The following is a 52905-nucleotide window of genomic DNA, read 5'->3' as shown; positions in this document are numbered from 1 at the left end:
ACCTTCACGTTGATTATATCTTTAATAAATGTCTCCAAAAACTCTTTTTCCTTCGCCGTACATGTTCGTCACTTGTGCTACCAAACATATATTCTCCCTGCCCTCTCCTATAGGCCTGTGAAGCCTGGGATCCCCACACCCAAACCAACATAGACAAATTCGAATCTATCCAAAATAAGTCCACTCGTTTCATTTTTAACTGTTGGTCTTCATCTGTCTCCATAACGGAACTCAAGCGTCAACTCAATATCCGACCGCTCTCCTCTCTTCGACTTATCTCTCGTTTAACTTTTCTTTACAAACTCCTCCATGGGTTTCTTAATATTGACACCTCCAATATTCTAATTAACCCCTCACATTTCTCTGTGTTAGACTCAGTCATTCCAAAAAATTACAGCCCATCTTTGCCTCTTCAGATTGTCACAAATTTAGCTTCTTCCCAAGAACTATTATCGACTGGAACAACCTACCATCAAATATTGTAGATTGCACCATGATTTCCGAATTTTCTCGTACCATCAATCGTCACTTTCGCCATACATAAATTCCGCATCCTCTTGTATAGGCCTCGGCCAATCAATATTGAATAAATAAATAAATTATGATACCAACACGATGGTATTGTCTCGGTTATATAGTGGCGTCATCACCCCGGTGGAGATCATATAGCGGACGACTAGTGAAGAAAGACGCTTACACATAACAATTATGACACAGAAATGTAGCTGAATTCTGTGAATGTACTAATTAAGGCAGTAAAGGGGGCAGATAAAGACACTACTCTCGATTTACATACAGGGCAGTAAGGAAAGTCCCTACGCCACATTTTACGGGTAAACCGTTGATTCTATAGACATACTTCCAAATAGAAAAGCATCCAAATAACGTCTCAGGTGCGTCATCACTAGGGGTAATATAGTTATTAAAATATAAAAATTAACTTTTTAATACTGTCACCGTGTCCTCATAAACGGAATTAGAAACCTGTTGCCTCGTCTTTCCTGAGGCCAACAAAAGAAAATCGACGTATGTAAGTGGGCATTGTTCTCAAAGATATTTGAATTTTAAAAAATTGAGGAAAAATTGGGAAAAGAACAGCAAAAACCAACAGGTAACACAACACACGCTTCTTTCCCTTTCTTATAGGACCGTTTACATTATTAATTTGCGGGTTTTTTATAAGCCCGTTAATAAAACCCGCTTCAAGAATTCTCCACCAATGAGTGCTCCCCATTTCTTTCCTTACGAAGGGGGAAAAAAGTCGTCAAGCGGGTGCTAGAATGATAGCGAAATATTACACATGTAAACGGAGCTTATGATGTTATTTCCCAATTTTTGAATTCAAACACCTCAGTGAACATTGCACCAAGGCCGGGATTACACTGTAAAAGTTTTGTAAAAGTTCTTTTATGAAACTTGAAACATGAGATTTCACTGTTTCATGTATTATTTAACTTTGGAAACAAATAAATATTTGGAAATATTAAAAAAAAAAAAAAAATACAACCAATAAGCTGATCGATTACATTCGAGCAAATGCAACCGATCAGTTTATTGGTAGCATTTTTCAAGTTTCATATAAGCACTTTTACAAAACTTTTATATCATAAGCCCTAGGAAAGTGGAATTATTTTCGTTGGTCTCAGGAAAGACAGGGTAACAACTTTCTAATGCTGTTTTTGAGGACAGGGTGTTCACATAAAAAGTCAACTTTCATATTTTCTCAGCCACCTCGCTGGGCATTTCGCCTGTTGTGGTGTTGTATTTGTACATTTTAACAATTATATGATCTCTAGCAACATGAATGACGTATCTGTCTGTGGTCTACACGTTATTCGGATCCTTTTTCTAACTATAAGTATGCGTCTAGAATCAATGTTTCGCCACCAAAATGTGACCCTTGGACACCTGCTCCCTATTGACTTCCCTCATTACCCTGTATAAGTCATAAATTAGAGCGAAACACTAAGAACAATGTTTTCCACAATAACACTCACACACTATTCTAGAACATTGACGATTCGGAGACATTTTCCCCTGTTGCTCGTCAAAATGCAGCACTTATCGCGACCTGTCCTCCGGTTATAATTATGCAGGAAGCTGTAACACCCCCCCCTTCCGGTTATAGTTTGTTGCTTACATAGCATGGCGGCATTGCCCCGGTCGCACAATTCCATTATGTACACAGGTTTTAACCTGGGATACGCTCATTGGCGAAGATCACAATGACGTCATTTAAGATCGAGGGAAATTCTAACTCCGAAACTTTCTCGTGACGTACTAGCCGAAGAGCCAAACATTACCGATTCGGAGCTATGGCTGTTACGTTTGGCAACTTATCGCCAAACACCAGGATTCATTAAAGATCACGAAATATTACAAAGATATAAAATTTTATAGCAACATAATATGATTATCATAATAATGATATACAATATAATATCACAACTCAAAAAAAACATGCTTCCGACTACTTTATTAATAAATGTAGGCCGAACTTCGTTGGGTTCGAACCCGGGACCCTGACAACAACCTTCACAATGGTAGACGAGCATGTTACCACCATGCCACTCTGGCTGTTATTTATACTGTCGCCACCTGGAGGGGGGGGGGAAAGCACCACTTATGGATTGTCCCCGAGTTAAAGAAGGCTACTGCTACTAAACCACACATGCACCTCGTCCATATTCCTCTGCGGAACCTTTAACGAGTTGGTACATGTTGGAATGTGCGTGTACGTTATTTCTGCAACCGCCACATTACTTCTACGTCTGTGGCGTGCTCTGAAGTGTCATAATTGGACTTGTGGCGACAGCATTCACCACTGGATGGCGCTGTCCAGTGGTAATAGGGAAAGGAGCGCGCCTGTGCGATGGTGAAGCTGGACTTGTTTTGCCGCTCAAACGGGACAATCACGCGGTCCATTCGTTCTTGTAGGTTCTGTAAATTTAATTGTATAATAAATGTTAATTATATCTTTGAATTGTAGAAGGAAGTGTTTGTCTTCAACCGCCGCATTCCTTCTACAGGCTGTTGCTCTCTGTGGCGAAACTTTTCAATGGGGAGATCGGCTCGCATTTGCGCATCGAAGTTGGGATGCACAAGAAACCAACTTCAACACCTCCGTGGGGTTCGAACCCAGATCGTCGCGATGCGAGTCCGTTACCATAACCACTCGACCACCACAGCGGCAGTTAATGGAGGCTACAATACCTCTACTCATTGTGTATAAGGAAAGAGAAGTCAAAATCTAAGTGGTATATTGGTTATAGTGCCACCTTCGTGCCTCGGCGATCCAGGTTCAAACCCCACACGCGGCACAATAGCGGTCGACTGAAGTTGGTTTTCTGTGTTTTCAAACTTCGTGAATGATAGCTGGTTTCCTATTCAAAGGAGGTTTCTGAAGAGAGACAAATTAAACACACACTAAAACACCGCGAAAATTCATTTACTGGTATCAGTTTGAATATAGGAGCCAGGTGGCAGCACCACTAGGACACGAAAAACACATAACTCTGACATCATAAATACGTTAGGGCTACGCATAAAAACACACACACAAAACACGTTTCAACATTCACCAATTTACTACAAATTCCACATCCGTACATTCACGAGGTGCATGTATTAGTAGTAGCGGTATATTAGTCATTACTTGCCCGAATTGCATGAAGACTGTGGCGCGGTTCTCAGCAGAAAAAAAGCAAACTGTCCTTTAATAAATAACTCGTGTCAGCACCAGCGCCGTCTTAACGCATTGGCCCAGGGGGCCTCACAAAAATGAAATTCGATTGAAATTTTCTACAATTTACCAGAAAAATCCCTTAACCCGAGAGCCCATGATGCTCTTACGACGGCCCTGGTCAGCACTAATATCCAGAAAGTTTCTCTGTCTCATTTATATGCCAGAGGAACTTCTAGTGATGCCAGCCGGCTCCTCCTAACCAGAACATGGCCCGCCGATCTGTCTCAACGAAGAGATGTAAGCAGTTGGTCAAAGACCTATATGCTGGGAAAAATTCCAGGGATGCCACTTGCAGTCCAAAGTCCTCTTGCAAACTGGGCAAGCGAGAGTCCTCCGAAGGAAAAAATAAATGAGAACAAAACGATCAAAGACTCTACAATAAATATTTAATCGCAACAGAGAATCCACATCAAAACACTAATACATCTAATTTTTGCCTAAAAAGAGTCTAAGTCAGTGATTCTCAACCTTTGGAATGCCGCGACCCGATTTCGTCTACTTTTGTAAGTAGAAGGCCCGGTCAAACATACGACTAACGGGAAATGAAGGGGAAAGAACGAAACAGTCAATCACTCGCGGCCCCGTAGGAATGATACCAGGCCGCGGCCCAGTGGTTGAGAAACATTGGTCTAAGGGAGTCCCTTCGACTTTTCATTTTTCAACGCCCTCGCGTACCACTCCAGTTCGTTTACCAGTTTATTAACTTTCGAGACAGCGTTCGAGTTGGACTCAGTCGGCGTACCGTCCTCGGTGAAGGCGTCTTCTACATTAGGTATGGCGTATATGTATCCCGGGGATACCATACCGAGCTCGCCGAGAAAAAAACGCAACTGCATTCCAGCAGTGGTGCCACCGAAACGACCTAAAATAGAGAGAGAGAGAGAGAGAGAAATTAATAGGTGATATAAGTGATTCAATTGCGATTTGACAGAATGGATTCGCAAGAACTGACCTCCTGAATAGCATATTATGCTGCAGGGCTTGTGTGCGTAAGAATCGGGTGGAAAATGGTCCATCATGTTGGTCAGCGCCGGCGCCACGCAGCCGTTGTATTCGGCAGCCACGGCAATGAAAGCGTCTGCATCTTGGATGATTCTGTCACCCTTCACCAGCCAGTCAGGAGGTGTTTCTCCTTCTTCGTAGTACTGGAGAGCTTTGCGAAGCAATGGGAATCCCATCGTTAAGGGATCTGTAGAAAAGACAACAATTCACACATTCAATTTGGTATTAATATATCTGTAAGAATCATGGCAGCAATAATAATGTGCGATACGTGCAGCGAAATTCGAACGGTGATGGATTCTTAGATGAAAAAATGTGTCGTCCCGTATATATGGAACTCGAAAGCTTACATTATGACGCATAATCATGAATTTTTTTCTTTCAAACCGAGCAAACTCAGGTCTATCGCCATCTATTGACAATTTACCACCTAGTGAGTTGTGCTGGAAGTGTAAGTGCGTACCTAACAGTCTGAGTGCATATATAGTGTTGTATCTGAGTTTTCACAGTGATGCCATCTATATTTCAGAAGGGAAGTATAATGATTGAATCACGCTTGTACCTGTTTGTAGGTTTGTCGCTCTCTGTGGCGAGATTTTTTTAAAGGGGAGATCGGCTCGCATTCACCCCTCGAAGTTGGGCTCGACCACCACAGTGGCAGAATCATGAATCATTGTTGTGAGTCGGGGACACTTCTCACCAACCCCTCATAAAATTTAGTGGGCGGAGTGCGGGCTCAAGCACCCTAAGCTCTCTGGGGTTCCGGCTCTTATTGCAAAACCTTTCCCAGCGCCTACCAATGTCTTTTTACCAAAAGAAATATAATATTGATGAAGGCCGCCAGCCAATAAAAAAAAGAATCGATATATGACTGTGTGTGTAAGAGAAAATTTCAACCTCACAATCTTCTCAAAGCAAGTCATACTAAATGAAGTTTTTCGGCAAAGTGACTACAAAAATACACCCTATTTTTGCGGATTATTATTTCAACTCCACACGTCAAAGGGGATTCCAAAATCTTATACGTTCGGGGCAATATTGGGAAATAACTCGTGGCACCCCCTGTTCGATCTCGGGACTGTTCATCCTCAAGTACCGTTGAACGCTATTTGAAAATCAAAGCTTGATATAACAAAAACGTCCAATATGAAAACCTCGGTGCAATCTTCGGGTTACTGTTTCGTCTCCGTCTGAAGCCCGCCCCTCCCCCCACCCCGTAGATGTTATGGCTGTGGTTGCCAAACCTTTGTCACCCGCGACACCCTTGCTCGATTCATGGCTCATCTCCAGAAAAGTTCAGTAGATATTATCACTTGTGAAAGAACCACTTCGAAGCGTAAATAGGCACAAAAATCTATATCGCTAGCTCGTTACAACACCCCCTAGGAGCTTCGACAAACACTCTGAGAAAAACACTGTGTTAAGCGCACATGTACACATTCTCCTGATTAGTTCAATTACCCTCTACCTTTGTATCGTGAAATTTCAAATATCCAGAATGTAACACTTCTGGACATTTGAACATTTCTATTAAAAAAAAATTAATATTTTCACCCATAATCTTCTAGTCGGAAGTTATTTCTGGAGTCCCACAAAGAGGGGGTTAGCGCATCAACCTCTCGGGGAGTATAAAAAAAGGGCTGCCGTTCGGAATCGGCAATAAATTGTAGGTCCCGGTCTAATTAGCTCTCGTGTGCAGAAAATGACCGTGGTGCGACAAAAATGATCAAATGATTGAATAATAGCCTGCGATTCGAAATTCGTTTTCTGTTCCCATACCGCCTCTACGTCATGTATGAAGAGACAAATTTCTTCACGCACTGAGACAATCAAACAGGGGTGGTCAAAACTGTTTGTCTGTGAAATAATTTCTTTGAATTACTCTTCACTATTATACCCACATTATAGCGACTTCTTTAAACCTCTTTACAATCGCGGGCGCAATACCACGTCAAACACTACTGGAATGAATTCAAACAAGAGTTCTTTGTTTTCTTTCCTGTCTCTTCACCATCGCGAAGCTTTATAGTAACCCTATCAACTTAAATTGCTCTTTCTATTACTATTATTGGTTTCATTCCCAAACATGTAATATATCTTTCTACTATACACATGTAAGAGCGAAAGACAACACGAAAGACCTCACAGGGTGAGGGTAAAAATAGGACTCTAAAAAAAAACCCTTATCTATTGTACTTTTTACTTTATATTTTTTTGTTTCCACTTTTTCTTTTTCTAACGTGCGGTTCGGTTAGCACAAGCTTGCCAGATTTGCCGCTGTGGTGGTCGAGTGGTTATAGTGACGGACTCGCGATGCGAGGATCCGGGTTCGAACCCCACAGTGGTGGTCGGCTGAAGTTGGTTTTCTGTGGTTCCCAACTTCAAGGCGCAAATGCGAGCCGATCTCCCCGTTAAAAAGTCTCGCCACAGAGAGCAACAGTCCTACAACGATAAATCATTCAATCATAACACTTCACTCATAGTTTGAAAAACTGGTGGCAGATGGCAGCACTACACATAACAAGCATTACAGAGAAACAAAAAAATCTTCACGTCAGGTTTCACTACACGTACACGCACATTTCCGCATGTACCGATTCGTTCGGGGTTCCGCGGTGGGTTGTGGGCGGGGTGCATGTGTGGTGTAGCAGTAGTAGGTAGGGTAAAAAAGGGCTCGGGGATCCATGATGTTCTTAAGCAGCCACCTCGTTGGGCAATTTGCCTGTTGTGGTGTTGTATTTGTATTGTATTGTATTGTATTTAACGCCGATTCGTCAAATAGAGATAATCCAAATTTACTGCCAAAACCTTGTACGTGACACGGTTAATTTCATCACAGGTCCGTTGGTATTTCCTTGCACATCCGCAAAACATCAAAAACCGCCATTGTAACATCACATGATTTGTGCGCTGCATTGCTATGGAGTGAGAAGTGTGCTTTTCAAATTTCTATTAACGTGGGGAGAAAAAAAACATTTGTCAGTAATAAAAACATAACAGAGGAATCAAGCGGAAGTTTATGCAGTGCTTTATGTCTTATAGGAACAACGCTGACACCACGTTTACAAAACAAAAAAAAAAAAAATCAGCAAAGAAAGCAGCGGATGTCCGAATACTAAAAAATTGCAATTTGTTCACGATACCACAAATTAACGTTTACTGTATATACCGCTTCCAGCAAATTTGGCGCACTAAAAAGCAATTGTTGAAATTCTGCTGCAAACGTAAAAAACACAGTAATTGGTATTTTTTTTTCCCCCGTCCTGAACGGTATAGCAATAATCTATTAGAAACAGAAATAATCCTTGGGGCACATGCACGTGAAATTATCCTTAGGACACAAACACGTAAATAATCCAAAATGAGCGTAATAAATCGAAATAATCCAACGGAATTGAACGGGCGGTGAACTCATACTACCGAATTTTAAAAATACATCACACACGACAATACGAAATTAAAATCACAAGAATTATTAAACTCCGAAGTGGTTGAAGTTACTAGGCCTTGGCCCAACAGAAGACATTTAACACCGTCAAGAATTAAAAAAATCGGTGCTGAAACGCGACTGCGAGCAGAACGGAGATCGTGCATAAATGGGCTGCTAAACTAAAAGAAAATAATTCAGTATATCAAGCTGAGATGCTCGCTATATTTACAGCAGCACTGGATGCAGCTACAAACAGGAAGCAGACTGTATATCTCCTGGGGGGTCAATGCGCCCCCCGTATCTCCCCCCATGGTATGTGGTCTCTCTCTTCCCCCCCCCCCCGAAATGTGAGAAAATGACCGAAAAAAGGGAAAAAGATGGCCAAATCTATTGTTCTATCACTTTGGCTCCTCCCCGACCGAAATTTCTGGCTACGGGCCTGGGGTGGTGGCCTAGCCCATAACGCTCCTCAGTCAAAGTCGGGACCTAATCGTATCATAAACAGTGTAATAATTCATACCAGTTCAATTCTCGCGAATTCAAAATACAATTTTATTAAGAGTCTTACCAAATATGTCGACTGTATGGTTCCGGGCCAGCAGGTGCTTCTCGACGAATTTCCCGACCCTGGTGCAATTCCTTCCTTCACGTGTTGTTCCTAGAAAAATGGCGATGTGCATGGCGAATTATGGCGTAGCTCGGTGATTAATAAAGTAAAATATGACACGCCTCTGATTTTCCCTTCAAGCTCTCATAAGCGGCGTTCCCACCATGAGACGGACAAGACACGTGAATAACGTAAAAAAATGCAGACATAAACAAAGAAAAGTGCATATACAAAGAAAAAGTAGTAGTAGGGAAGAGAGAACAAATGATAAGCTGGGCGTCACGTGACTATCGTCAAGGCCGTTACGTAAGCGGGCTAGATAACGTATTACATTCATTCAAAGAGTTCTAAATAAAAGGGAAAAAATGATATTACACAGCGATGATATCATCGGTTCACGTGAGATCATCATTCTCCCGCTCTTTCCTTAAAAATGAAATCCAAAAAAAGTGATATTAATCTTTTAGAAAAGATCCTGGATCGTTGCATTGTAAAACAGTGTTCTTCAACCATTTTTCTATAGCTTATTGACGCATTTCTTTCTTATACTTGCGGACAGGGCCACCCTTATCAGACGCTGGGCCAAGTACGAGAATAATGTCGGGGAGAGGGTCCCCTTATCCCCGGTGTTATATATTTTAAGTGGGGGGGACAAGAGAATTTGGCATCCAAAGACTCGTGCACGATCACAGAACACACGAGAATGCTGAAAATATAAACCACCAATGGAAATTCATGGCCCCCCTATATTGTATAAGGCAGCGTGTTATTATGTCATTCCGCACAGAAACAAGTCTGTGCAGGGGAAATAAAAGGCAGTGTGAATACTATCTGAGAAAAAAGTCTGGGAAAGGGCACATATTTCATGTAAGAATTTTTTTCCTTTTTACCGCGGGATCTCGGTCCCCCCTCCCCCAAGACAGATCTTTGGTGAGGCCTCTATAGTGAATTTGTATTGTGGAAAGAGAAAACAATGAGGTTTGTCCCGGGCCCCCGTGCTAGTGTAGGGGCCATTCAGGATAGATGCTTGATTTCATACTCAAGAGTTCACCGACAACTCAGAGAGATGAACACTGATTCAATGATTAGCATCATGATTATCTCAGTTAAAAGGTATGTATGTCAAGAGTTCTTGCACGGGTGCTTTTCGTCTGGTGATAGTTATAATCAAAGCTCTCGATTCGTGAATTACCTCCCAATAGGCTAACAGGGATCAAACCTCGCGAGTCCTAACTAAGAGTTCAACCGAGCACGGCGACTCATGGGCCCCACATCTGGATAGGTCCAGGTTCGAACCCCGTTGACGACACAGTGGTGGTCGGCTGAAGCTGGTTTTCCAGCTTCGAGGAGTGAATGCGAGAGAGAGAGAGCCGGTCTCCCATTTAAAGTCTCTTAGCAGAGAGCAGACAGACCTGTTAGGCCGATACATCAAATTATGTGAATTGGCGGCTATTTTGTACGCCAATTGTAGCGAGCGTTTTTCTGTGACTGTATTACGAAATAAGTCGTTAACCAGGAAAGGAGACGAGCAGTAGGCTGTCCCTTTAAAAATAAAGTTAGTACTATAGGAGTACGTGTTTAAGTTCAATTGTGTGATTGAATCTCATTAATGCACAGTAGTAGCATTTTTAGGTTACATTTTTAACTGAGCTATTGAACAGTTGGTCCGTCTATAGCCACAGGATAATTGAAAATGAATGCTAAATATAATCGTCAAAAAGGAACTGTAAAATCTAAAGTTACTCAACTAGAAAATTTTGCCAAGGACTTTGAGCCATCAGTGGATTCAAAACAATTACTTGATGTGAAATTGAACAATGTCGCCGACATCAAAAAAAATGTTGAAGCATTGAGGAAAATATTATACGCTCAACCAGAGACTATAGACATTAGCGTGTTCGACGAAGAGCTACTGCACATAGATGAGCGACTAGAAACTCTGGAGGTAAGATTTCTTTTCTACCAAGAGTCGATGAAAAGTCATCATAAAGTTAATGTTGATGAGCGTAAAGAAATCTGTCGTATAAAATTGCCAGACATTCCTCTACCAGAATTTTCTGGCAAGTATGAGGAATTTAGTCAGTTCAAAAATCAATTTAAGTGTTTAATTGAAAGCAACGAACAATTAACCGACGTACAAAAGCTGTATTATTTGCGAGCATCATTAAAAGGGGATGCAAAAAAGCTTGAAACAGCTGACGAAAGCTATGCTTCTTTGTTTGAGGCGTTAACAACTCGTTATGAAAACAAAAGAATAGTTGTTGACACTCATATTCAAGCTTTAATAAATTGCGCTAAAGTTCAACATGAGTCAGCTAAGGAATTGCGCAATCTAATTGACAATGTAAATAGAAATTTAAGAGAGTTGAAATCATTAAAATTTGAAAGAAATGATTTATCAGACACCATGTTACTGAATGTATTACTTCAGAAAATAGATAAAGAATCCAGAAAGGAATATGAGTTAACATTAACAACTACCGAGGTTCCTAAACTAGACAATTTTCTAGAATTCATTGAAAAAAAGAAGTATAATGCTTGAAAGTGTCGGCAAAATAAATAGTCGTCAGCAGCAGCCTGACCGCAGAATACAACCGAAAGCAAAAGCTTTCATGGTATATGATAGTGATAATATCAAAGAATATACAAGATCTTGTGTCTTTTGCAAAGGCTTTCATGCATTATATAAATGTGTAAAATTTCAAAGAATGAGTGTTTCGCAAAGATATGAATTTGTGCGAAAGCATAATTTATGCTATTGTTGCTTAAAAATTGGCCATATTACGTCTCAGTGCTTATCAAAGGTCATTTGCTCTATTTGCAATTTGAGACACAACACTCTCTTACATCGGGGAGAAACGGCGTCTCCAAAAAGCAATAAAGATGTCATCCAACGAAAAAGCGAAAGCGCTTCCCCCATACCCTCAGAGGGAGGAGCAGTAGGGGGCCAACAACCAGATGTTCTTCATAGTCTGAGCAATGTGATAAACACAAATTCATCAGCACTTCTCAGTACTGTGAATGTTTACGTCTGCGATTCCCAAGGAAAAGAGACTCGAGTTAGGGCCATACTCGATAATGGTAGTCAAGTGAACATGATGACAACAAGCTGCGCCGAAGCCCTCGGGTTGAAGAAAGAAAAAGTTTATGCCCCCGTTTGTGGCATTAATGGCTTGTCACGTACCGTGAAAACCAAAACTACCGGGGTAGTCGCAAACAAAAGCGGCGAGTTCAAGAAAGAATTGGATTTTTTGATTGTATCCAAAATAACAGATTTCACCCCATCGTCTCCTCTTGATTTATCGGGCTTGAAGTTTCCCGAAGGAGTTGAACTTGCTGACCCACATTTTTCCAAGCCTGGGAAAATACAACTTTTGATCGGAGCAAAAATATTTTTTGAGGCATTGAAGAGCGGACAGCTGTATCTCAGCAACGAAGTGTTGCTTCAGAATTCTGTATTTGGGTACATAGTCTCCGGGACAATTTCTCACTCGTCATCTCAGCAATGCTGTTTTCTCTCGAGAGAAGTTGAGGTGTTAGATCAATCCATTAGGAAGTTTTGGGAAATTGAATCAGTGGAGGAGAAGCTACCCCTGAAAAGCAAAGAAGAACTTTTTTGCGAGGATCATTTTGTAAAAACCCATCGTAGAAATGAAAGAGGGGAATATATAGTTGATCTTCCGATGAAGGAAAATGTTGAACCTGGGGAATCCATGCAATTAGCTGAGCAAAGGCTGAATTGGCTGTGGAAAAAATTGGATAAAAATCCCCAAATGTCTGTTCTTTACAAAAATTTTATGGCCGAGTATGAGGACTTAGGTCACATGCAGGAGATGATGGAGGGACATGAGGATATAAAATATGTTATGCCTCACCATGGAGTCTACAAACCTGATAGCAGTACCACTAAATTAAGAGTAGTTTTCGACGCATCAGCCCCTTCTACCAATGGGTTATCACTTAACAACTGTTTGTTAAATGGGGGTGTGGTCCAAGAAGACATCTTTTCGATACTGCTAAGATTTAGAAGACATAAAATCGCTTTCACTGCCGATGTGAAAAAGATGTACAGGCAGATCTGGGTCAATCCTGATCATTGCAACTTACAATGCATCTTATGGAAAGAAAGTCCGTTAGATGAACCCAAACTGTACAAGTTACTTACAGTAACATATGGAACAAAATGTGCACCATATTTAGCCACTAGGGTGTTAAGGCAGTTAGCTTATGACGAACAGAAGAAATATCCTCTTGCTGCTGCCGCAACTCATACTGATTTTTATGTTGATGATATTCTAACTGGTTCTAACGATATAACAAGTGCCATTGAATTGCAGCAACAGCTGATTTCTATGTTAAAATGTGGAGGCATGGATTTACACAAGTGGTGCTCCAACGAAAATGCATTGTTGAACAATGTTCCTGTTCATGAACGAGAATATTGCTTTCAGGATCCTGAAAATGACACGGTGAAAACTTTGGGTTTAAGATGGAACCCTAAAGAAGATTGTTTTGGTTTCACTGTTGCTCCTGGTAACAACATACCTACCAAGCGTGCTGTGTTGACAGATATCGCAAAATTATTTGATCCGTTAGGCTTGCTTGGTCCTGTTCTAGTACAAGCAAAGATTTACTTGCAGAAGCTCTGGCTGTTGAAAATCGACTGGGACGATGAACTGCCGTCTCAACAATCGAAAAACTGGAGAAAATTCCGAGAAGGACTTACAAGGTTGACAAACCTCCAGATTGATCGTTTCGTCTTAGCAGACTCTGCTGAAAAATTAGAAATTCATGCATTTTCAGACGCGTCAAAGGATGCATACGGGGCTGTTGTATATGTGCGTTCGATTACTGCCGTGGGTGACGTGAAGGTGGTGCTTCTTTGTAGCAAATCCAGAGTTGCACCTCTCAAAGTAATAACCATACCACGTCTTGAACTTTGTGCTGCAGAACTGCTCTCAAAGCTTGTTGAGAAGGTGCTATCTTCTCTGCGTGTGGAAGTGGACAAGGTGTGTCTGTATACCGACTCAACAATAGTGCTGGGTTGGATCAACGCTTCACCTCATCAATTGAAGGTATTTGTTGCGAATAGGACATCCAGAATCAAAGAAATCACCAAGAACTTCCATTGGTATCATGTGAAATCCGAAGATAATCCTGCAGACTTAATTTCAAGAGGAGTTAGCCCTGATCAAATCATCGATCAGACTTTATGGTGGAATGGACCAGGGTTTCTTCATGAGAGAACTATCGACTCCACAGATGGAGATTATCCTATTACATCCGATGCAGATTATCTCCGAGAGTTCAAGAAATATGCTGATGTGACTTTGACTCTAAATCTGAACGAAGTTTTCATGGATTCTTTATTTTGCATTACAAATGATTATGCTAAATTAATTCGCATTCTTAGTTTTGTTTTCAGGTTCATCCATAATTCGAGAAATCCACTTAATAAGCGAAAGGGTCCTTTGTCACATCAGGAACTTCAAGGTAGTATGCAATATCTAGTTCGTTGCGCACAAGAAATAGAATTTAATGGTGACATATCCAATCTTAGAAAAGGGAAATTGGCAACAGACAAGATAAAAAACTTACTTCCATACTTAGACGAAAAGGATATTTTGCGAGTAGGTGGTCGTTTAAGGCACAGTCAAGTAAGTGATAGCCAAAAACATCCGATCATATTACCATCAAAACATAAGCTCACTAGAATGATCATTGAGCATCATCATAAAAAATATTTACACATTGGTCCGCAAAATTTATTGTATTCTTTGAGGAGAGAATTTTGGCCATTACGTGGCAGAGATACGTGTCGTAAGGTTGTACATGACTGTATCACTTGTTTCAAGATAAAACCTGTAACAGTAGAACAACTCATGGGGGATTTACCTAAAGAAAGAGTCACTGTGAACTATCCCTTTAACTGCTCTGGTGTCGACTTTTGTGGACCGTTTCTGATAAAATATAAGGGCCAGAGAAAGGGGATCTACCACAAGGTGTATATTTGCATTTTTGTATGCATGGTCACGAAGGCCACTCATTTGGAAATAGTGTCTGATTTGACATCCGAAGCATTTATCGCTTGCTTGAAAAGATTTGTTGCCAGGAGAGGCAAACCTCAAAAAATGTTCAGCGATAATGCAAAAAACTTCGTAAGTGCTAATAAAACTCTGAAAAATTGGTATGCCGATATTGTGCAGAGTAATAACAATCTCGTCAACTATTTATCAGCAGAGGGTATTCAGTGGCAGTTTATACCTCCCAGAGCACCCAACTTTGGTGGTTTGTGGGAGGCCGGGGTAAAATCCTTTAAGCACCATTTGAAACGTGTAGTTGGGAATTCGAAACTAACATACGAAGAACTGTTAACTATTGTCAATCAAGTAGAGGGAATTTTAAATTCACGTCCGTTAACACCACTATCTAGTGATATAGATGATTTAGATATTCTTACGCCTGGTCATTTCCTCATTGGTCGCCCAGTCACTGCCATTGTAGAGCCATCACTGACTGATGTTAAGGAAACCAGATTGAATTTATTTCAACGTACATCTAAGTTGGTGCAAACAATCTGGAAGCATTGGCAAAACAATTATTTGAGCACTTTACAACAACGAAATAAATGGAAAGGTTCCAAGCCCAACATCAATGTTGGAGATATGGTTGTCATGAAAGAAGAAAACCTCCCAAGTTGTAAATGGATTTTGGGAAGAGTCGTGGAGGTTTTCCAGGGTAGGGATAATAAAGTGAGAATTGCAAATGTAAAAACAATGAATGGGATCTTCAAAAGATCAATATGTAAAATCGCGTTGTTGCCATTAGAAGGGTCTCGATAGAAAAAAAAAAAATAAAATCATTAGGTTTCCGCCTTGAAATTATAATTGTATAATATAGTACATTTGTGTATGTATATAGTGCATTTGTATTTTATATAATTAATTTTTGTTTCGCAAATATGATATCTGTACTGCATCGAATTTTTGTTATATGTGAATTTTGTTTATGTATTCAAGTTTTTATATTGTCGTATTTATTGAAATTAATATTTCAATGCCGGGCGGCATGTTAGGCCGATACATCAAATTATGTGAATTGGCGGCTATTTTGTACGCCAATTGTAGCGAGCGTTTTTCTGTGACTGTATTACGAAATAAGTCGTTAACCAGGAAAGGAGACGAGCAGTAGGCTGTCCCTTTAAAAATAAAGTTAGTACTATAGGAGTACGTGTTTAAGTTCAATTGTGTGATTGAATCTCATTAATGCACAGTAGTAGCATTTTTAGGCTACATTTTTAACTGAGCTATTGAACAAGACCTACAACACGATAATGACATAACATGAAAATTTAGGAATTTCCATCTTTACTTCAGAAAATGAAACACAGATGGCAGTATGAACACGAAACAAGTGCAACTCTGCGACATAGATACGTTAGCGCCAAACATTCCGGCATGTGCCGATTCGTTAGAAATTCCGAAGAGGAGTGTACGAGGTGCACATGTACGGTTAAGTACAGTAGTAGGGGCACTAACGCTTTTCGATCTCTGAGATGGGACGCGGGTTGTGTTTGGTCTTCAAATTTTTCGTATTAGAGGGGCTTACTCTGTAGTGTTGAAAACAAAAAAAGAATCACATCCAATGAAAATCGTCTCGGGCTTCTGGGCAGGAGCCTTGTCAGATCCCTGAGCTCATTCATCCACTTTCCCTTCAAAATTATTTTGACACAAATTTGCCTAGGCAGTCACCTCATGCCTGTCGGACCAGACAAGGCCCGAGCTGTCTTCCGGGATATTAGCCCTTTACCCGTGTAGGTTGCGCAAAGCTGGGAAGACTCGCCTCATACCTGCTCTCTTGCAAATTGGGCAAGAATCCTATCATCTACAGCCTTAGCAAATTCAAGGACTGAAATATTTTTAACTACCATTTTGGAATAAATACCCCAAATTGTGGAGGGCTACAATAGTAAAGGAGGAAAAAAAAAAAATGTCTTATATATAAGTGCCTTTTTAAAAATTATTTTTCGTTTTACTCCTCAGTCTTTTCTTTTCCAGTTTTCTCTTGCCCAATTATACGAATAGGGCCCCCAAATGGTGAATAATGGATCATAGTCTGGGAGAAAGTTGACCCCTGAAACTAATACCCAAAGATTACACATTTGTTAATGATCATCCATTTCTATATAAGTGGCCAATTTACCATCATTGAAATTAAAAACTTTTCCTAAGGGAATGAAGATGAGGGCCTTGTTCCCGGTATTGCGCATCAATGAACAACAGCAACTGATGTTTTCGAATTAGCATAGATATGATGCAGTGGTATCAGCCGAGGCTTACTTTCAGCATGAGAACGACTCTTGTACCACCACTCAAGCATAGTTATATATGTTTCACTGTATTTAGTGGGTAACTAATACTAGAGCAACTAAACAAAACCTATTAAAATTCATTTTGTAGGATTCAGTCATACCAATGTGGATTTGGAAATATATTCATAGAACATTAATAAAGTCAAATAAAATTTGAAATATACAATGAAAAAAAAAAAAAATTGGAGTTTTTAGAATCCATTTATTTCTTTTTCACATCATTTTTCACTTGAGAATCGTCAAAATTAAATAAAAAAGGTACAAGATCATATTTTCCCTTAAATTAAAAAAAAAAGCCACCCCTTTTTAGAATATACCAGATGACTGTCCGCCAGGAGGTTGCCGAACACGGATGCTTGTGGGCTTCGAACCTTTATCTTCGTGCTCCACAGGTTCCACTACAAGAAAAGGCAAGAAAAGCTCATGAATGAAGAAATTACATGATTGATTGAACAGCAGCCTTCTAATACATTGAGATATATATAGTGGAACATCAGTTAATGAGCGATTCGCTTAACGAGCAAAAATTTAACAAATTTTGACTGTTAACGAGCAATGATTCACATTATGAGCAAAACTTATGCTTTTAGTTTTACATTATTACATCCAAGCCAATGGTTTTTTTGTTTTCGTCCACACACATACTGTGGAATTGTGGGCAATATTTCTCCCATATAGTCTCTAGTCAGTGTGTCCAACTCTAAAAAAAGGAATATTACAAGTGCGAGCACAACTGTTTACGATATAAAACTATTAGAATTATAACTACGCTTACATGCACTTAAAAAGGTTTTTTTTTTCAATCTGCTTGGAAAAACTGGGCTGATGACAATATTGAATGCGATTTTGAGGAGCTAGCTCATGAACAGGATCCACCATGCTCATAGATATTGTGTCCTGGGGCAAGGCCATGGGACCAGAGGTGAACGAGAGCGAAATTCAAGAACTGGTGAAGTAGCTTTGCTAGGTGTTGACCACAGACGAACTGATGGAACTCCATTGCACAAAACAGCAAGAGCTTATAAACAGGATCTCATCTGAGGAATAAAGGAATGAATACTAATCTCTCACTTCAAATGAGATTAGAGATGAGTAAAATGTAGGAATCTGCTATTTTTTAAAAAAAATAAATCACCCAAATAAAGCTGTGGCAGTACGAGCAATAAATCTGGCCAACGACAATGCGATTTCAGTTCCAAAGCAAGTCTCATTGGATGGGTTCTTTTTCAAAGTCTCGCACAAAAAAAAAAAAAAAAATTAGTTTGAAGATAACAGCATAACCAAAAATCATCCTAAACAATAATCCTATTCTCACTCGTCATTTAGAATAAGCTAATTTGTAAACATTATTGTACTATTTCAATTAATAATTAGCATTTTATTATTGTGCTGTATTATAACATTATTGAATGATTTATTATATTATTTTTGTGCTGTTTTATTGAGCGAATGTCCTGTTTTATTGGTCATTTTTATATGATAATTAGGGAACAAATAATCAGAGTTTACATCATTTCCTATGGGGATGTTTGATTTGATGTACGAGCAATTCGGATGACAAGCACATTGGCAGAACAAATTAAGGTCATTAACTGAAGTTCTACAATAGAAATACAAGTTTTCATTGGCGTTATTATCCAAAAACAGAAAAACTGCTCTATTTTAATGCAAAGAAATTTCTAACATGTTTTAACCCTAGAATACTAACTAAAAGAAAAGGTGATAAAAACTGCATGTTAACAGCCTATACCTCTACGTCTCCGAGACAGTATTCTAGGGTTAAAGGTGCATTTTTTCTTCTTTCAATGGTTTACACGTACTTCAAATACCAACTCTGGCCATATCGCTATATTGCAATTTACTGCCATTAATGAGATACAGCGCCTTCATTTCCAACCTATCGGTGGTTGCCTCAAGTTCATTATGTTTACATGTTCTGGCCCTACGATGATTAGCAGTCTTTAGAACATCATGGTCTGAAACAAATAAAACAGTTGGAAGGGGATGGTTTTTTTTTTTGTTTACTGTTGGTCATGTGGAGAGAGTTTTCCCCTTTGTATTAGCCGAGCCTGAATGCATGATTGCAGTGCTGTCTATGGTAGAGTATTGGAAACTGTTTTTTTTAAGGACACCAATATGTTCAGCCATTGCGTAACATTGTTAGCAACAATCCCACAACAATCTGAATTTTCTAAACAAGTATTTCTTAAAAAATGGATTTCCTCGCCAACGAGGGAGAAATACACTAGTACAGCGTTTCTCAGCATTTCTGAAAAGGAGGACCAGTAAAATGTCTTAAGCAATTTGATAGACCATTTGTGTTCCCATATTCCTGTAATTTTTGTTTTTTCCATTTCTTTTGTACATTCATCCCATTTTTTTTAACGCTATTGAAATATTTACTAAAGTCGTTAATACACACACAGCATTTTCATAATTTCAAATTATATGATAATTGTGACAAAAATTATAAAATTTCTGTTACCTATCTGTCAGGTTTAACGTTTTGTCAATTGTTTTTTAACTTTAATGATTGGTGATTCTGCCTACTTCTGACAATGTTTTTGAGGTCAATGTTTTTGACAATTGTCCCGTATATTTTATGGATTATTTACAAACTTTTGACCAAATTTTTTCTCATTGAAGTATGGTCATCAGATCATTTGAACATTTTTTTCGTGAAATACATTTTTGTTAAATGCAATTGTTTTTTTCCGAATATAGTGACACCCCATATTTAAGATTGCAATTTCTCACATTCTCCCGGATGATGTACAGTTAACCTAAGTAAAAAATTTATAATTTTATTTGTACCCACATGCGGATATTACTAATATCAATTACAATGGGTGAATAATTTTATCAAGTCTGCCTGTGGACTAATTATGCCATCGTTACAGACCACAGGTTGAGAACATTGCGCTAGTACCTTTCTCATCAGCCTGGAGAAATTTTATAGACAGCAGTAAAGACGGTTTTCAACATTCTACAATACACAGAGTCCTGATTTGCATTCAAAAACCAACCAGGCTCAGGTAATACAAAGAACTCTCCAGATGACCAACTGCAAACAAATATCTTTCCTCCAACGGTTTTATTTGTTTGTTGTTTCAGACAGTGTTCTGAAGAAACTCTTCGAGAGAATCATTAATATTGCTTTTTTTAAACGTTCTCAACACATTTTGCTGATCAAGTTAATCTTACATGTCATTTATGTTGGTATTTCTTTTGATAGAGTTACGATCGTTGATTACATAAAATACATTATCAGTGTTTATGGAAGTTGTAAGATTGAGTATTGTTATGACGTATTTTGTTATGAAGTGAAGGTTCTTGGACTTATTTTATAGGTCATTAAGGATCACTCAAAGAATATATCAAATCGGCAATAGCAGAAAAAACAAGGAAAGTAATAGAAAAGTGTGCAATATCTGGAATAAGCAAGCTTCCTATGCCTTTCTGGTACACATACCTCAAATTCTTAAGGAAATGTGAATCTTCTACGCCGGGAAGGTGGGGGGGGGGGGGTCTTCAACCATTCAGCAGGGCTGAACCTTGAGTCCTGTAAACTTCATAGCCGCAGAAAGCATCAACTTAAGAGGGCTGATGGGAGCAATATTTTTTATCACCAAAATGTTATTTGCTTAAGCTTGAAAAATATCCAGAACCGGCCCTGCCTTTCAGAGACAATGTTGGCCAAAAATTTTTTCATAAATTCTGCAGACCACCAAGTCAAACTGGTATTTAGAATCATAAGATGGGAAACAGATTTGCTAGGACTTAATGTAGTGGGTGGAATTGTCTTAATGCAATAATAAGCAAACATTTTTTTTGAGTGAGTGAAAACATGTGTCCGATACTATTTAAGAGAAATGATTGAATATACTACATGGGTATAACGTCAAAATGAAGAAACTGAACGAAATAACAGAAAATAATTGAAATACAATGTGGAAAATCCCCTATTTGGGTACTCTCAGCCCCAGTAACAGAAATTGCAGCTCAAAATATCGCATATAGCTTCCTGAATTTGCACAATATTCAACTGGAATCTTTATATAACATATTTTAACGTGTGTAAGGAACCCCCGATTTTTTGGGCTAAAAATTTGAAAAAAACATTAAAAAGATATGTCTATAACACTATCAGTGTCTATAAGAAACTTCCTATTCCCTAGGACCTAATTTTTGACAAAAGCGGTTCTTTAACCAAATTATAAAAAATAAAATAGGTAATTTGTGCGCACACATGTGCGATCAAAAATCATTTACTAAAATGCTTATATATCTCATTAAATATTGAATTACCACATTTTAATTTCCTATACAGGGTGCCTCACATGTAGTGCCATTTTTTTTGTGAATTTCATAAAAATGGGTTGAAAACTCTGCATGCTATAAGCGAAAGGCGAGATGGAAATTGAAATTTTCATAGAAAACATTTATATAGGTGCCAATTCACAGACTTGAAAAATCTAGTTTATCCTACGGTGGCACGTTCCGCATTGAAGAAAACATGTCAAACAAATAGAAGGGGAAAACCGGGGACTTTTTTTAAATTGCAACGGGTGACCATATATAAATTCAGTTTTTCCAGGGCACATTTTTTACAGATTTTTTTTACTTGAAATCCTGATTCCCCATAATTTTCCTGAGAAAATGGGGTCAGCATGAAATTGCAAGGACTGGGAGAGTATTTTCTTTAGGGATTTTCCATTCAAATAAAGCTCAATTTGAGGATTTTTGGGGATTTTTCTATGAAGATACAGAAAATCTGAAGAATTTGATTTCCGACCTGAAGATTTTAATAAGGCTGAAAAATTGGAAGGCTTTCGGGTAAATCTGAAACAATAGCACCTATGCATTTATATCTTGATCAGTATACATGCTATTCTCATGAAAATGCATACAAGTCTTGCACAAAGTTAGTAACAAATGTTAAGAAACTGCAAATGATTTGCAGTTTTTTAACACACACATGCAGGGTTAATCAAAAAAATATTTTCTTCTTATTCAATTTTTTCTCAAATAATATTTCTTTCAAAATAAACTCCACAAAAGACACTTTTGGAAATATACTGTATTTGTAAAAAGTGAATCATCAACAATTATGTTTTCTGTAGCCTATTCACCAAGGATGGAACCCAGATCTGATAAAATCAGGAGGTTGCTAACTATGTAGCCACCTTAAATAAGTAAAACCTAACACTGAAAAAAAAAAAAAAAACGAAATTTTTTGAAAAGCGTATCCAATTCAAAGAGGCTTTATTCGAAGAAGCTTTCACTGCTTGCAAGATCATATTTTGTTTTACAGAAATGCAAGTTTTGTGAAATCATGGGATCTAAGTGACAAAGATGAAACTATTATTTTTTTTCAGCTTCGAAAGATAATTAAAAAATCAATTACCGTAACGTTTCCTACTTTTGACTGGTTCATCTTGTACTGCCATGCCAAAAATATCAGATTTATTCCTGTCAACTTTTGCCACAGCTGGTACAGCAGGTTGAAAATCGGGTGTGATCACTTTCGCCGGTTCGCTTTTCACAGGTTGTGCGCTTTCTTCACTAGCGGCAGGAGCAGAATTCTCTGTCTTGCCGAATATGTCGCTACACCCTCCACCAGGTGGCTTCAAAACTCTATGGAAAAACAAATATTTAGACTGATGAAAGCACTATTGAAGGAACAAGCTATTCCTTCTAAAATCCGTTACCGATTTCAACATGCAATAAACCCCCCCCCCATAAAATTTACCGATTTTCCTAACACAGGACGGGCATAATCAATACTCTGATCTCAAAATAACCCGAGATAAGAGATATTCCTTGTTAATGCAGATATTTTGAAGCATTTTAATTACCTAACTATGGAATTTTACTTGGCAAAGAAAATAAGTTTTCTTTTTGCTACCGAAACAACCAATGTTTCCTATAAGCTGCAAGCTCGCATAGACAATCATGCAAAATCCTCAAACTAACCATTAGAATATACGACAAATTGCCTCGCTGGAAAAAAAAAAAAAAAAAAAAAAATTGAAGGAACGTTAGACATTCGCTGCTTAATAACAGAAAAAAAAAAGTTGAGATTTTTAATTTTATCAGAATGTGGAAAAAAAATTTCAGAAAGCAATCCAAACTTCACAGGTGGCTTGTCATTCCTTGAAAATGACTGTTGTACGGATTTACTACAGCATCCATTGTTTTTCAGCTATAAAAGCTCTTTTATCTCTCGTATTGCCACGATCGATCGATAAGAATCTCTTTTTACAAAACTCTATTCCAACCCTGCAACAGTATATATATATCTCCCTCCCCTCTCGGTGTGTGGATAATAGTTCAAAAGGAACTGTGCCAACTGTTGCAAAATCCAATGAAATGGCTACGAGGTCTTAACGAATCCCGGGTCACCATGACAACTCAAAAAACTGGCATTGGCACCTAAAATTTTCTGAGTGATTCTTCAATGATACCCGAGAATGTGAAATTTTCCCAATTTCCCATCTACCAACATGAAAAGAGATCACTAAATCCCCGAAAAGCCTTGAAATAATTACCATTTTAACGTGTATAAAGGGCCCCCCCCCTTCTTAAAAATTGGGTCCCCAAAATAAGAGGGAGATTTCTTATACATGGATTGTGTTATAGATATTAACATATTACCCAATTCCTTGCAATTTACGATGAGAGTGACTTGGATGATAACCAGGGTTGAAGGTTTTTGATGGTTTAAACTGACATGTCAAAACCCATCAAAAACTTGTCTAAAACTGTCAAAAACCTTAACTACTGCTTTTCAATATAAAAATTCCTGTTGAAAATTCATTGCATGTAATGTTTAAAGTCACTACGTTACGCAAAGAATAAATACAGTGAAACCTTGTTAAGTTGTCACTCCGGTCAAGTCGTTTTCTTCAGGCCTGTCTAGCTTTCATAGACCACACAATGTTATTAAACCCTCATTTACTCGTCACTAATTTCAGTTAACTCGTCACTATGAAAAATTCTGAGAGAGAGGAACAGATTAGTGTTTTATGGCTCCCTTTAAAAACAACCAAACAATACCAAAACGGAACGGTTCAAATAAGGAAAGTTACGCTGGGGAGGTCCATTATAGCTGACTCAAGTTTTTAAAACGTTAGGGGGGGGGGGGAATGTTCGAGCCAGACCTGATTTCTGCATAGGCCCCCACCAATTTAGGGCTTCAAATTTATACAAAATATCTTTGTTGAAAAACTAGACATTTTTAAAAATGTTGATTTTCTAATGTGTGCTTTTCCCAACCCAGGGCTCCCTCATGTCAAAAGTGAACCCTGTGTTCATGATTACCTTGTAGTTAGTACGCGAAATATTACCTTGGGAAATTTACTAGGATTACTTTGTAGCTGTATCATGAACTACTGATGAACTAAAATATTAAAATTAAATTTTTCATGTATATGTAAAATAATGAGCAATAGTTCTATTGTGAAAAAAGGATAACTATTCAACAGTTGTTCCGATTAGTCTAAATTAAAAAGTACTAGTATAAATCAAAGTGCACCAGTATATTTTACCACCATCATAGAGACTAAGGGTTCGCCAGAGCCAATCAGCTGCTGTGGCGCCTAGCACCTGGGCTGGCCACCACAGATACTCCAAGGACTCACCAGAGCCAATCAGCTGCTACGACAGTGGGCTGGCTACCAATGATAACCCGAGGGCTAACCAGAGCCAATCAGCCACAATGTCAGTGGCCCAGCACAGGGGCTGACCACATCAGAGACACTTACCCTGCCATTAAACTGCGCCCGGAATGACATACTTCGCATGGCAGAGCCATAAACTGTGACAAAACAATGCCCAACAGAGGCAACTGCCACGCCGCCAGTGATAAGATTGAAAATGCTTACTGAATAGACCTAGAAAAATCTTGTAAATAAGTTATGATATTGATAAATAAAACATCCTGGGAAATGGCGGACACGGGTAGCTCGGGGGTGTGGGGACTGCAAGTTGCTCTGGACTTAAGCACAGCCATAGGTGCCAATTCACACAGACTTAGAAACTCTGTAGTTTATCCCAAGATGACACATTCCCATCAAAAAAAACATGTCAAACAAATAAAAGGGAAAAACCAGGGAATTTTTTTGAAATTGCAGTGGGGTGACCATATATAAATTCGGGGTGCATTTTTCCCTGCCGAGTTTTATAGCAATAATTACCCACTTTGCTTGCCTTAATCATCACATTTTATAACAATTACCAACTTTTGGGGAGATTCTTTTTCAGTGCCATGTAGTGTCTGACGACCTTGGCCACTTTTTGTTGGGGCGTCAGATATGTTTGGCACTGAAAAAAGTCTCCAACTTGCCGTGTGCCTTATACCAAAGCTATTGTTTAAGTGTGGATATTGCAAGTAGAAAAAAGGGGAAGGAGAGATTTCAAAGTCTTTGATAATATCTCTTGGGATTTTTTTTGGAACACCTTAGGAATTTTTCCTTCATATTTTCGAAAAAACACAGAACTTATATTTTTAGACACTTTTTTCAAAATCTCTTTAAAAAGATATTTTCTACCATTGTCTGCTTGTTAGGCTTTCACAAAAACGCCTTCAAAAGCAACCACTGAATTTCAGCCTGGCCGATATTACTCACAGGCACCTTATTTTCAGTGAACCACCAGAGGCGGCTTGAATTTAACTGCCACCCGGGTGAGAAGCCTCATATGCCGCCCCTAAAGGCAACCCTGGTGGGAGGCTGGCAGGGCTTCAGTCAAGGGGAACTTTATAGGTAAACCGGACTTTTTTCCCCAGAGGAAAGCGGCACACTATTGTTTACAGTGAAAAATGCTCATGACCATGTTCCACTTTTGAAGCAAATTTTTCTGGCTTTTTGACTCAGAATTATTTTATCGTTCTTAATAATGCCAGATAACAGGTAATTCAATCCTTAAAACAGCACTTAATTTGGGGAGACATCACTTATCATGTGAAGATGATAAATAACGAGGTTATTTTTATTAAGAAATTTTATTTCAAAAAAGGTGTTTCTGGTACTCAGTGCCTTGAGCAAGTGAGGAGCCAAATTTTTCCTTTGTTTCCGGAAAAAATACTGAGTGAGGGAACCAAAATGCGCACTTGCCCCTTGTGATCGAGTACAGGAGTGACACATGCCCATGATGTGACCTATTGCGGCGGCTGCACGGGTCCCGCTCAAGAGGGAGGATGCTCAATCCAAGGTGAAAGAGTAAAAACAAGTTCTATTGGCCAAAAAATAATCAAAGAATGTTTTCTGTCTGCTCTGGAGGGGAGATGAAAGGGCGAAAATTTTTTTTTTGTTAGGAATTACTTAGATAAGTTGTGAGGGAGGGGCATCACTCCCAAGGGTAAGGCTGACAGTGCTCAACAGCTTGGGGTCCCAGGACTACTTCACCAAACAACCAGCTCTGGCCATATTGCTATATTGCAATTTACTGCCATTAGTGAGATGGGTTGGAAGTGAAGGCGCTGTCTATCGGTGGTCGCCTCGAGTTCGTTAGGGAAAATATCTTTTCAATATCCTCCCTTGGGTTCGAACCCGGGACCCAGACAACAACCTTCACGATGGTAGATGAGTATCTTACCACCATGCCATTCGGGCACAGGGTCCCAGGACTAGATCTTTATCTTCCCCCCCCCCACTATAAATTAACTGTAAAAGGGACCCCTCATGGAAAATCTGGTTAGGGTCCCGCGAAAGATTGCAGCCCAGGAGGCACTGACTGACACAGGATGTTGGGACTATGGGAGGAGGCAATAGGCAGGAGGTGCAAAAGTATCACACGGGAACAGATTTTGTCTTGAGCCGCCACGATAGCTTACATTCTTGTTTCTGGTATTACGGTCAGAGGCCTTGTCTATTTTATCAACGTTTTCGTTGTCAAGGTATGACTCAAAAGCGTAAATGTCATGCAAGTTTTTAGAGTGTTAAATATTTTGTGGGGTCTTAACTAAAGTCTATGCTGCCTCCACCTACAACCTGCCATCTGGGTGCAACACACCACTTGCACCCTCGCTTAAGCTGCCCCTGGTTAGTATGCAAATTGGTCGGCTGATATTTTTAGCTGGTGGGAAGACGGGAGATGTCAAGGGAGATATCACGTGATCCAAAAAAGCCTCATTGAAGAAAACCCGGGCAACGCCGGGTATTATAGCCAGTTTATAATATTCGGCAATATATCGACGATTCCCTGCTCAATTACAATCAATTAGTATTGACAGGAATTGGTATAAAAAAAGAAGTAGGAAAAGAGACAAAACCAAGAAGGTAGGACATTTTACCAAAAAGTAGAATGGTGGGAGCCCTAATTTTTTGGTCAACATTTTTTCATTTTGGATTTGATGCCCCACTAAGAACGGACAAATAGCCCCCCCCCCCCCACAAATTAATTTTTTTAAAAACTTTTTTCCGATTCTTTGACCTCCGATTTAACATCCGATATACATCAGATCAAAATAATTTACCATAATTTTTTTCACCTTTTTCTTTGCACTTTTACTTATCGCCCCGGAGCAGACAAAAATAATTCCCTTAATTATTATCTTGTGGAAAAATATCTTTTTTTTTTTTATTTCACCTCTGCTTTGGCACCCCCCCCCCCAGACTATTGCCTCGTGCCACCGCCCCTTCATTAAAAACTATATAAACATATTACAACAACATTGGAAATGCTTTTGAATAAAATCATAAAGAAGCACGAGGTTACTTACTTCGATGAATTACGACTTGAGTCGCCCATACCAATTGTGAACTCTGTTGACATGATTCCTGAAAAATATATTGTCAATTTTTACATTATGGTATACACACATACTGACGGGAAAAACAATCTCTTACAACAATATTCAAACCATACAGTAGAGTTTTGATAATTAGGAGTCTCCAAAGTTTGCAGTTCTAGATAATCTGAGGCGGACTGCTGGTTAACCCCCCCACAAGTTTAGACCAAACTATTTGCAGCCAATCTGAAAACTGACTGTCTAATTTTACTGGCAATGTCTCGAAGAACCCCCTCGGTATGTTAATCATGCGTGTTAAAACTAACATCGAAGGCTACTCAGATACTAGTCTCACCAGGGTTACATGCCCTACCCAGGGTATGGTCCTGCCCTACATAGAAGGAAAAAAAAAAAAAAAAAAAAAATCACTAATAAATTAACCAGAAATTCTTAAAAGTTCCCCCCCCCCCATCGCAAGGGTGTGACTGACAACTCTATTAAGCCCGGTCCTGTTTTTTCCCCTCCATAAATTCATTAGAGAGGCACCTTATAAAAAGTCCGACCTTGAGACCCTGCTGCAAGATGTGGAGGGGACATGCCCATCATTATCAAAATTCCTACACTATAAATTCACAAGAAAATCAATTTAAAAAAGGGGACCCCCCCCCCCCCAATATGCTATAAATTCAGAATAGATGGGACCATGTTGCAGAATGTGGGGTCCCCCGCCTATCATCAAATATCTGCACCACAAATTCACTGGGAAATCGGAGGAACTCTTAATATGAATGCCTGATAGAGAGAGGGAGTCTACGTAAGGTCTGACTTAAGGACCCTGTAACGGGATGCATTGGAGGAATCTCCATGTCCATCATTATCAAAATATTTAAAAAAATAAAATTCACACAAAACTTAATATTTAAGGAACCCCCCCCCCTCTCTTTATAATGTAAATTCACTATTGAAAGGGGGGGGCGCATGCTCACAGATTCATTGATCATTCACAGAAAATAAATACTTGGCATTGTATTTTGCAGAGGGTCCGGTTTCTCATAGGCAAATATCAATTTCGGTAAGCCCCCTTATACATATAAGTTAGCGTTCTTTGTGGCAGAAGGGTGGAAAATACCCAAAATTCAACCCCCATATTTTAGGGGTCTTAAGAGCATCATGGACCAGGTGATTTTTCTGAGTGCCTACTTGGCGAATTCTCACAAATTTCAACCAGATTGCTTTTTTTCTTTTTAAGGCCCTTCTTCTCGAGACCCCCCCCCCAAGGCAATACATTAAGAAGGCACTCGCCAGGGCCATAAATAGATGCTGCTTGGTCAGCTAGTGTAAACACACATTTTGGCACCATCTCGTAATGTTGATGGGGAGGTTAAGCTGTGAAATTTGTGGCCCCTTTTTTTCTATTCAGGACACCTGCCTGCTCCCCACCCCCCAATTGCAGCCCTGAGAAACAGCCCCCCCCCCTCCTGACTCTGCCCAGAGTGGCTCAAGAAACAAAAAAAAAAAAAAAAAATCTATACCCATACGGGACCCGTTTTTGGGCAACCCTCCCTGCCCACAATTTTCTCGTGGAATAAGTTTTTTTTTTTTCTCGCCCTTTTTCGGATTTGGTGCCCATTTTAGAACAGCGCCCCGCGCAGTCGTACGGTCCAACAGCCCTCCTTGGCATTGCACACTCTCCCCTCCACCCCTCCCTCTGCTAGGGAGGGGCTGAAACGGCTCCAGCCTGGGGGGGAGGGGGGCTGGAAATGACGTTTTATTGTTATTCTATAAATTCAATAAAAAACAAAAAATTTTGAGGGGCGTCTGACCCTGACCTAAGGGGGGCCCGCACAAGAATGCGGGGGGCCCCACCTCGAAGAATGAAGGCTTAATTAAATTAATTACCGGCAATAACCCTTCTAACTCACAAAGCAATTATCACACTTTTTCTCTCACGTGCTGAAAAACTAATTTCGAACGAAAATTATTCACCAATTATTTCTTCAACAATTATAACATATTAAAATCAATTGTTGAGGGAGGGAGGAATGATTCATTGTTGATATTATTATTGTATTATTATTTACCTGTAACGACAACAACCAATGGCGAGAGGAGCAGCAACGCTAGCACGGATGACGGACGCGACGGCAATGACCGCTCTTTCAGTATTTAAACGATTTTTCTTGGCGAGTTTTTTTTTGGGGTTGCCATAAAGCGCCACGTATCGATTTTCTCCGCCCGCGCTAAGTGGCCAAATATGTTTTCAATCGTTGTTTTTTTTCTTTTTAATTTACATTTGGTACACGCAAATTATTTTTTTACGTGTGAGGCAAGGGTGCTTGCTGCTCCAACCATTTGGAGAAAGTTCGGGCCACTTCTGGGAATGTGCGAGCCCCAGAACCGTCTTAACGCATGGACCCACCCGGGCACCAGGACCATGGCCCCCACATAGGGGGGGCTGACAGGGCTCTAGCCCTGGGGCCCGGCACGGTTATCATCATATTTTTACTTTTTCATGCTATAAATTAACTGCAGAAGGGGCCCGTTAAAAGTCAGACCGAGAGGCCCGCAAAAGATCCCAGCCTAGGGGCCCCGCTACAGGATGTGGGGGGGCCATGACCAGACAACATCTGTTCCATTCTTGAAAACATTCAACCAGTTCATATTTTTGTGAGGCCCTCTTTTCTTGAGGGCCCGGACCGTGCCCGGGTGAGACCATGCGTTGAGGTGGCACTGCCGGGCACGGCCCGGGGGCCTCAAAAGAAAAGGGACCTCGCAAAAATGAGATCCGTGTGAAATTTTCTAGAATTCACCAGGTAGGGCTTCAGAAAAACCACTTAGCCATAGGCGGAGATAGACTTGAAAGGCTGGGGGGGGGGCATGGTCATGCATTATTGCTGGGGGAGCACTATGATGACGATGTCAATTCATATATACATTAGATCAGTCGACTCCACCTTTGACGATTGGGGGCAATGCCCACACGTACCCCCCCCCCCGTATCTCCGCCCATGGCCCGGGGCCCATGATGCTCTTCGGCAAAACACAATTTGAGAGCAGCGTGAAGCGTTCCGTCCTTTTGGAGAAAGTTCGGGCCACTTCTGGGAATGCGAGCCTAGTACCGTCTTAACGTATGGACCCACCCGGGCACCAGGGCCGTCTTAAGAGTATTATCGGCCCTCGGGCCAAGTGATGTTTTTGAAGGCCCTGCCTGGAAAATTCTTGAAAACATTCAACCAGTTCATATTTTTGTGAGGCAAGCCCCGGGCCGTGCCCGGGTAGGAGCCTCACAAAAATGAGATCCGGTTGAAATTTTCTAGAATTCACCAGGTAGGGCGTCAAAAAAAACACTTGGCACTGGGGCCCCCATGATGCTCTTAGGCAAAGCGCAAATTGAGCCGTGTGAAACGTTCGTGACACGACGCAGGGCAGCACTCTGTTTTGCGGCCAACGGAAATCAAAAGGACAGCGCAAATTGAGACGCGGGTCGACACTACGCTAATCGCGTGTACGCGCGCACTCGTTTGCGTGCTGCTGAGCCGCAGAATTTCGTGTCGCACGTGCACGATTCTTTCCTATTTTTTGGTTGGGGTTTTTTTTTTTTAAATAAACGGTAATTTTGATGGTGTTTGTGTGCAGGGCCGGATTAAGATGTTTGAAGGCCCTAAGCACTTAATTGATTTTGGTACCCCCCCCCACTTTATACGTATATTTTAATTGTTAATTAGCCTCTGTTAATTCGCCCTTCATCTCATCAACTATTTGTCGTAGTGGTATGGTTCCAATTTGAAAAATTCTAAAAATGTGTCCAGAAACCACTCTGTTTCAGTTTTGAGAATGAAAATACAGTGTGTCACAAAAGTAAATAAAAAATTGATTTTACATGGACACCCTGCCCTAAAAAACACAATAAGAAAGCTGTTGCAAATACAAAAATCTGCGAAAAGTTGGAAAAGAACATGCGATCGCACCGGGCCGCAAAATTTCAGTGGCCGCAAATTTTGCAAAATGATGATTGGCAGATGCTTTGAAAAATTTTGATTAAAATTTAATTTTTTTCTCCATTAAACTGTTATTGATTGTGAAAGGAGGCTTTCAGTTTAAAGCCCCAACAATATTATTTTTAGCGTTATTAGGTATGGCAGTAGCTTATTAGTAAAAGGGCTAGGGCAACTAGAGTCCTGCCTCGAGCAAATAGGGGGGCTTACAAAAAAATATACACTTATTTTGAATGATAATAAATCTTTTCTAGAGGCCCAAGAAAGTCTTCCCCGGGGCCCCGAGAAGGCACGCTACGTCCCTGGGTGGACCCCCATAGGCTCCTTCCCCCCAAGCAGGGTCGATGCTTGGTTAGCCAGGCAAGATCAGATTTTGGCGGATTTTGTAATGTTTGGTGCCCAGTTTGCACACCCCCACTAGTTGCTGCCGTTCCCACAAGAGTAGGCGGGACTGCAACTAGATGCTTAGTCAGCCGGAGCAAAGACGCATTTTAGTGCCCACCCACTCTAATTCGACACCCGGGTCACAAGTCACGCTGCTCCCGAGGGCCGCAACTAGAGGGGAGGAACTGTTATGCCAGATATGACCCAGGCTCTGTCCTATATGGAATATAAGCACATCACCCCTAGGGGTTGGGTCACACTGGAGAGAACCAGGTGCGCCGGGTCGGAGGGCTCGAACACCAAGCCCCCCCCCCCAACAGACACGGGACGATAATTGTCATTTTTTGTGTGTATTTTCCCACATTATAAACTTACTACAGGGGGGGGGGGTATGAAAAGTTTGGCCTGGAGGTTTTGATCATTTGATCATTTTTGTCGCACCTCTGGCCTCTAAGGCCCCCAACAAAGATCCCAGCCTAGCGACCCCTACTGCAGGACGTGGGTTCGATAAATGCATCCAGTCTTCCCGCTAGGCCAGCACGTCCTACAGATATTGTATCTAGGAAGTAATGAGTCCCGTATATACAGGGTGACTCAAACGCTACGCCGTCCGACAATGGCAGTTTTTTTTGCCTTGTACCATTTGCAGCGAGTTTACAATGCCACTAACAATTTTAAGGGAATTAAAATTAATTTAATACTCTAGAATACTTTTAGACATTCATTTTTAAAAATATTGCTTGTGCTGCTATCTACTGTCAAAATTAGAAGTGCCTTATGTGGTGATGACGAAGCTCAGGTATAAAAAACAAAATTCTTCTCTCATTCAGCTTTGCTCCTTATAAACAAAGCTTATAAACTGAGCTGAAAGATCAAACTTCCAGTTCAGTAATTTTTTCAAGACCCAAGGAGACATCAAAAACAAAGGAAAAAAACACTCTCCACATAAGCAGACGATAGGTAAGACCGTAAAAAGTGAATTTTTCCACATTCCACTTTAAAGTAATGTGCTGCCATCTAGTCTCAAGTTTAAAAGTGACTCACGTGGTGATGATGAAGTTTAAAGTAAAAAAACTATATTCTTTATTCCGCTCAGTTCCTTATAAACAAAGCTCGTGAACTGAACTGGAAATTCAAACTCAAAGTTCGGTTATTTTATTTGAGCATAAGGAGACGTCCAAAACAAACAGCCTCTTAATGAGCAGACGACAGACAAGAAATCGGTTCCCTACAAGCTAAGCTCACGAACAGAACTGGAAATTCGAACTTCCTGCTCGGTTATTTTTTAAGGACACAAGGAGAAGTCCAAAACAAATAACCTGGAGAGAAGCAGACGACAGAGATTCTGATTCATCAAGCTTATATTACTGGAGGGAGCATCCAGCCGCCGCGACGCCAGCGACATCAAATGCAAAGAAATCACTTGACCCGGTGAAAACAAAGTTCCCGCCCGGCAATTCGCCCATAGAAATGTACGGTCTCTAAATATGGGGTTTTAAAGATTAAAAAAAAAGGTGAAAAAAGATTAAATTATTTATTTCATTAATACTGGAATGATTTCTTTCATTAATGCCTAATAATTTCTTTCATTAATGCGGAACAATTTCTTTCATCAATTCTTGAATTTTTCTTCATCAATTCTGAAATTTTCTCCATTAATTTTGGAATTTTCTTTCATTAATTCTGGAATTATTTCTTTTATTAATTATTATTTCTTTCATTATTGCTGGAAGAACTGCTTTTAACAATTCTGGATTTGTTTCTTTCATTAATGCTGAAATTATTTCTTTCATTAACGCTGAAATTATTTCTTTTATTAATGATGGACTTATTTCTTTCATTGATTCTGAAATTATATCTCATTAATTCTGGAACTATCTGTTCCATTAATTTTGGAATTATCTCTTTCCTTCATTTTGGATTTATCTTTCATTAATTTTATTATTATCTCTTTCATTAATGTTGAAATTCTCTCTTTCGTTAATGCTGAAATTATTTCTTTCATTAACGCTGAAATTATTTCTTTTATTAATGATGGACTTATTTCTTTCATTGATTCTGAAATTATATCTCATTAATTCTGGAATTATCTCTCTTTCATTAATTTTGGAGTTATTTCTTTTTCATTAATTTTGGAATTATCTCTTTTTCATTAATTTTGGAATTATCTCTTTTTCATTAATTTTGGAATTATCTCTTTTTCATTAACTTTGGAATAATCTCTTTCCTTCATTCTGGATTTATCTTTCATTAATTTTATTATTATTATCTCTTTCATTAATGCTGAAATTCTCTCTTTCGTTAATGCTGAAATTATTTCTTTCATTAACGCTGAAATTATTTCTTTTTTTAATGATGGACTTATTTCTTTCATTGATTCTGAAATTATATCTCATTAATTCTGGAACTGTCTCTTTCATTAATTTTGGAATTATCCCTTTTTCATTAATTTTGGAATTACATCTTTCCTTCATTCTGGATTTATCTTTCATTAATTTTATTATTATCTCTTTCATTAATGCTGAAATTATCTCTTTCAATAATGCTGAAATTATCTCTTTCAATAATGCTGAAATTATCTCCTTCAATAATGCTGAAATTATCTCTTACATTAATTCTAGAATATTTTCTTTCATTAATTCTGGAATTATCTCTTTTTCATTAATTTTGGAATTATCTCTTTTTCATTAACTTTGGAATAATCTCTTTCCTTCATTCTGGATTTATCCTTCATTAATTTTATTATTATTATCTCTTTCATTAATTTTATTATTATTATCTCTTTCATTAATGCTGAAATTATCTCTTTCATTAATGCTGAAATTATCTCTTTCATTAACGCTGAAATCATTTCTTTCATTAATGCTGAAATTATCTCTTTCATTAATGCTGAAATTATCTCTTTCATTAACGCTGAAATTATTTCTTTCATTAACGCTGAAATTATATCTCATTGATTCTGAAATTATATCTCATTGATTCTGAAATTATATCTCATTGATTCTGAAATTATATCTCAATAATTCTCGAATTGTCTCTTTCATTAATTTTGGAATTATCTCTTTTTCATTAACTTTGGAATAATCTCTTTCCTTCATTCTGGATTTATCTTTCATTAATTTTATTATTATTATCTCTTTCATTAATTTTATTATTATTATCTCTTTCATTAATTTTATTATTATTATCTCTTTCATTAATTTTATTATTATTATCTCTTTCATTAATTTTATTATTATTCTTTCATTAATTTTATTATTATTCTTTCATTAATTTTATTATTATTATCTCTTTCATTAATGCTGAAATTATCTCTTTCATTAATGCTGAAATTATCTCTTTCATTAACGCTGAAATTATTTCTTTCATTAATGCTGAAATTATCTCTTTCATTAATGCTGAAATTATTTCTTTCATTAATGCTGAAATTATCTCTTTCATTAATGCTGAAATTATTTCTTTCATTAACGCTGAATTATATTTCATTGATTCTGAAATTATATCTCATTGATTCTGAAATTATATCTCAATAATTCTGGAATTGTCTCTTTCATTAATTTTGGAATTATCTCTTTTTCATTAATTTTGGAATTATCTCTTTTTCATTAATTTTGGAATTATCTCTTTTTCATTAATTTTGGAATTATCTCTTTCCTTCATTCTGGATTTATCTTTCATTAATTTTATTATTATCTCTTTCATTAATGCTGAAATTATCTCTTTCATTAATGGCAAAATTATCTCTTTCATTAATGGCAAAATGATCTCTTTCATTAATGCTGAAATTATCTCTTTCATTAATGGTGAAATGATCTCTTTCATTAATGCTGAAATTATCTCTTTCATTAATGCTGAAATTATCTCTTTCATTAATTTTGGAACTATAACTTTTATTAATGCTGAAATTATCTCTTACATTAATTCTAGAATATTTTCTTTCATTAATTTTGGAATTATCTCTTTCCTTCATTCTGGATTTATCTTTCATTAATTTCATTATTATCTCTTTCATTAATGCTGAAGTGATCTCTTTCATTAATGCTGAAGTGATCTCTTTCATTAATGCTGAAGTGATCTCTTTCATTAATGCTGAAGTGATCTCTTTCATTAATGCTGAAGTGATCTCTTTCATTAATGCTGAAATTATCTCTTTCATTAATTTTGGAACTATCACTTTTATCAATGCTGAAATTATCACAAAATTATCTACTTCATCCCATGCAAGAATTGTGAAAATGGATATATTGGCCAAACTAGAAGAAATCTAAATATTCGAGTTCTCGAACACCGAAAGCATGTTGAGAAGGGACGGACGGATAGTTCGGCTATTGCCCAACACTGCTGGCAACATTCACATCATTTTGATTTTGACAAAGCATTTGTTTTTAAAAAAGCAACACACAATTCGGAATTGAATTTTCTCGAGGGATACTTCATCAGAACATGCCAGAATTTCCTCGTTAATGATGGAAGAAACACACCACCTATTTCGTCAGCTTGGACAGGCTTTATTAACCTCAGTCGTGAAAAAACTTTCAACACTTTACAACAGATGGCTCCCCAATTCGCATCCAAAGACCACTCGGACGCAGCAAATACAAAGGCGAACTCTTCGGACGACCAGACGTAAACATCACTCTCCCACGACTGATTCGTGTGAACTCTGACCACGAGATCCTGATGACGGCTCTCCATTGAAGAGCCGAAACGCGTCGACCATTCGACCAATTGAATTTATTTGTCTTAAAAACGTGGCAATTTTTGTATAAATGCTGAAATTATCTCTTACATTAATTCTAGAATATTTTCTTTCATTAATTCTGGAATTATGTCATCGATGTTGATTGGGCCTCGAAATTCTCCTAAGCCCGGACCTGTCTCCGATTTTTGAATTAAATATCTCAGGGAATAATGCAGTTAAAAAACATGTTATTTGGGGCTAAGAAGGGAAAAAGTAACAACTGTGTCTAATTGGAAGTTAGAGGACGGGGGGGGGGAAGGGATCGTATAAAAATTTACATTTTTTATTTTGTGCACACTGTACTTTCATCCTCAAAACTCGTGCAGGGTGATTTCTCATAACATTTTGAGAATTTTCAAAATTAGAACCATACTCACCACTACGACGAACGGCTGATGACTGTAACAACACTCCAAGGAGAAACCATTGAATCTTAGAAGGGCCATAATATTACCAATAGGCAGAGCCACAAGTAGTGGGGGAGGGAGCAGGCGCGTTTGTTGCCCCGGTCGCATTACAAAAGGGGGCGAAAATTTCACCATTCAACCTATCCTTCAGCATTACGGGCGGGGGGGGGGGGTGCCTAAATAAGTTTTATCGGTGGCGCTGGCAATAGGTATCTTATTTCTGACGAATCACCGTTATATTGGGTATTTTTTTTCTTTTAGATGCATTCTCAAGTATCTAATTTACTCCTGGTAGCATTTCTTTTACTACACAGTTGATCTACTAATGACCCACAAAAATCATGTCCTTATTCTGTAGAACTTGGTTTACTGCATGGGCACTTCTGGCACCGGGGTGTCGAGTGACAATTAGATCTAGTTCCGATTTGCAAGAGTAAATATGCAAATCGGTAGGTAGGAATTTTTAGCTAGTCAGTGGTGCCTCTCTCAGAAAAATCGCTTTGCATGTGGGGCGTACGATAATGTTAATTCAGCCCTGGGCGTACTTTATGAAAATTGTGAAAAGATAATCTAAAAACTCAGCAAAATAATATGGTCTAGTTTGTATTAGTTTCCTCATCTTTTGTGCCATCCTTTGTGATAATGATCTTCAACCTATTGCTGCCACCTATATTTCACATTGTGAATGAGGTGTAAAGATTAGATATTTGTACTGTCGTTATAAGCTCTCTCTCTCTCTCTTTCTCTCAATTTTCAACAAGAGGATCATCTCACATTCTCGCCTCGAAATTAAAAAACCACGGAAACTTCAGCCGGCTACCGCTGTGCCACAGGTATGTGTATCCTCTAGCCCAGTGTTTCTCAACCTTTGGAAGCCCGCGGTCCGGAAAATCTCTTTTGTGTAAGTGGATGATCCGGTCATGCGCTCAACTAACGATAAATTAATGGGAAAAATGAAACTTCGAATCACTCACGGGCTGGTGTGACTAGTGCTAGGGCCCGGTACTGGCCCGGTGGTTGAGAAACACTGCTCTAGCCCAAGCATCTTCAACCTGTTGCTCGCGAGCTCTACGGTGCTCCCAGAAGCATCTAGAGTGCTCGATGCTCGTGTCCTATTTCGTGCTCGCGAACACTTGATCAACGTACCACTTAGTTCAAATTCCATTTAAGGATTAAAGTAATACTGATTTTAGGCATATGTAAGACAAACTTTCCGTAATGATGCTTCACAGACAACCATTACGGCCTCTTATTACAGACCTCCTTTGCTCGCGACTGACAGTGCTCGCGAATGTAGCCTCAATTTTGGCTGCAAAAAATTTTTTATCCTGGGAAAAAAAAAAAACTCTGCGGCTTTTTCACTTGATCTTCTGCTCACCATTTTTGAATGACAAAGATGTTTCTGAGATGCTTTCGTAAAATACCTCATGTCGGTCAACTGGCGGATAATAATATGACCATCGGTTTATGAACGGCTTGGTTTTGCGGGCGAGCAATTTGGTTTGCGAACACGTGAATCGTATAAACAGCCGATAGACAGTGCCATCTCACTATATGCACTATATAAGTGCAGTATTTTTTTTTAATATTTTTTTCATCTGGGGGGGGGGCGGGCGCACGAGCCCCCTATGTTCCCCCCCTCCCGCGTGCGTTTCTGATCCCACCAATATGACGAGGGGGAGGGGAAAGGGGTCAAAAATGCCTAAAAATTTGCTAACGTAATACTTGAACGGCCCCTAACTAATCTAAGGCAGAATTATGATTTGGATATATTTAAGGAAAAAAAGGAAAAAGGATATATTAAGGAAAAAAAAAGGGGGGGGGGAGGAGAGACTTTCAACTTGCAAATCATTTTGACAATATCTCATGGATAATTTTTTGTTTATTTTTGGGACATCTTTGAAAGATTTTGGAATTTTTCTTTTACATTTTCCAAAAAGACAGACCCTAAATTTTTAGACATTTTTGGTTTTCCAAAATACTTTAAAAGCATTTAAATATATTTTCGCCCATCCACTGCTTGTTAGGATTTAAAAAAGTGGCTTCAAACGCAACCACTGAATCTTAACATGGCCGATATCACATTATTTTGCACGAACCATAATCATTGGGTACCTGTTCTTTCAGATGCATTTTCGAGCTGCAGTCTGTTAGCATTTCTTTTACTTCTAAACGGTAGATCGAACTAAAGCGTGCCCATACCTATATTCTAGGAGTTCTGGTTAGAACCACAAAAGGGTGGCTCTAGGCTCAGTGCCGTCTTAACGCATGGGCTCACCCGGGCACGGCCCGGGGGCCTCAGGAGAAGAGGGGCCTCACAAAAATGAAATCTGGTTGAAATTTTCTACAATTTACAAGATAGGGCATCGGAAAAACCACTTGGCCCGGGGGCCCATGATGCTCTTAAGACGGCCCTGTCTAGGCTGTGTGTAGCCTATGCAGAAGCAAAAAAAAAAGTTCAATGATTTTATGCAAAATTTCAAGCAATGAGCGTACTAGACTGAATGATTCGCAGAGAAACTCGCGGTTTTCGTTTAATTTGATCCTCACGCACTCATCTGTCCAGGAAATTTGTTAGTAGGCATCGAAGAACCGGGATTCGAACCCAGACTTACACAAGCAGAGGCTAGCTCCCCAACCACTGAACTGCCAGGTGACAATTTTTGACGCATTTCATCTGTCTGGGAAGACAGCAGCGAGTTTTCGGGGCTATTCTACTTTAGCGACTTACACGCCAGAGAGGCACTGAAACTGTATGACCAGTCGAGGCCCAGCCTCTGAGGGATATAAGCGTTTTACCCCGAGGGGTTGGACCACGCTGAAGGCACTGAAATTGTCTACTTCACCAAACATCAACTCTGGCTATATCGCAATTTGCTGCCATTAGTGAGATGGGTTTGGAAGTGAAGGCGCTGTCTATCAGTGGTCGCCTCGAGTTCGTTAGGAAAAATATCTTCTCTATATCCTCCCTTGGGTTCGAACCCGGGACCCTGACAACAACCTTCACGATGGTAGACGAGCATCTTACCACCATGCCACTCGGGCACTACACTGCAACTGTCTGGCACAGGTAATAATAATTAACTATAAGATAAAAGCCTTGGAAACCATGCAGTCGATCCGCCAATGACTCAAAAATTTGAGCATTTTTAAGTTCACGTCCTTAGTCTGTAGAACTTGGCGTACTCTTAGATTTGTCATTTCTGTATTCATTTAGCATTTCATCATATTGGTTGGGAGTGATGATGATTTGTTTTATTAACGCGTGGGTCTCACGCAGATTCAATCCGAGGACCTCGTGACAAGTAGATCTGTTTGCAATTTGCGAGAGTTAGTATGCGAATACTCATTCCAAAAAACTCACCATTAACGCGATCTATAGTTTGCAATATTATCAATTTTTCTGTATTTATACCATTCTTTTAACAAATATCTTCAACTATACCATCGAAATTTTTAAGATTTTCTTCCGGATGCTCAATGCTGGAAAAAATTTTACGTAAAAAAACATTTTGGCAACTTTTTTGTGGTGTCGCTTTTCTCTTGATGCCACGTTTCTCTCTTTAAACACGTGCTTATTTTGCTCAATGGCTAATCCGGTCCTGCATGCCTGCACACAATTTTGATCACTCACATGCTTTCATAGTGTTTTTGTCACTCCCATGATTGCTCACGCTCTAGGTCACTCGCTGACCTGGTTCCTTGCTCTGTAGGTTACTCGTTTTGTCATTCATATGCTTGCTCAGGCTTTAAATCACTCTTTTGTTCACTCACGTGTTTGCAAACTCTCTAGGTCACTCTTTTGGTCATTCACTGACCTGGTCTTTTGCTGTTCAGCAGAGGTGGATTTATTGAGGGTTATATAAATTTAACCGGCTTTCTCATTCTGCTAATTTTCTTGGCCCCACATTCCTCAAATTTGCTGTCCCTCTGAACTTGCCGCGCTAGGCTATAGCCTACTAAACCCCTTCCCTGTAAATACGCTCTTGTGTAGAGTGCTACATGATAATGTAGACATATAATCTTCGACAGTCGAGCAGATCCAACCGGTTACACGGCCCTGCCTTCATTCATCATCGAGACTTATTGTTCTTATCATTTTTCTTCTAAATTGATCATAAGGCCAATCTATCGTCATCAGAAAATTTACCACCTTTTCATTATTCTTTTCAAGAGAAGATTTGTTTATGTGTATCTGTTGTAGAGTATCTGGTTTGCAATTGATCACCTCCTTTTTTTCAGAACGATACCACAATCTCTTGATTAGATCAGCATCACCCATAGGATCCCCCTGGAACTTTTGATCGCCCACATTGGGAATCACTGCTCTAGATCATGGGTTTTCAACTGGTGTTCTGTGACAACTTTGAGTCATATCAACACATGAGTTCCACTCGGGCACGGCACGGGCCCTCATTTGCATATTTTCACGATAAGATCTTTCACAATGATTTATGGAAATAAATATGTAATTTTTTAAGTATATTTAACACGATGAAATATACTTTTATTCAAAATCTATATATACATATAAAATTTATTTTCTGTGTGTGTGTGTGTTCTCTATACAAATCTACAATTTTAGATCGATCGTCACCAAATTTTTCATATATACCAAATGGGACCCGACTTGAACGATAGGCTGCTTTAAAAGTTCATCAGAGAAGGCCAAATGCTCGAAAATGGACGATAAACTGTCGGGCAACAATGGTTTTCAGACCTCAACAATCGCTTTCGGAACGTTTACTTTAGTTACCATGGTTCCCTAGCAATGCGTTTCAGACGTGTATATGCCTTTACAATGGTTTGTCACTTCTTTAATGCTGCCAGTATATATTTATAATAGTTTATGTCTTTATAATGGTTTGCCACATTTTCAATACTTCCAGTAATAAGGCTTTTTGAATAGACGTCAGAATCAGCATTACTTTGAGGGTTAGGCAAAGAATGATCCCCATAGAAATCAGTGTTAAAATTGCCGATTTTACTGTATAAATGCGGAAGTTGAGTGGAGTTTTCCTCCACATTAATAATTAAAAAAATTGTATTGAATTCTCGATTTTTGAAATATATTGAGTTCTTAAAGATACGAAGCTCAGGAAATTAAATATAAAACAATTAGCCGGACCTACTTTTGAGTTAGATAGACACAATATATTTGTGTAAAAGATACAAATATTTTGTGTCTATCTATGATAATTTGATTGAGGCGGTGCTCGTCCCCTCCCTGCACGCATCAATTAAGACAATACACCGATAGCGGAGACTGACTTTGATCTGGAGGTGTGTGAGGGGGGGGGGAACCATGAGCAAAGCAAAAATTGGGGATCCTGCGAATGATGTCAGAGGTGGTTTTTGGTTAGCCAGTAAAAATATGTTATTTGTCCTATTATTTGTCTTATTTGCTAGTCCAAGGGGGTGGGGGGAGTTCCCGAAAAATATATTCTCCTTCCCGAACTAAACGACACTACACAGGGACGAAATGTGAAACTTTTATATTCATTAATTGAAAAAAAAAAAATGCGAACATAGTATTTTGAAGACACTAACTGGTGAATGGGGGCCGGAGGCCCCAAAAAATTTCTTCAAGGAGCACCACAAAAATAAATTAAAAACAAAAAAAAAAAATCTTGCGTAATTCAATAATTTTAGGTGCAGCTGTTTGGTATGGCTAGGTTGACCATGTTTGCTCAAGAAAAATACGGGAAACTGGGCTCCGAAATATGGGAAAATACTGGAAATTGCCAATTAACCGCCAAAAATGATGCCGATATTAAGCAAAGTCGCCAACTCATAAACGCAGAAACCGTCAAATGCAGAAAATGAAGCCCAACTTAAATTACAGTGAACTAATTTTTTTTTAAATCACTGTGTAAATCTTTTTTTTTAAATTCACTATAATGTCTGAATTGGAAAGGTAATTTCAATCGTTGATTTGAAGGATAAAAAGTCAAGTTGGCTCCGTTGGAAATACGTGAAAAATCGGGACATTCTGCCCCGAAAAGCAGAAAACACTGATCCTGTTCGGGGAAATATGGGACGTATAGTACGTCACTACAAGCATTAGTGGAAGCTCGAAGTTTGTTTACTTATATCTGCGACTGACAACAAACTGTTTGCATAGCACTCACATCTAGTGAGTCATCATAAGCTGAAAGTTTGAGCTTTTATTACTTTTTAATGAGGTGACAGTCCCTGTTTCTTCTGTTTTTCTGATTATCCCGACTTTTTTGCAAAAATGTCCCGGTTTTTCACGTAATTTCAATGAAGCAAACTTGACTTTTATTCTTCAAATAAACGATTGAAGTTATTTTCCCAACTCAGAAATGACATTGCGATAATTACAACTACGAATAAGAATATTTATTCCACACTGGGAGGGGGGAGGGGGGCAAAAGTCCCCCTGACGGCTTCGGCGTCCAACCCTCCCCCCAAACTCTAATTGATCTAACTACTCGTCACATCTTCTTTATTTATCAAGCAAATATTCCTCAGGCACTGCGAATGCCTGAAAAAATTGCCAGTTTCCCCCCTCTGATTTCATCATCGGCAATGGAGCACAATACTACCAATATATGCAGTGCACCACAATGAGAGATTCAGCGCAAAACGCAATGCACCAACATCGGTAATATAGAAAAATAAGTAATGCACTGCCATCATAAATACAAGGAATAATACTCGATGCACCGCAATACATACGTTATACACAAGGATAGGCGATACACAATAAGTAACGCACCACCATATGCAGTGCATCACAATAAGGAATGCACCATTATACGCGGTGAATTTCAACACACGAAGCACCATCATCGGCAATAAAGCACAATACCACCACTATATGCAGTGCACAAAATGAGAAATACAGCACAAAACGCAATGCACCACCATCGGTAATACAGCAAAATGAGTAGTGTACCATGATAGGGAATGAACCGCAATACGCAATACAGCCAAACAAGTAGTGCACCATGATAAGGAATGACCACAATGCGCAATACAGCACAATACGCGATGCATCGCAATAGGCAAAGTACCACAATATGCAATGCATCAGAGTAAGCAATGTATCGCATTAAGCAAAGCACAATAATACGCAATGCACCACAATACGCAATAAGCACTGCGTTGATATTAGAAATTACAGCATGCGATGCACTACAATATGGAAGGCGCCACTATCTGCAGTACGCCGCAATAAGTAATACACTCCCAATACGCAATAAGCACTCATTAAAATAAGCAAAACAGCACGCGATGCCCTGCAATACACAGTGCATTACAATCAGTAATGCACCCCTATAAGCAAAGCACAATAAAGCATTAAGCAATGCACCACAATACGCCATAAGCACTGCATTACAATACAATACGCCATAAGCACTGCATTACAATACGCCATAAGCACTACAATAGGCAATATAGCACGTATGCACTACAATACGTAATGCATAACAGTACGCAACCAGCAAAATCAGCAATGCAATCAACGAAGCATCGCAATAAGCAATTCACCACAATACGCAATACTGACTGCATTATAAAAAGCAAGCAATGCAGCATGTGATGTACTAAAACCAGCATTGTATCGCTATTTGCAACAATACAGCATAATAGCAATAACTGCTGCATTATATTAAGCAAGCAATACAGCACGCGATACATAATAATAGTAATACACCACAATCAGTAATACAGCATAATAAGCAGTAGTCACGACATTATAATAAGCAATGCGGCACACGACGTACTAAAATACGTAATGCATAACAATACGCAATGCACCACAAAACGCAATATACCACATTACGCAATACACCCCAAAACACAATACACCACCATACGTAATGCACCACAATACGCAATACGTACTACATTATAATAAGCAATAAAGCATGCGATGCACTATAACACGCAATGCATAACAATACGCAAAACACACCACAATAAGGAATACAGTTCAATACGCAATACAGCACTATACATCGCAATAAGCTCCACAATATACATAAGCTCCAAATACACCATAACCACTGAAATTCGACTAGAAAGCGATGCACAACTATTTGCAGTGCAGCACAAGTTATACATTATAGTGCATCGCGTGCTTTATGTCTCATTGCAATGCAGTGCTTATTGCGTGTTGGGGGTGCATTGCGTATTGGGCTGTATTGCTTATTGTTGTACACAGCAAATAGTTGTGCATCGCAAACATAATACGCAACGCAGGACAATCAGCAATGCACCACAATAAGCGATACAGCACGATACACAATACGCACTGCATTATAATAAGCAAAACAGCACGCGATGCACTACAATACGCAATGAAACAAAAATAGCAGTGCACCACTATTTATAGCACACCGCAATACAGCATAAAACGTAATTCACCGCAATACGTGATGCATCGCAATAAGCGAAGCATCATCATATGCACAAAAAGCAAAAGCACTGCATTACTGAAACAATGCATTTAAAATAAACAATATATCACGTGATGCGCTGCAATGAGCGATGCACCACAATCAGCAATGCACCATTATTTGCAATTCACTACAATAAGAAATACAGCATATAAAACATTCAATGCACCACCATCGGTGATATAAGCAATTGGTGCAATAAGCAATGCACCAATCATCATAGGCAATACAGCACAATGCTTATTGCACCCACCATCGGCAATACAGCACAATAATTAGTGCACCACCATATTCAAAGCACCGCAATAAGCAATGCACCACCACTATATCAGTGCACCTCAATAAGCAATGCACCACCACTATATTCAGTGCACCTCAATAAGCAATGCACCACCATCGCGATAAGCAAAACAACACAATGCGTAATGTTCCACCATCGGCAATACAGAACAATAAGAAACACACATCCACCATAGGCAATACAGGAAAATAAGCAATGCACAACAATATGCAGTGCACCACAATACGGAATGAACCCCAATACACTATAACCACTGCATTAGAACAAGCAATATGGCACGTGATGCACTGAAATACGTAATGCATAACAATGAGCAATTGACTAATATTTACAGTGCACCAAAATAGTCATTCAATTGCCAGTTTTCCACTCTGATTTTGAAAAGTAATACACTGCCATCATAAATACAGCATAATACTCGATGCACCGCAGTGCATACGTTATACACAAGGATAGGCGATACACAATAAGTAACGCACCACCATATGCAGTGCATCACAATAAGGAATGCACCACTATACGCGGTGAATTTCAACATACGAAGCACCATCATCGGCAATAAAGCACAATACTACCACTATATGCAGTGCACCACAATGAGAAATACAGCACAAAACGCAATACACCACCATCGGCAATACAGCTAAATAAGTAGTGCACCATGGTAAGTTATGCACCGCAATACGCAATACAGCACAATACGCAATACAGCACAATACGCAATACAGACCAATACGCGATACATCGCAATAGGCAAAGCACCATATGCAATGCAATAATAAGCACTGCATTTCGAAAAGCAAAAGCACTAATACACTTACTTACACTAATCACAAAATAAGCAATGCAGCACCTAAATACAGCACAATACGCGATGTATCGTAACAAGCAAAGCACCATAATACGCAGTAAGCCATAATATACCATAAGCACTGCATTACGTGATGTATCGTAATAAGCAAATCACCATAATACGCAGTGAGCCATATACCTGCATTACAATAAGCAATATAATGCATTACAATAAGCAATATAATGCATTACAATAAGCAATATAATGCATTACAATAAGCAATATAATGCATTACAATAAGCAATATTATGCATTACAATAAGCAATATAATACATTACTGTAAGCAATACAGCATACTACCCGATGCACGACAATTCACAATATGGCACATTATGCGATGCATCCCAATAAGCAAAGCACTATAGTACGCAAAATGTGCCACGAGTCACTTAAATGCTCTGGAATTGTGTCACGGGGCATTTAAGCGATCTGTAAAAATGTGCCGCTTAGTTCATTTTTATAAAATTGGGTTTGAGGGGGCAAGCCACATCACATAACCTTCAGTGCCACATTTGGTCTGCGGGTCAAGGGTTTACCATATATGGCTTAAAGGGTGGGTCGGAATGAATTTCTTAAAGAGAAATTTTGAGTTCTCACCCTTCAAATAGCGTTGAAATTAACAAAAATCAATTATAAACCCCCATGTCCCCTCCCACGTACGTTTCTGATATCACCACTATGTGTTAGGAGGTGAAAGCAGTGCTGAGGAAATTTTGCTGACAAGTGGGGCAAGGGCTGTGAGAGTTTTTCCTTACTTTTGCTGACAAGGTGGGAGAGGGGAGACAAAAATGGCTAAAAATTTTCTTACGTAATACTTGAACGGCCCCTTACTATATTTTAGACTTTGACAGACCGTAAGATTCCTTTACTTACATTTGTTACAGACAAGTAACTGTTTGCAGTGACATCTAACGAGTCTTTACATGCTAAGAAATTATCATAAGCTGAGAAAAGTGTATTGGGCTTTTACTACGTTGTAGGCATTGGTAGAATGTCACTTATGTGTTTACTTATATTTGTTACAGACAACTAACTGTTTGCAGCGACATCTAACGAGTCTTTACATGCTAAGAAATTATCATAAGCTGACAAAAGTGTATTGGGCTTTTACTACGTTGTAGGCATTGATAGAATGTCGATATGTTTACTTATATTTGTTACAGACAACTAACTGTTTGCAGTGACATCTAACGAGTCTTTACATGCTAAGAAATTATAAGTTGTAGGCATTGGTTAGGGTGACCATACGTCCCGTATTTCCCGGGACAGTCCCGGTATTTTCGGTTTTTTTGGTCGTCCCGACTTTTTGGCAAAAGTGTCCCGGTTTTTCCCGTATTTTACACGAAGCCTACATGAATATTTACTCTTTATTGAAGTCAAAGATTGACATTATTTTTCAACTCATAAATTATTTTATGATAGTTACAACTATAAATAAGAATATTAATCTCCCACATTCGTCTTGGTGAACGTTTTTCTTCGTGGAATTCATTTTAATCCACTTCAATTTGCAGTAATGGTTCATTTCCCACCATTTTGATTTTTCTGTAATTTCAACAATATTTGGCAACTTTGTTCGGTTTTGGCGTTATTTTTGGCGATAGTTGGCAGTGTCCCGTATTTTCCCGTATTTGGAATCTTAATGTCCCGTATTTCTCTCGAGGAAATATGGTCAGCCTAGCATTGGTAGAATGTCGATATGTTTACTTATATTTGTTGCAGACAACTAACTGTTTGCAGTGACATCGAACGAGTCTTTATAAGCTGAAGTGTCATCATTGGTAGACTGACCATATTTGCTCGAGGAAATACTGTAAATTAAGCTCAGAAATACGGAATATCACCAATTATCGCCAAAATTTATGCTAGAAGAAAGGGGCCGTTTAAGTATTATGTAAGCTAATTTTTAGCATTTTTGAGCCCTCCCCCCTTGTCAGCAAAAGTCAGCAAAACCTAACCCCTAACCCCACTTGTCAGCAAAATTTCATCATCACTCGTGCACCTCTCCCCCAGACAAAAAAATATATATTTTTTAATGCAAAAAATATTTTTAAAAAAATTAAAATTTCTCTCTCTCTCTCTCTCTTCATTTGCAGATGGATCTCATTGTTTTCTTGCTACTTTAACATTGAAAAATTTTCGATGGCGGAAGTCCAAGATATATCCGGTGTGGGGCCCCATAAAATTTGCGAATTCGGTCACGGGTAATTATCCGTGGGGGCTTAATTTTATTCGTTGGTAAAATGAATACAACTGAACATTTGCCGTGGCCCTCACAGGGGTATACCCGATAAGCTTCCGAGTCAGAGGCTCCAGTTCATTTTGGGAGCCCTGGATGAATCTCATTCGTTTCTGTTGTTTAACATTGTAGAATTTGCAACAGCGGAAGCCCGAGATGAATCCAGTTAGGGTCACCCACTAAAAATCTGCGTATTGGGTCCCCGCTACTGGATGTGAGGCCCTCGATTTTATTCGTTGTAAAATTGATAAAACCGAAAAAGTTTCGTAACCTCTCACAGGCTGAATATCCGACACGCCTCCAAGTCGGGGGCCCCCATGGAAAAGTTGATAGGTTCCATTTCGGGGCCCTCTAGGTGAATCTCATTGATTTTTTTGTTTAACATTATAAAATTTGAAACATCCGTAGCCCTAGGTAAAGCCAGTCTGGGGCATCACTAAAAGTATGCGAATTAGTGTTCCAGGTAATTGGTTGGGGCCCTGGATTTTATTCGTTGGTAAAACGAATACAAATGAAAATGTTTCATGGCAATCGCAGCGGGGGATGACCGACAAGCTTCCAAGTCGGGGGCCCCATGTTTACAGGTTTCATTTTGGGGGGCCCTGGATGAATCTCATTATTTCCTGTTGTAGAATTTGCAACAGCGGAAGCCCGAGATAAAGCCAGTCTAGGGGCCCACTAAAAGTATGCGAATCGGTGTGGGTGTCCTGGATTTTATTCGTTTGTAAAATGAATACAAATGAAAATTTTTCACTTCACTCGCAGAGGAGGGTGACTGACAAGCTTCCAAGTCGGGGGGGGGGACCATGTTTACAGGTTTCATTTTTGGGACCCTGGATGAATCTCATTCATTGTATTATTCTGTTGTAGTATTATTAAATTGTATTATTATTAAATTGTACATTGTAGAATTTCCGGAAGCCCGAGATAAATCCAGTCTGGTTCCTCCACTAAAAATCTGCGTATTGGGTCCCCGCTACTGGATGTGGGGCCCTCGATTTTATTCGTTGTAAAATTGATAAAACCGATACATTTTCGTGGCCTCCAACAAGCCTCCTGGTAGGGGCCCCCATGGAAAAGTTGATAGGTTCCATTTCGGGGGCCTCTGGGTGAATCTCATTGATATTTTTTGTTTAACATTGTAAAATTTGAAACATCGGTAGCCCGAGGTAAAGCCAGTCTATGGGTACTTGATGAATCACATTCGTTTTTCATTGGTTTAATATTGTAAAATTGGCTTTTTTAGTAAGCTGGTGCTTTCACATGTCCCTTTCCATAGCACGCTGATGGGGGTGGAACGAAATAAACAAGATATGTTGTGAAGAGACGAGACGGGGGGGGGGGGGGGTTGGCCACCAAAGGTGGCAGGGGGCAGAGCCCACCTACTTCTATAATATAAAATCACAAACTCGAAAAGGGCCTGTTTCTATGCAACAGAAAAATTGGTTGCGTTTTTTGGTGAAGTTTTTCTTTCCACTCTTGAATATATCGCGGGAACCGTTTGGCTCATCGGGACCAAATTATGTGTATGTACCGAGAGACTTGCACTTCGCAGACCCACCATCCTGCAGCAGGACACCTAGGCTGGGATAGTTGGCGGGCCACTAAACCAGCTTTTTCACAGGGGCCCTTCTGTGGTTAATTTATAGTGTGAAAAATCAAAAGGTTGTAAGAATCGTTCCGACCCCTGTTAGCCCTGGACTTGTGGGGGGCCATGCCGAGAGGTATGTATATGTATAATAAACATATATCACCTGTGCTCGCAGCACACAAGGTCGGGGTACCCAGGGCGTGGCATTGCACATATACCGGGTAATATACCTTCATGGGAAAAGTAAAAGTTTTCATTACCAAGGGCCTCTGATGGATCTAAATGTTTTCTTGCTGCTTTAACATTGAAAAATTTGCATATATCCAGTCTGTGGGCTCCCATAAAAATCTGAGAATTTGGTTCCGGCTCCTTGATTGGGCGGACTTGGATTTTATTGTTTGGTAAAATGAATACAAATAAAAAAAATTCGTGGGCCCTCACAGGACGTGGGTGTGATGTTGATGTCTGAGAAGTCTCCAGGTTGGGTCCCTCCCCCCCACCCCCCATCGAAAAGTTGACAGGTTTCATTTCGGGAGGCCTTGGATGAATCTCAATGATTTTTGTTGTTTAACATTGTAAAATTTGCTATAGCGGTAGCCCGAGATAAATCCAGTTCGGCGCCACCATTGAAAATCTGTGTATTGGGTCCCGGGTAATTCGTTGGGGCCCTGGTTTTTATTTGTTGTTAAAATGAATATAAATGAAAATTGTTCGTTGCCCTCACAGAGCTTTCAGGCCAGGGCTCCATGTGAAAGACTGCAGGTTTCATTTTGGGGCACTGGATGAATTGCATTCTAAAATTCTACGAATTGGGTCCCGGGTCCTTGATTGGGGGCTCTGGAATTTATTTGTTGGTAAATTGAATACAAGTGAAAATTTTTCGTGGCCCTCACAGAGGGGATGTCAAACAAGCTTCCAGGTCGGGGGGGAGGGGCCCATGTGGTGGTTGACAGGTTTCATTTTGGGGCCTTGAATGAATCACATTGCTTTTTGTTTTTTTTTACACTGTAAAATTTGCAACAGAGCAGGAAGACCGAGATAAATCCAATCTGGATAAGTTCCAGCACTCTGATAAGGTGAGACGAAATAGACAAGATATGTTGTGAAGAAAAAATAAAGGGGGGGGGGGTAGTGTTGGCCGCCACAGGCTGCGGAGACCCTCAGTAATTAAATAAAATCAAAATGCCGCTGCTTCTGCTGTTGACGAAAATTAAAGCCCGGGTTCAATGGCTGTGAAGAAGTTTGATTTATTATCAGACATTTATGAGACCCGGGGCCGTAACTAGTATGGGGCAACCGGGTCACTGCCCCGAGCCGAATGGTTTACGGAAAATTTCCAACATTAATTCATTGCTAGGAAAATTCACCGACACCAATTTACTGGCAACAGTTCGTCGCGAAGCTACTGAGTCCGTGAGTGACGGGACGAACAAGTGAGCAAGTGATTTAGTGAATGAGTGGGCGAGTGACTGAATGAGTGACGAGTGAACGGGCAAGTTTGTGGGCGAATGAGTGGGAGAGCGAGCTACTGAGACCGTGAGTGGGCGAGTGAATGGGTGAGTGGGTAAATGAGCGAGTGAGAAGTGGGTGAGTGAGTGAATAAACAGGTGAGTGGGCGAGTGTGTAAATGAGCGAGTGAGAAGTGGGTGAGTGAGTGAATAAACGGGTGAGTGGGTGAGTGGGTAAATGAGCGAGTGAGAAGTGGGTGAGTGAGTGAATAAACGGGTGAGTGGGTGGACTAATGAGTGGGCAAGCGATCCACTATGTCCATGAGCAGGTGAGTGAGTGGACGAGTGGGTGAGTGAGGGAGTGACCGAGCTAGATGCTGAGTCTGTGAGCGAGTGAAATAGTGAGTGGGTGAGTGAGAGATCGAGTGAATATGAGCGCGTGGTCGAGCAAGATACTGAGTCCGTGAGCGAGTGAGTGAATGAGCGCGTGGTCGAGCAAGCTACTGAGTCCCTGAGCGAGTGAGCAAGCGGGTGAGTGAGGGAGGGAGTGAATGGGCGAGAGGGGAAGTGCGGGATTCAGCGAGCGAGCTGCTGAGTCCGTGAGCGAGCGAAATAGTAAGGGAATGAGT

At 39.5% G+C, this 52905-nt stretch overlaps 3 protein-coding genes across 3 annotated transcripts; 1 reads left to right on the top strand and 2 right to left on the bottom strand.

The window, feature by feature from the left end:
- Positions 1 to 3572: 3572 nt before the first annotated feature.
- LOC149063775 (uncharacterized) lies at positions 3573 to 9046 on the bottom strand. Its single transcript, XM_089255628.1, has 3 exons — positions 8746 to 9046; positions 4698 to 4934; positions 3573 to 4607 (listed from the first exon to the last, which is right to left on the bottom strand). The coding sequence occupies exons 1-3, from the start codon at positions 8855 to 8857 to the stop codon at positions 4375 to 4377; spliced, it is 582 nt and encodes a 193-aa protein (XP_089111754.1). The 5' UTR covers positions 8858 to 9046; the 3' UTR covers positions 3573 to 4374.
- Positions 9047 to 10477: 1431 nt separating this feature from the next.
- On the top strand, positions 10478 to 16680 carry LOC149063774 (uncharacterized). The gene is made up of 3 exons (XM_089255592.1): positions 10478 to 10729; positions 11577 to 14441; positions 16528 to 16680. Exons 1-3 carry the CDS (start codon positions 10478 to 10480, stop codon positions 16678 to 16680), a joined length of 3270 nt encoding a protein of 1089 aa, XP_089111718.1.
- Positions 16681 to 17337: 657 nt separating this feature from the next.
- On the bottom strand, positions 17338 to 30067 carry LOC149063773 (uncharacterized). The gene is made up of 4 exons (XM_089255627.1): positions 29969 to 30067; positions 27879 to 27936; positions 22563 to 22792; positions 17338 to 17553 (listed from the first exon to the last, which is right to left on the bottom strand). Exons 2-4 carry the CDS (start codon positions 27929 to 27931, stop codon positions 17462 to 17464), a joined length of 375 nt encoding a protein of 124 aa, XP_089111753.1. The 5' UTR covers positions 27932 to 27936; positions 29969 to 30067; the 3' UTR covers positions 17338 to 17461.
- Between the last annotated feature and the right edge of the window lie 22838 nt (positions 30068 to 52905).

This window comes from Pholcus phalangioides, unplaced genomic scaffold (genome assembly GCF_987345545.1).
Source record: "Pholcus phalangioides strain wild (caught in Gottingen) unplaced genomic scaffold, Ppha-v1.0 ptg000043l_1, whole genome shotgun sequence".
Classification (NCBI taxonomy): Eukaryota; Metazoa; Arthropoda; class Arachnida; order Araneae; family Pholcidae; genus Pholcus; species Pholcus phalangioides.
Note: the sequence above shows the minus strand (reverse complement) of the source record. Positions and strands in the feature narration are given on the sequence as shown.

Excerpts from the sequence above, each read along its gene's own strand:
- LOC149063775 (XM_089255628.1), bottom strand. The coding sequence starts at position 8,857 with ATGCACATCGCCATTTTTCTAGGAACAACACGTGAAGGAAGGAATTGC. Across the intron at positions 4,935-8,745 it reads CCATACAGTCGACATATTTG|ATCCCTTAACGATGGGATTC; the intron begins GTAAGACTCTTA and ends TCTTTTCTACAG. Across the intron at positions 4,608-4,697 it reads CATAATATGCTATTCAGGAG|GTCGTTTCGGTGGCACCACT; the intron begins GTCAGTTCTTGC and ends TCTCTATTTTAG.
- LOC149063774 (XM_089255592.1), top strand. The coding sequence starts at position 10,478 with ATGAATGCTAAATATAATCGTCAAAAAGGAACTGTAAAATCTAAAGTT. Across the intron at positions 10,730-11,576 it reads AGCGACTAGAAACTCTGGAG|TGCTTATCAAAGGTCATTTG; the intron begins GTAAGATTTCTT and ends ATTACGTCTCAG. Across the intron at positions 14,442-16,527 it reads GTCGTTTAAGGCACAGTCAA|GCAGTCACCTCATGCCTGTC; the intron begins GTAAGTGATAGC and ends AAATTTGCCTAG.
- LOC149063773 (XM_089255627.1), bottom strand. The coding sequence starts at position 27,931 with ATGTCAACAGAGTTCACAATTGGTATGGGCGACTCAAGTCGTAATTCA. Across the intron at positions 22,793-27,878 it reads TCAAGTCGTAATTCATCGAA|AGTTTTGAAGCCACCTGGTG; the intron begins GTAAGTAACCTC and ends GTTTTTCCATAG. Across the intron at positions 17,554-22,562 it reads CAAAAGTAGGAAACGTTACG|TGGAACCTGTGGAGCACGAA; the intron begins GTAATTGATTTT and ends CTTTTCTTGTAG.